This window comes from Microtus pennsylvanicus, chromosome 8, assembly GCF_037038515.1.
Source record: "Microtus pennsylvanicus isolate mMicPen1 chromosome 8, mMicPen1.hap1, whole genome shotgun sequence".
Classification (NCBI taxonomy): Eukaryota; Metazoa; Chordata; class Mammalia; order Rodentia; family Cricetidae; genus Microtus; species Microtus pennsylvanicus.
In genome coordinates this window covers 96,322,194-96,385,760 of record NC_134586.1, presented here as the reverse complement: position 1 = coordinate 96,385,760, position 63,567 = coordinate 96,322,194, and the positions used below count along the sequence as shown (strand labels likewise).

Sequence of the window (63,567 nt, the reverse complement as noted above, 5' to 3'; positions counted from 1 at the left end):
AAAGAAAAGAAAAGAGGGAGAGAGAGAGTAAAAGGCTGGGAGTTCAGATTTTGAGTAGAAATATGTTGAAGAAACACAGAACTCAACAGTTCTTCACTGTTTTCTCCATCAGTGTTCCCAGTTATTTGACTTTAAATCGTATTTATACATGTATGCATAGATGTGTATCTAAGGTAGGGCCTCACTGTGAAGTCTAGGATGACCTAGATCTCAAAGCACCCTTGTCTCAGCTTCCTGAGCACTAGGGTCACAGGCGTGTACTACCACTGCCAGTTTGAATGACTTACTGATTTATTTATTTTGGAGTGCTGGGAATTAAAACCAGGGCCTCAGACATACCATGAAAATGTTCTGCCACTCGGTAACATCCCAGTCATGTCTTGACTCTTAAATAACAACACAAACTTGAAGAAATGAGATTTATAGGAAGAATGATGTCATAAGCAAAGTCAAAGACACTTCTAAACATAGTCTTGGGAAAGCCAACACTGGAAGGGACGGCATGGGTTCAAGTGATGCCACAGTCCTGTGTGCTGGCAGGCAAGTGAGGCTACACTCCAGATCTGCAGCCGGAGTTCCGTTTGCAGCTCTCCCTTTAATGGAGCCATTCATCGAACTCCTTTGACTGTCTCCCTTCCCTTGACTTTCAGTGTGATCTGGCCCTGGGTCTATCATATTGGTTTCTCTGGGAAACTAAATGGATGATTCAAAGTCCAAGACTGAGACCACCAGTGTTCGAGCAGGCTGCTCCTTTCCTGGTCTAGGCCCTCAGCCTCCATGCGCACACAGCGTTTCCTCATCCCTCGGTTTCAGGTGTCCTCCCTCGGGACATGTTGCAAGGACTGACTAATGCCCAGCAGTGTCTCAACACAGTGATGTGCACTGCAGGTGCTGGGAGCTCCAGGGCCACAATGCATCCCAGTGAGATCAGTCACCTTGACCTTAAACCACACGTGTGCCACCTGGACTTCCCACCGCCACACGTCACAGCAAGTCTCAGACCACATCAAGTTCTCTCCCCAAGGATGGGAAAACATTCGCGTGAGTGGATTAATACGGCTGCTCTGATATAGTAGAGAGACAGCCCTTTCTTAAGGCAGCAGCAAACATCTTCAACAACCCTCTTAGCATCATCTCTCCCAGAAACCCCTGAAATCATTGCCTGAAGGAAAGGACTGCTCAGCTCTCTCTTTTTGGCCCTAGAAATAAATTATTAGGGGTGTGTGAGTATATTTGTCTTGTTTTATTTTATTTATTTATTTATTTATTTTGATTTTTGAGACAGGGTTTCTCCGTAGCTTTTTGGTTCCTGTCCTGGAACTAGCTCTTGTAGACCAGGCTGGCCTCGAACTCACAGACATCCGCCTGCCTCTGCCTCCCGAGTGCTGGGATTAAAGGCATGCGCCACCACCGCCCGGCTTGTTTTTATTTTTTAAAGATTTATTTATTTATTATGCATACAGACCAGAAGAGGGCATCAGATCTCATTACAGATGGTTGCAAGCCACCATGTGGTTGCTGGGAATTGAACTCAGGACCTCTGGAAGAGCAGCCAATCTCTTAACATCTGAGCTATCTCTCTAGCCCCCTGTTTTTATTTTTTTGAGACAGGGCTTTACTATATATCCCTGACTGGTCTGGAACTCACTATGTAGGTCAACCTAGCCTCAAACTCACAGAGGTTTGCTTGCGTCTTCCTCCCCAGTGCTGGGATTAAAGGTGTGTGCCACTATGTCTGACTCCTGCTTTTACATTCATGGGTTAATTCTTGGGGTTTCCCTTTCTAGTTTCAAATATTTTTGTTGATTTATTTATTCATTCATATTCTCTCTCTCTCTCTCTCTCTCTCTGTGTGTGTGTGTGTGTGTGTGTGTGTATGTGGTGTGTACTCTCCCAAGGTATTTCTGTAGAGGTCAAAGGACAACTTTTGGGAGTCAATTCTCTCCTTCTACTACGTGGATTCTGGTATCAAACTCAGGTCATCAGGTTTGGTGGCAAGCATTTCCATCTCATGACTCCACTTTCTGATTTCAGAGAGAATATATACTTAAGCCTTGTAGACCCCACCACCTACCTATCTACCTACCTACCTACCTACCTACCTACCTACCTATCTAATTTCGCTGGGAACTAAAATGAACTTTGGGCTGGGCTAGTAAGAGCTCATTAGTCTCACTAAAATCCTATGCAACTTTTCCTCCATATTTTTTTTCCTGTCCTAAGAATGGAACCCAGGGCCTTGCACCTGCTAAGCAAGCAGTCCACTTGAGTTCGATCCCTCAGCACAACTCCAACAGCGTTAGATCCCCCTCTGTGTGGGTGATATGAGATGGGTGTTGCCTGGGCAACTTGGAGCAGGCAGGCGCCCACGCTGACCGTAGAGGAGCCACTCCTCCCTGCAGGTGTGTGCATTTGTGTGTTGAAAAACGTCTGTGAACCTGTTGCGCTGCTTTCCGTGGGTTAGCCTGGACTCTCGTGCATAGACCTTGGAAACACCCTGGAGTAGGTGATTTCCCTGGATACCTAGCCAGGCTGCGGTGGGTTGGGAGTAGGAGGTGGAGTCTGCAGCCCAGAGGACCCTCTGGGAATCCCTTCCTGTTGCTGCGTGGCTAAGGTGTCGCTTTTAGCGCCATCAGGTAAGGCTCTCAGCTACCCCACAACTCCGTAACTCCGAACTGAGCCCTCGAGCGGAAGAGACGTTGGACACCTCCCCCTCCCCACCCCCCTCTACCCCCTGGTCAACTAGTGCTCTTCTGTACCCTGTCTGTATATATATTCTGCCCCGGAGCTTGCTCTGCGAGTCGCGGGTCCCCAGCAGCGCCACAACAACAGGGACACCAAGGGAGGCGGGCAGCCCGTATGCAAATGTCCGAGGGGCCTAGGATTGCCCCTCCCGCAGGGATAAAAAGCGGGGCGGGGCGCGCACCGGACTATTGAAGCCGCTGCCTCCCGGGAGCCGGCCTGCGCTCCGGCCGTGCCTCCCGCCCCGCGTCCCTGCGTGTCGTCTACAGCCCAGACAATCTCCCGCTGCTCCTGGTAAGGACGCGTGGTCGAGTAGCACCAAGAGTCAGGGGTGGGGAGTGAACTGCTGAGACAGCCAGGGGCGACACGACCTACCACCCTCATGGGGTCTGCACCTCCTTGCGACCTCGCGGCCCGGGGTGTGCACCTTCTCTGTGGGAACGTGGGAAGCCGGCGCCCACGCCGCACTCTCCCCGGCTTAGCAGGTGGCATCTCCCCAGGAGCTGCTTACTAGCCAGTTTGTCCTCAGGCGAAATACGGTCAGGTCAGAAAGAACAGCATTTGGTTTGTGCAAGGTTAACAGGGACGCGCAGGGTCTCAGGTTGGTGTGAGGTGGAGGTAGAGAGAAAAGGGCTCCGCGGGGGCTCATGCTATCCAGTGGTGATTCTCCAGTTTTCTGTAGACGTCCCAGGACGGGATGCACCAGGGAGGTGACAGGAGAGGAGAACTCGCCAAGGGGGAAGGTGTGGATGTACACACGTTTGAATGAGCAGAACAAATCGAGGCCCCTGCACCCCTATGCAACGTTGAAACTGCTGGTTGTGCCGGCCCAGCAAGCTATCTGGCCTCACAGAGAGCCTTCTTTCTCAGCAGAAAAAAAGACTAGTAACTCTTTGAAAAGCTCTCTTGAAGTTTGTTTCTACAGCTAATTCCATTCTAAACCAGTTGAGATCTGTGGATTCACCTGATGTTATACGGTGAAAAATCCCTTGTCTCCCATTTCTAGCCACCCTTTCTGGATTCCATAAAAAACAGTATGTAAAGATGGAAAGTGTCTTCCCAGAAGACTCCACGCGCCCGAGCCCGGGGATTGTAAGCAGACAGTCGGATCAATCAGAGCACCTATGGTGGGTGGGCCATGAGGCTTCCCTGTGGGGTGCAGACAGAATGCTTAGGGGGCAGATAGGTGTCCTTAAAGCTGCTGAAAATGCAGAAGAAGGAAAGCCCAGGCATGACAAACAGAAAGGTGGCAGGGCCCAGAGAGGATTAATCTGAGGTAAGGAAGGGTGAAGTAGACATCTGACACATCTCCGCTCCTGTTTCTGTTTGTGTGCATTTGTCTTGGTGCCCGCTGGTAACCGGATAACCGGAAGACTTAGAAACATGTCCGAGTTTTGGCTTATTTCGGCTCCTGGTGATAAGGAAAACTTACAAGCTCTGGAGAGGATGAACCATGTAACCTCAAAGTCCAACCTGTCCCGCAACACCAAGTTTGCCATCCCCGACTTCAAGGTAAGAGCCCCAGAGGAGGGAGAGGGTTATGGATTGGAGGAGGGCAGGGATTTCTGAGCAAGAAGGCGAATTCCTCGGAAACCAAGGAGAGCAGGAGTTAAGTAAGGCACATGTAGGAATGGTAAAGATAAATAAAGATAAACCTGAGCTAGAGGATGAACAGAGGTAGAGGGACAGGGTGTCAATGGGACTTTCTGCCATAGCCCCAGATTAATTGTGGCCTCTTGGGACTTGAAGCCACAGGTAAGCATGAATAGGGCAGGCCACAGCGGATAGAGTGTGGATGGGAAGTGGAAGGGATCCTTGGCAGTGTCTCCTGGAGTGTTCCTGTGTTGTCTGCAGTATCTAAACAGACCTGCGGCACATCTAAAGGTGTAGTTTGGAAGCCCTTCAGCTCTGATGTTTTTCTTGACTAGAGGGAGTCCAGGAAGCCCAGGACTTCTGATTCTGCTGGAGGGGAGAAAGAGGATGCTGTGAGGGTTCAAATGGGGGATTCTGAGAGGGCTCTTGCGGTGGATGGGGAGGTTAGGATGAAACAAACGTTAAAAGACGAGCAAAACGGGAACAATCTTTTTAAAAAAATATTTAGTTTATATGAGTGTTTTTGTTTGGATATATGTTTGTTCACCATGTATGTGCCTGGGGCCTATGAAAGACAGAAGAGGCCATTAGAGACCTTGTAACTTAAGCCATGTGGGTGCTGGGAATGAAACCTGGGTCCTCAGAAGAGCAGCCAGGGCTCTCAACTACTGAGTCATCTCTCCAGCCTCCAGGAATGATCGTTTTCAAAAAGATTAGTCAGGCCAGGCATGGTGGCTCACATCCATAATCCCTGTACTCTGGAGGCAAACTAGAGGCCTACTATAAATTCTAGAACAGCCTGCTCTACAAATGAAGTTGTCAGACCCTTTCTCAGAGAGACAGGGCTGGGAGGAAAGGGAGGGAGGAGGCTTGGGCTATAGTCTGTAGAGTACCTAAGTTCAGGTCCCAACAGCCATGTAAAAAGCTGGGTGTGCCCACCTGTCATCCTGTACTGAGGAGCACACCCTTCCTTCCCATGTCTCTGGAAAGACACCACATTCATTGCTTTACTAAGAAACAGACCCTGAGTCTGAAAAGGCCTGCTACAAACTGAGCTGAGGTCAGGTCATCAATAGCCCTTCCTGGGAGAGAGATGATTTCAGCTCATTCTGTTGTCATCCTGCCCCAGAAAATGCAATTTTAAAAAATAAGGAAGCAAGTTTGGTTCCCTAGCATCTATAACAGGTTTCACTGCCGTGCACCTGTCATCCAGAACTGAGCAAGCAGAGACAGGGTCCCTGTAATCTTAGCCCCAGACAAGCAGAGATGGGGGCACCTGTAATCCCAGCACTGGGCAAGCAGCGACAGGGTCCCTGTAATCTCAGCCCCAGACAAGCCGAGATGAGGTCCCTGGTCACCCAGTCTAGCTGAACTGGTGAGCTCCATTTTTCAGTGACTCTTTCTCAAATAACAAGAGAGAAGGAAATTGAAGAAGACACCCTATGTTGACCTCTGACCTCTACATGTATAAGTATCTGCACAATGAGTATACATAGGACATACACACTGACATGTACATACCACACAGATAATAATAAAGTTAAAAAGAGGTTTTTGTTGTTTTTTGAGACAGGGTTTCTCCGTGTAACAGCTTTGGCTTTCCTGGATCTCACTCTGTAGATCAGGGTGGCCTCAAACTCATAGAGATCCACCTGCTCTTCCTCCCGTGTGCTGGGATTAAAGGTGTGCACCACCACTGCCCAGCTAAAGGGATAGTTCTTAATATAGGTGTTTTCCCATAGTTTAGTCTGGATGTTGGCTAAAGACATCCAACTCAAAGGGAAGTGAGTCCCTATGTGACTGTTGAAAGGGACACCTTACACTCCTGGCCAGAAAGAACATGAACTTTAATTCCTTTATGGTTTTTTCTAGGTGGGGACCTTGGATTCCCTTGTTGGCCTCTCTGATGAGTTGGGGAAACTTGATACCTTTGCTGAAAGGTAAAACATTTCTTATTTACTATATACAAGTAAGAATTTGACATTGTTGTCAGTGCACACAGTGCTCTTGCTTTGGCCAAACCAAAGTATGGCCTGTCTAAATCTGGTCTCAGAAGCCAGAGGAAAAAACCAGAGGGTTCACCTGGGGATGTTGTGTCAACAGTGCTGGGTCCTTTGGGTCCCTCTTTAGTGGGTTTGGTTTTTTTTGAAACAGCTCCTCCTTTCCTTCCTCCCTTCTTCCTTTCCTTTCTTCCTTCCCCCCTCTCCTCTCCTCTCCTCTCCTCTCCTCTCCTCTCCTCTCCTCTCCTCTCCTCTCCTCTCCTCTCCTCTCCTCTCCTCTCCTCTCCTCTCCTCTCCTCTCCTCTCCTCTCCTCTCCTTTTGTTCTGAGTCTCAGTAAGTTGCCTAGGTTGACTTTGAACTGTGTAGCAGCCCTGGCTGTCTTTAAACTTCTTCAGCATGCTACGTGCTAGCCAAGGCACCATGTTTGCCTTCAGTTTGTTTTTTAGTGATGTATATACATAAGAAAAAATTCAAAACAAAAACAAGGCCACAGAATGAAAATTAGATTTTCTTTGGATCTGTTTGCCTCCTCCCTGTTCCCTCATCACCTCATTTCCTCTCTCTTGAAGCTTTGTCATCATAACTTTAGCAGGTGAAGCTTCCAGAGGTAACCGGTGAAAGTACAAGTCAATATGTGTATAGCCTTGTTAGATGCAGGGACTTGTGCCTGTTGCTTGAGTCCACGAGATCAAAACCAGCCTACTCAACATAGCAATATCTTTTCTTGTTGGTTTTTGGTTTTGTTTTTCTAAGACAGGCTTTCTCTATAATATCCCTAGCTGCCTGGAAATCCCTTTGCAGACCAGGCTGGCCTTCAACTCACATGGACTTGCCTGCCTCTGCCTCCCTAGTGTTGGGATTAAAGACATGGGCCACTATGCCCTACTCAACACAGTAAGATTTCTTGCCTATTATCTCAGCCCTTGGGAGGCAGGAACAAAAGGATCCAGAACTCAGGGTCACCTTCTGCATAGCAAGTTTGAGGTCACCTGGGCTACTTGAGGCTGTCTCACGAATAAAACCGTATAGGCTTAGAATAATTCTAGGTAAATAAAATATATTATATATGTATGATAACATACATAGTATATCCTGCTTTTTTCCACTTTGCTTATTAGTATACCTCAGCAAAAGTTTCATGTTAGCTCACAACTGCCTGTTTGTTTGGTTTTTCTCTGGGTGTGTTACCTTGAGCATATTTGCTTGTCTCTTTGTTGTTGGATGCTTATGCTTCCAAGTCTTTAGCTTTTGCCAACAGTGCACTGGTAACTGTTTTTGGTATACACGTAGAAGTAATGAAAGTGGAGATACAGACTCAGAGAGTCTACGCACAGGCCCCGATTGCCCCTAGCAGAATTGCTGATCCCATCCATACTCTCACCAAAACGGCCTCAGAACTGCATTTTCGGAATTTTCTTCTATCTGTCTTTTGCTCTATGATGGAGCAATATAGCTATAGCTGGAGGCAATCCTTGTCACTGTAGTTTGCAAAGCTATGACAAGAAATTAGCCATGAAGAGAACCACGAGGTAACAGTGGCTACTGCTCTGCTCTCACGAATGAGTGAAGGGGAGAGACGTCATGCCAGTCTTGAACCTGTGAAAGAAAAGGAGCTGAGTCCCCTGTGTCCACTTCCTTTCGAGGTTGTGCTTTGTGATCCAGAGGCCTGGCCTGCCTTCGATAACTCATCCAGCAGATGATCTATGCAGAAGCAGAGACCCTGAGCGCAGCCCCCTGCCCAAGACTGCCTCAGGCTTTCAGTTTTCCCTCTCCAGGCAGGCTGCAGGGTGAGGTTGTGCAGCCCTGTACAGTGGGCTTGGGAAGCATGGGCTGTTTCCCACCTGGCTGCAGAAACGGCAGCTCTTCAGCCGTTCCTTTTTCTAGACCTCAGCACCATTAACTACCCGTGTGCACACGCCTTAGCTCCTTCCTCCCTCACTGAATCCCAGACAGCACTGAGAACTCTGATGCGGGATGCTTCTGGCTTTGGGGTTATTATTGTTTGTTTGTTTTTTGCATGCTATTTCCTCCTGATAGGAATTCATATTCTGCCCTATACATTTTGATTGCTTGCGTCTCCCCTGGTGGTAATGCAGCACGTGCTTAAGGAACATACAAATGTACATGTGCACATATGCTAGCAGGATGAGGGTCGTCCTTGCAAAACACAGAGGCCGCAAAACCATTTTTAAAAGCACAGACTAGGTGTGGTAAGGGATGAAAGTTTACTGTCTCCGGTTTCCTGGTTGGCATGCATCCCCAGGTATGTTCCTACTGGAGACTAACGACAGTTGTGTGCTGTGAGCGCCCTCGAATACAGCCTCATTCAAGGCAGGTGTCTCGCCTTAGGAATCTTTCTGTACTAGAGCTTCAGATAAAAGGAAAGGACTCTAGTTATAAATCCTCCGGTCACCCCCAATTCTTTGAATAGTACTCAAGTGTTACTAGATAAATACATGCTAGCTGGGCCTGTAAGCCATGCAGCGGGAACCTGTCAGCACTGCCTCTGGCCAGGGGAACAGAGAAGGGACAGTTTTCAAGGTGTATCGTTTCCATATCCTTTTATTATTTATTTACCTGGGCACAAGAGTGTTTTTCCATGCAGCTGCAAGGCTTCTGCTTATGGGAGCTCTGTTTTTAGAAAAGTATTCCTTCGCACTACCTGTGTTGATTTACTCTGTAAATCATTTTTAAAAATTTAAGAAACCTATTTATTTTTCCATTAAAAGCCCCCTTCTGAATAGTCAAGTCCTTCACAGATCCTCAGCCTGGTCTGTAGTGCCAGTCGGTATATTGTATTTCAAAGGCACGTGGTTCCACACGTCCACTCAGTGTGCCCCTGGGTTCCTCCGGTACCTTGTTGACTGCCACTTGCCCTTGGGTGGCTTTGCCTTTCCCTTGTGGTCCCATGAAGTTGTCTAGGAGGTGACTGATCAGAGATTACATCCATGAGGGTGGCTGTCTGCACAGCAATGCCAGACAGTTCTTATCAGGACACCGTGAATGGATGAGGGCTGGAGTCCTAAAGAGGTCTCCAGGCTTCCCATCTCCCATTGCGTGACCTATAACTTTTAAAGTTTACTTTTACATATAACCTTGTTTCCTTCTTGCTTTGTCTGGGTGCTTTTCTTTTTCCAAAAAAGCATATTTAATTGCTTGCTTAGTTTAAAATTTTTATTTATTTATTATTTATTTTTTGTGCATGCACACATAGGTCAAAGGACAACTGTGGGAACTAATTTTTTTCTTTCTACCATGTGAGCCCCAGGGATAAAATTAGTTTGTCTGATTTAACCACCAGCCTCTGCTAATATTCTTATTTGAAATGCCAAAAGCAATGAATTTTTTCTCTGTATGTTTATGCTTTCATAATTTAATGTGTGTTGTTTTATGTAATTTAGGTATTCTGCAATTTTTAATCTTTATATGTTTGAAAAGTTAATCTTTAAAAAATGTTATTTCTGCTTTTTTCATTTTTAATTCTTTTGCTGTATTATCAAAGAATGAATCAGGAGCTAGTTCTACCTTTGAGAATTTGAAATTTTCCTTGTGATCTGACCTACTCTTGGTTATTTTTAAAAGATTTGTTTTATTATTAATTTGTGTGTGTGTGTATGTGTGTGTGTGTGCAATGCTTACGAAAGCCAGAAGAGAGTATCATATTCTCAGGAGCTGGATTTATAGGCAGTTGTGAGGACTTATAGGCAGGGTTGCTAGGAAACAAGCTTGAGTCTTCTGTGAGAACAGTAAGCACCCTTCATTGCTGAGCCATCTCTCCCACCCAACTCTTGTTTATAAGACAGCCTCCATACGTAGCTCAGGCTAGCCTTGAGTTCCCCTAGCCTTACTGATTCAGCCCTCCTGAGTGCTAGGATTGTATAGGTTTGCACCATTGTTTCTTTCTTATGGTGCTAGAATATACATTTCATTCTATTATACTTAACACACTGAATAAGTGGTTGTTTTTGTTCTTTTACATATTGCTTTTGTCATTAATGTAACTCTGTGTTTTTGATTATCCTAATACCCCCAGATGGCAATTATTAGTTCTCCTTGGGTTTGATTCTCAGTAACATGCATGCACGCACGCACGCACTCACGCACTTACATGGTCAAATGCCATGGCATATTTAAGCTGTTGGTACACATTGCCAAACTGTCCCTGTGGGGTAGCCAGAGGCCCTTTCTTCATCCCCATCAGAGAGAATGCCCACTTACCAGGCAGAAGGAGGAGGCCGTGTGCTTGTTTTCATGAGTGTTTCTCGGACTCACCGCCAAACTAAACATTTTCAAGTGCCTATTAACCACCTCTAGTTCCGTTTTCATGCTTCACCTTTCCCCGCATTTGGTCATGCAGTCCCTGGACACCTCGCCAGGGTGCTCTCCCCTAGTGTGTCCTGGAGCCTCATTCTGGGGGGACAGGAGCCTGTATCAGGGCACAGTGACTTGGTGGAAAAGTGTCCAAATGCAAATGCCTGTTTACTGAACCACTGCTCTCCGGATACTTGGGGGTGCTGAACTCTTGTATGTCTTCAGGGCAATTCATGACAGTCCTCTGGGACTGTGTTTGGATCTAGCACTCTGCCTTACCCATGTCTCTTCTGGGGGAAAACCATGGCTAGAGGTGCTTTGGTTTTCTGTTGTGTTTATGTTTTGAGATAAGGTTTCAGGTAGCACAGGTAGGCATCAAATTTGTTAGATAGAGAAGGATGACCTCAAATGCCCAATCTTCCTGTGTCCACCTCCTGAGAGGTTGCTCTGCTGGGCCACAGTGTGGGCTCAAGTTATAGAATGCCAACTTGCCAGAGAGAATTCTGTTGTGCTTGGCAAAGGTAATTTTGTTGAGTGGCTCTACACTCTACAGGAGGATTTCTGTAAAGACTTATTCATTCATTCATTCATTCATTCATTTTTGTGCACCTGAATTGAACTTACAGCTTTATGCTTGCTTACTAGACAAATACTGAGTTCTGTCCCCAGATTTTTTAAATTTCTTTTGTTTGTTTGTTTGGTTGGTTTTTTGAGACAGCGTTTCTCTGTAGCTATGGAGCCAGTCCTGGAACTTGCTCTGTAGACCAGGCTGGCTTCGAGCTCACACAGATCCACCTGTCTCTGCCTCCCGAGTGCTGGGATTAAAGACATGCGCCACCACCGCCTGACTTTTTTTTCAAGACAGGATTTCTCTGTAATAACTCTGGCTGTCCTGGAATTTGTTTCATAGACCAGGCTGGCTCAAACTCACGGAGATCCACCTGCCTCTGCTTCCCGAGTGCTGGGATTAAGGGTGTGCACCACCAGCACCCGGCACATTTTTTTTTTTAAAAAAAAAAAAACAAGATCTCAAAAAGTTGTCCAGGTTGCCCTTCAACTCACTTCACCATCTAGGCAGGCCTTGAATTTTCCACCATTTTTCCTGAGCCTCTTGAGTGGCCTGGATTACAGGTACGTCCCTCCAGATTTATCGTCTTTAAACTTCAGTGTCTTCAAAGCTTCCAGTGTGGAAGTTAAAGCAAGGTATATCTGGGCCCAGAGCTCCCTGGAGCAGAGAACCTCTAGAAACCTCTAGAAGCCTCATTCAATCTTTGCTTTTAAAAAAAATTATTTATTTATTATAAATATAGTGTTCTGTCTGCATGTTTGCCTGCAGGCCTGAAGAGGGCATCAGATCTCATTATAGATGGTTGTAAGCCGCCATGTGGTTGCAAGGGATTGAACTCAGGACCTCTGGAAGAACAGTCAATGTTCTTAATTTCTGAGCCATCTCTCCAGCCCCAATCTTTGTTTTTATATAAAGAAAGTTACTACGGATCTCTGCTTACCTCTTCCTGGTGACTTTGCTTTAGAGTGTATGTTATTGTCCTTTGGCAGAGCCAGGAATAAAGACTGGAGTAAATCACACATCCCACCCTGTGTGAAGCTTCTAGGCTCACTTCTTGGGCTAGGCACTCCCCTGTGTGGTATTTCCCATCTGGGCACATTGGGGGCAGGGGGACACAGGGCAAGTTTGGGCCTTCTGGTTGTCCTCTAGCAGATGGAGACCTGCGTCTGTGATGGAGACACGCAGGCTCAGATGAGCTGTGTGGCTCCGGGTAGTCTTCCTCGCTCTGTCGGCCTCAGCACTCAGGCTTTGTCTTGTTTGGTGAGGAGTCAGTCAATACTCAACAGAGTCCCTTTGGAGGACCAAGGAAGGCTTCCGAGGCAGAACTCGTTTCTTCAGTCCTGGAGACGTTCCCTGGGCCCAACCTTGTAACCTGTTTTCTCTCCTCCAGGCATACAGGCAATGTCAGACCAACTCTATTCTGGTTTGCTAAAATTTTCCAATGAGTCAGGAAAGAGGGGGAAGCCTGGCTGTGTGTGTGTGTGTGTGTGTGTGTGTGTGTGTGTGTGTGTGTGTGTGAAGGCCAAAGCACAACATCAGTCATTGTTCCCCAGGAGCTAGCCACATTTTTTCTTTTGGGACAGGGTCTCTCACCGGGATCCACGGGATCCACGTCTTATAAAGCAGCTTGGCTAGCCAGGAAGTCTCAGAGACCTGCCTGTGCCTCCCCAGCACTGATTACAGACATGCACCACCACACTGGTCTATTTTATTTTTAGCATGAGTCTGGGTATCATGCTTAGGCCTTTGGGTTCTTAAGACAAACACTTGACCAACTGAGTCATGGCCCTAGCTCCAAAGCCTGACTTTTGCAGTGCCGATTTGCCCTGGAGGAGCTTGGAACCTTGCACCTGCCATCCTGAGAGAAGGAGCAGACAAACACTTCCTTCCAGAAGGCTGGAGGACTGGGCTGCAGCTCCTGGGGCAGGCGGGGCCCCAGATGACGACTTGTCTGGCCGGGCTGGTCAGACACCTGGACTCTGTCGTACAATAGCAGGGCGAAATCCCTTGGAGCCACTATGTCTTAAGGCCACTTAGGAAGAATCTGCTCTTTGCTTGGGCCCTGGGAACTGTGACTCAGGTGACTGAGGAATGAACCTTCCCTTCCAGAGTCATCCAGTAGCTGCAGCCTCTGCCCTCCTACCTAGAGACCAGGCCTTCCAGGGCCTCAGGCCCTGCAAGGCAGCCACTTCCTGGCTTGTGGTTACTGAAGCTGGGGATCTGAGGTCTCTCCCACCTGGTGTTCATCTGTACCCCTAGGGCAAGGGTGCCGCAGTTCTATGCTTGGACCCTGCGGGAGCTACTTTTGGGGCCAAGATCTACTTTTTGCATTTTCTTTCTTTCTTTCTTTCTTTCTTTCTTTCTTTCTTTCTTTCTTTCTTTCTTTCTTTCTTCTTTCTGTCTTTTCTTTTTTCTTTTTTTGGGGGGGGGTTTCTAACTTATTAGTAGAATTATCATTCAACAATTAAAATAGACAAATGTCCTGCTACAAATCAGTGGATGTGAAAGATAAAGCGCAAATGAGACTATTTAAAATAAACCAGGGTCTGAGGTGGTGACAGGTACCTTTAATCCCAGGATTTTGGGGGCAGAAGCAGACAGATCTGTGTTCAAGGCCAGCCTGGTCTACAGAGTGAGTTCTAGTGCAGCCAGGGCTATGCAGAGAAACCCTGTCTGGAAAAACAAAATAAATAAAATAAACTAGGGTCTGGAGAGATGGCTCAGTGGTTAAGAGCACTTGCCGCTCCTCCAGAGGACCCGATTTCAGTTTCACAACCCCAACTGCCTGTATTTCACCTTCAGAGCATCCGACCCCCTGTTCTAGATTCTGTGGGCACCCATACTCTCAGGCACATACACTCACACAGACACAGACACTCAAAAGATAAAATAAATATCAAAAATAAAATTATAGAAATTACAATTACATGGTTATTTTATGTTTTAAAAACAAAACTAACTTTTCCTTTTTCTTTTCAATTTATTCGTATCTTTTTTAAAAAAGCTTTGCAGTTTTGTGTGTTTGTGCATGTGGAGGCTACCGGTCCACCTTCCTCCAGGGCTGTTCATTATTTTGGATTTGATTTTGTTTACACAGGCTGGACAAGGTTGTTCAAGCTTGCAATCACACTTCCAGGGGTGGACCAAAGACTGAAGGACCCTGGCCTTCCTGGCCCAGCAGGCTTGCTGAGTATTTGAGCTGCAGGTTCAATGAGAAGCACTGTCTTAAAAGACAAGGTGTGGAGTGATTGAGGAAGATACCCAAGGCTGAGCTCTGGGTTTCACACATATGCCCAGATGCTCATGTGGACCTACTCACATTTGTACATGCAAACAAAGACACACACACACACCAAGACACAGGTTATAGACAGTGAAATGTGTACATTTGCAGTAATCAAATTGGTAAGTTTTGATGAATATGTGACCAAGTAAGATTATTACACATTTATTAGTATGATCTGTACATTTTCCCAGGCGGACTAATACACATTACATTTTAAGAAAATTAATTTTGTGTGTGTGTGTGTGTGTGTGTGTGTGTGTGTGTACATGAGTGGGTGCCATAGTTCATGTGTGGAGGTTAGAGAACACCTTGAGGGAATTGTTTCTCTCTGGAGCGCTACCATGTGGGTCTCACAGGGATTGAACTCAATCTTTTGGTGGCAGGTGACTTTGGCCACTGAGTCATGCTCCATCCCATTTTTTTGTTTGTTTGTTTGTTTTTCAACACAGGGTTTCTCTGTAGCTTTGGAGCCTGTCCTGGAACTTGTTCTTGTAGATCAGGCTGGCCTTGAACTCACAGAGATCCACCTGCCTCTGCCTCCCATCCTTGCTATTCATTTTGGTCAAATATTTTAGAGAAAGCTGCCGGAATTTTCTTTGTTGAATCTTAGAGACCTGGCAGTTTCCCATCAGTTCTTCCTGTGCCGCTTGTTCACAAAGCCATTGTTAAGATGGTGTCTGCTAGCTGGAAACCCTACCACCAGAACCGGGTCTCCCAACATGGAAACTCATACAAATCAATGAAGGAAGCAACAGAAGAAAACAAAACAGAAGAGGGGATGGTCTTGAACTTGCGATTCATAGAAGAAAGCGGCCTTCGTAGTCAGCAGACCTGAGGAGGGATGCGCAGCCTTCCTGGAGATCACACATATGCTAGTTGGGATGACAGTGACGTGTAGGTTTCCAGCTGTCAGACTGGCAGAGACTGAAAGGACTCCTTAAGACCAGTGTTGGCCAGGGTCTAGAGAAACAAGCAGGCTTCTGCATTCTGGGGACCGTGGACATTTGCTTCTTGTAATTATAGGGGCCTTGCCTGCCGTTACAAATGACCACCCCTTTTCTTTCAGTAGCTTCTCTATACTACCCGTACAAGAGGTCAAAATGTGTGGATCGCTGCAACATCAATTCAAATGGGAAGCACCTAGCGGGATGGGGTGCCTTGTGGCAGGGTGACTTGTTGGGCTGCTGCGCTGTAGATTAAAGGGAAGAGGAAGCCTCTCACTTCTGACAATAAAGAGACCACGCGATGTAAAGGGAGAAAGGGAAATTTAAAAATGGCGTGAGACCCTTCAGTTCCCTTTGGCGAGAAAAAATGTTCTGGATCAGTGACATGGTAATTCTCTGGTGACCACAGCCGCTGATCACAACAGGTTGCTTTGGTTCTGTGGAACAGGCGATCTTTCTAGCCGTTGAGCTTCACCGGAGCATGCCATTCTGAGATGTCCCGGAAGCCATGTGCGTGCTGGGGGACCACATTTGCTGTGGTGAGACACTCTGAAGGGGCTCAGATGGGGAGGAGTAGAACCCCGCAGAAGGATGAGGTGCGGTGAGGCTTTGTTTAGGCAGTCGGCAGACATTGCTGAGCCAGGTGATGTGGTAGCATCTGGGGTCTCACCACCTTCATGTAAATAGGTAGTTATGAATGGGTTACGGTGGCCACAGAAATAGGTCCGACCTGCTTGTGTTACTATGGTGATCTGAATAAAGACAAGGAGCTTTCAACAGCACTGAACCTGCAGTTCTACACCAGCAGGGACTTGGCTTAGGCTACAGCACTTATTAATGCTTGGGGCACAGTAGTTGCTTAGTTAGTGTATAAAATTTCCTAACCGAGTCAGTGTCCCAGCAGACGACAGGAGGCACACTCATTTTCGGGTAACTGGAAGAGGTCTTGTGACGAAGAAGCCGGAGTTGTGTGGGAATGTAGCAGAGTTTAAGGGACAATGATGGGTCCTGGGCTGAAACACAAGCCTGAGGCTACAGGAGCTTAGATGTCTGCCTGAGGGAACCAGACTGGACATTTCGTCTCCCTTTGATCTGCTGAGCTCACCTGGGAGCCAGAGAGTAGAGAGCCCAGAGCAATCAGCCAGAGGCCTGAGCACTTTTCTCTCATGGCAAACGCCTGGAAATACTCCTTGACTCCATAAAGAAGCCTGGGAAACTGTCAGTACCACCCCAGGCTAGTGCACTGCTAATCAAAGAGATGCAGGCACACCACACTGGTCGGCTTTTAAACACAAGGCAGGTCACTGTCGGTCCAGAACGCAACATGACCCAGTGGCCAAGAGCCTTGTCTTTGAAACCCACTTAAAGACACTTGATAGGGAGCCAATTGTTTAAGTTTCCTCATCTAATAGGTGGGATAATACTCAACTTCCCAGAATCCTTGTGAGGCTAAAACAAGATTTCAGAGAAACTGACACTTATACACTCCTACAGATGAGAGTCGGTTATCAAAGGAGCCCTAAGCACACTTGACCCAAGCGGGAGGTAGACTCTGGAAGAACGCCTCACTGATGTGTTTCCTGTACCTGGATGACAATAGTTGTTCTTTTAAAAATTTTTATTTACATATTTTTTAAAACTTTTTTTAATGATTTATTTTTTATTTTATGTGCATTGGTGTTTTGTGTATGTATATCTGTGTGAAGGTGTTGAATTCCCTGGAGGTGAAAGTACAGACAGTTGTGAGTTGCCATGTGGATGCTAGGAACTGAACTCCAGGAGTCTGGAAGAACAGCCAGTGCTCTTAGCCACTGGCAGACATGGAACTTGCTGTGTAGATTAGACCGGCCTCGAACTGAAGATTCACTTGCTTCTGCCTCCCGGATGCTGGGAGTAAAGGCATGTGCCACTATGCCTAGCCTTACTTAGTTTTGGAACAGGGTTTTGCGTATCTCAGGCTGGCCTCGAACTTACTAAGTAGGCAGAGATGACTTTGAACTTCTGATCCTCCTGCTTCCACTGCTGGCATTGCATATTCTTTATGGCACTGCAGATTGAACCAGAGCTTTACCTGCTAGACAAGCCAGATAAGTATTGAGCTGTATCGCTAGCCTGGCTCCTTTCTCTCTCTCTCTCTCTCTCTCTCTCTCTCTCTCTCTCTCTCTCTCTCTCTCTCTCATCTATCTATCTGTCTATCATCTCTCTATCTGTCTATCTATCATCTATATCTATATCTTTTAAACTCTGCTAGGGATCAAAACCATTGCCTCACATGTTAGGCAAGTGCGGTGGTTGTTCATCTTAAACTATTTCACACTTAGGTCTTTAGTTTCTAGCTGTCAGCCCTGATTACTTTGGCCAAGAAAACATGACTACCTCTTTCCCTTTCTTGCTTTCAAGAAACAACAGGGTCTTTCAAGGTGTCCATCTGCCTCAGTTTCTACGGCAGGCCCAAGGTACCATACTGTGCTTGGTTAGTGGGACTGTGCCTGCAGTAATGGAGGAACTTGGAGCTAGGGACATAACTCAGTTGGTAGAATGTTTGTCTAGCATATACAAGGCCCTGGGTTCTATCCCCATCACCACAAACTTGGGCATAGGGGTACATGGCTGCATTCCCAGCACTGGAGAGGCAAAAACAAGAGGATCAGAAGTTTAAGGTCATCATTAGGTATGCAGTGAGTTTGGGGACGTCCTGGAGTACAGGAGGCTTGTATCAGTTGGATGGCGAGAGGGAGAGGGAAGGAGGGAGGGAGGGAGGGAGGAAGGGAGGGAGGGAGGGAGGGAGGGAGAGAGGGAGGGAGGGAGGGAGGGAGAGAGAGAGAGAGAGAGAGAAAGGGGGGAGAGAGAAAGGGGGGAGAGAGAGAATGAAAATGAAAGGGAACATATTCCAACCTCCATCTGTAATCTGGTATATGGCTTGAGTTCTTTTAGTGTGTTCACTGGAAGCCCAAGGTTTGGCTTTTCTATAAAATCAGTACCAGATTATACTAGAAAGATATCAAGTAGAAATATTTACCCATAGCACAGCCAGCGATCATCTTACTGTCTAAGTTTCTGTCTTGTTTTTTTCCATCTAACATTATAAAGCGTGCCTTGTTCCACGGTATTTGGAATTCTTTGTAAACCTTATTTTCAATGGTGGCTAATAATCCTCTGGTGAATCGACCATCTTCAAACAATTCTCTATTGTTGAGCCTGCGGGTTGCTTCCAATTTCTTATTGTCAGCCGCTCTGCTGCAAAGAACATCTTTTTATTCAGAAGGCTTTTCTGGTTTTTTTTTTCCTGTTTCCTCAAGATGGTTTCCCAGAAGTGGAATGACTGGTTCAAAGGTTCTTAATGTCTTAAGTCTCTCCTTAGATTGCCAAATTGCTGCCCCCAGTGGCTTCAAGGGCTCCTTTCTCTGCCGGGAGGATACGTGGGGTGGTCCTGCAGGCAGCTTCTTACTCTCACTGGCTCTCTCTTCTCTACCCAAAGCCTCATAAAGAGAATGGCGCAGAGCGCGGTGGAGGTCATGGAAGACTCCAAGGGCAAAGTCCACGAGAACCTCCTGGCTAACGGAGGTAGGTCCACAGAGGTTTCTTCTCAGGAGCCATTTCCCTCACGATGGCCACAACGGGAGCTCTGAATATCCAGTTCTGTTAAGGCTTACTGTCCCATTTCTGGAAAATCTCACACATCTCCACCCACTTATCACTTTTTTAAAACCAAACAAGGCGTGAGAAGTGGCTGTATGTAGCGAGAAATGCCTCCAACCGGAGACAGCAGGGCCGCATCAGACACTTCACGCGGAATGTCCCCATTTCAGAGTTTTGGCTTCCCATGCTGATGGACACATATCCAGGCACCCCAGTGCTGCTTGGCTGTTAAATGTGCAGATGCCATTTGGGCTGTATTTCTAAATGTGTAGCAAAAACATAGAGACTTTGAAACCCAGGTATGGTGGCACACATCTGTAATCCTACACTAGGGAAGTGGAGGCAGGAAGGACATCCTGAGATACTAAGTTCAGGGCCAGCCTGGGCTATCTAAGACTGTCTCAATATATATATAAAAGCAAAACACGGACATGGAACAACACTTGGATATTTTGAAAACTCTAGAATTAAACATTGACATATCTGTAGAGAGAATTAACCTTGAGTCTCTACATGTCTATTGAAAACGAGAGCATACACATTTACACTTAGATCATTTGAGATAAGCAGCACATATATGAACACACACATGCTACCTGGAAATGTTAAAAGTCTTCTACTGGTTTAAATTGGCAAATGGGAATATCCACTCTCCCCATTCTGAACCGGATCCGCATGTCTTTGTGGTTTAATAACCCTGTCTTATATTATGTTTCAGGTCTGAAGGAAAAGATGAAGTGTTTAAAGAGTAGGTTGTGTCTTGTTTGCCGTGCACATGCTCAGTGTGCTGCTGCATGTCCCTGGGAGGGCGGGGCCTCGGGCTGGTCATAGGGTACAGTGCTCAGGCCTTAACAGTTTCTCAAGCAACCTACCTTAGAGCTTGGTCACCGTACCCAGATGATGCAGTTCACAGTTATTTCATTCCTGTCTCCCTCCTGTCCTCTCTGCTTATTACCTGGAAACAGGACTGCATCAACTCTGGGGGCTTGGGGTGAACTTCAGCATCTTTTTGCTTGCTATCTGCATGATCTTGAAGCCTGTCTGCTGTCCCACCTGCTCTGTAAGGATGTCTGCTCAGTCAGACCTTGTTTCTTGTGGTTCATGGGGATCATGGGTCTTCTAGAACAGGCCACTCCCGGAGTGGGTGTTAGAACCGCTGGCTTGGCATTTTCTCTCATCTTCTGTAGCAGGCAGAATCCAAAACAAGTAATATTATTTAATTTTATTTTTTGAGATGATGTCATGTGGTCAAGGATCACTGTGTATCTCAAGGTGACTTTGAACTTCTGACTGCAATCTTGCTTTCAGTTCCCAAGTGCTGGGATGACAGATGTGTATTACCACACCTGGTTTATGGTTTATTTAAGCATACACTAAAATTCTGATTAAAATGCTCACTGTGTTCCAGGACTGGGGATACGGCTCATTGGCAGTGTTTGCCCAGCAAAGTGCTGGACCATGGATTCAGCCCTAACACCGCACCAAACCAAACAAACCACGATAAGCAAACAAATCTGTCCACTTAGCTTTCAACTCAAAGTTGATGCCACTTAAATGTATGTGTCGTTCGCTGTGGGATCCACCCCTGCCGGGTGCACCGTCTCTAGGAGAGAGCACACTAAGGGACGAGGAAACTTGGTCTTTGTTGCTTGTTTAGCATGTGTCATCATCTCCTGGCTTCCTGCAAGGCCTCTGCAGGTTCGTCCCAGTTACTTCCAAGGTCATTTCTGAGCATGCTCTGTGAACCAACCCTTCCAAAGGCCTGACAGCATGGTGAGGCAGTGCCTACAGTAGCAGCCCAACCTTAAGTCCACACCTTTGCATTGAGACCTCCCAGAAAGCCCAGTGACTTTAACTCACTTTCCCAGAAGACTTTCTTCTGCAGGATACTCTCAGACTAGGGATAGATTTTCCTAAAGCTCTTTTGTTCTGTGAATGGGATTTTAATCCCGTCTCCTTCAAGAGAATTTAGGGCATTGGCATCATGAAGTCTTGAAGGGGTTGTACCTGGCCATGCCATGCACGTCCATCTTGACCTTGCTTTTCTCACTTGCAAATAGACTTAGTAACAGTCTCAGTCTAGGTTCTTAGCTTTGCTGGGTGCCTTTTGCTTCTGTTTGTCTTTGCCACCAGCTGTGATGGAGCATGCTAAGACCCATGTGAGTCCAGCAGAAGCAGAGCAGACACACACGTGTCTGGCTCAGGCTGTGGAAGACCTGTCTGGCTAGCCAGGCATTGGGCTGCCTGCCTGTGCAGTTATAATCTTGTATGCTGGCAAGGCCTTGGCTTGGTTTTTCAGATGATGTCATTGTTGCTCAAGAGACAGCCGCCTGTGGGGAGTGTGTTTGGAGAGAGCAGGAAGGCTGGGGTGGCGGAGGCCACTCTGGAGTAATATTCCTGCCTACGGTATAGACAGGAAGGACTTTCAGGTTGTGATCTGGAGCAAAGGTTAGTGTCCAGAACTAGCACTGAAGTGGGAGACAGGAGAGAGGAACAAGGGGGAAGAGGGCATAGCTACCAACCCAGAGGCCCACTGAGCTCCTGCGGGAGACCATTGTCAGCCTCCTGGTGCCTCTGGGAGCTCAGGGCTGGTGGGAGAGAGACCCACAGTGCCCTGCACCCTGCAGCAGAACCTTCCCTCCTAATAGAGAAATCCATGGGGGCTTTGGGTTTGGTGGCAAGGCATGAAGAGCAGAGCTTTCTCTGAAGTGTGTCTCTGCTGTATGTACATTGCCCTGGCTGCATTCGCTGTGCTGAGTGTGGCTGTCAGTGTCTTGAGCCTCCTGTGGAATGCTTGGTTCTATCAGGTCCTGTGGTGGGCTCTGGAGACAAGGGCGTTGCGGGAGGTCAGCTAGAGCAGCCTCAACTGATCAGAGAGGCTGGGAGAGCAGTTGAGCACTCCATGGGCTGGGTGGGAGGACTCCAGGATGCTGCAGGTAATGCGGAGGGTGGAGAGGGAGTGCCCCTGACAACACATCACCCTGACATCTGTCCTGGTGGGCGGCTAGTTCCTCACCTTCAGGAAAGACTTGAGGTCATCAGTGGGCGTTCTTTCTCTTGCCAGTGCTCTCCCAACAGTTAGCATTGCTATCTCTTGAAAGGCCTCATGTGACCTTTGTTTAGCTTTTGGGTCATGGGAATGACAAAGCTTTTCCTAATGCCAAAACCTATGCTAATATCTGTCAGTCTGATTGGACAAGGAGGCTTCCACAACACTCTCTGTATGGCCCAGGCTGGCCTAGAACCCACTATGTAGTTCATGCTAGGGTCAAATTCAAGGCGAGCTTCCTGCTTTGACCCCCCGAGTGTTGAGATTATGGTTGTGCACCACCACACCTGACCAGGTGTTTCAGGTTGTAATGAGGACTCTGCCCGGTTATGGGCAGCCATAGTTTGTGTCATCAGATAGTCTTTCCTTGGCAGTTTATGGGGTGGCAGTGAGCATGGGCAGAGTGATCTGATGTCCCATTTTCTTATTTAATTATTTATTTATTTATTTATTATGTATACAATATTCTGTCTGTGTATATGCCTGCAAGCCAGAAGAGGCACCAGACCTCATTACAGATGGTTGTGAGCCACCATGTGGTTGCTGGGAATTGAACTCAGGACCTTTGGAAGAGCAGGCAATGCTCTTAACCTCTGAGCCATCTCTCCAGCCCCTGATGTCCCATTTTCAAGAGCCCAGATCTCACCAGGTGTCCTACCCCCAGCATTTTAGAGATTCTCTTGTCACAGGCTGAAGTGCTGTGGCCAATGTTCAACAGAGGTTTTTTTTTTTTTTTCAAGTCTCTGCCAAGTCTATCCACTCTGGAATAAAATCAAGAGGGTAAATTTTATAAAGGGGCTGGTGAAGGGGCAAGCCTCCTTTCTCCTACAACATAGTTAGATCCTGATAGCTGGGCACAATGGGGACAGGGACCAAGGACCTTCCTTTGTGATGGGCAGGGTGTTGGGTGCTCTGTGTCATTTCTTCCTGCCATGATGGAGCTTACATAACTTACTCTGTGATGGGGCTTCCTCCTGGAGATATTGACATCCCTTAATAGGGCTGAAGAGTAAATCAGATGGGATGACTCACATCTCCCAGCCCAAGGTAAGCCGAGAGCGAGTCCACATCACCACTGTTGTTTTAAGGCATTCCTGCCTGCTAAGTAGTAGGGCCACTTCCCTCTTGAATCCCCTTTGGTTTCCATCTTTTTCTTGGGGATTAGTGCATCTACCCATCAAAGTTGCTCTTGCCTCATCCTGAGTTCATCCTCTCTGCCCTGTCCCTTCCTCTGCTCCCTGGCCCCCAGGTTAATGGCTGTCCTTCCCTCCACTTTGCTACCCAGCCTAGGAATCTGGGTGTCACTTTACTTCATGCCTTGTGTGTCACTGTCCCTGCATCCTGCTGAGTGGGTCCCCTCCTTTTTGCTCCCAGAGCTTCTTGTCTTTCCCCTCTCCCTTATCCTCATTGACTTCTGTCCACTCCCAACATGGACTCCTGCACTGTTTCTCCATGACCAGTTCCAAGCACGGAGGTACAGATGTGACCTCACCTAGTCTCCTAGTTCCTGGACTGCCTAGCTCCTGCCCACCTCCTTGCTCCATCAGCTTCATCTAGATGCCTAACATCCTCCCCCAATGTAGCCACCAGTCCTTCTGACACTCGACACAGGGAAGATGGCTTGACTTTAGGAGTTCAAGGCCAGCCTGGGCCACACAAAGAGATCCCCATCTTAAAAGGAATGAAAGCTGGGCAGTGGTGACCCACTCTTTAATCCCAGCACTCGGGAGACAGAGGTCTACAAAGTGAGTTCCAGGACAGCTAGGGCTGTTACACAGAGAAACCCTGTCTTGAGAAAAAAAAAGTGGGATGAATGAAGGAGAAATAACACGCTCCTATGGTGCTCTCTGGAAATGTAGGGCATAAATGTAATTAGGCCTTTAATCTCACCATTTGAGAGGCAGAGGCAGATGGATCTCTGTGAGCTTGAATACAGCCTGGTCTACATAGTGAATCCCAGCCTAACTAACACTGTCTCAAAACAAAACAAGCAAGCCCTCAAGAGGTGAGAGGCCTGACCACTCTCAGGTAGGAACGCAGACTCAGTTCCTCTCTTGTGTGGGACCCAGGACTTAAGCCAGTGTCCTGGTTTCTTTTGAGATAATTTAAAAAATGATAAAAGCACCTTTAAGAGAGAAAGGGTTTGTTTTGCTGACAATTAAAGGTCACAGTGCATCCCTGAAGGAAAGTCAAGGCTGGCACTTGGAGCGACTCGGCATATCCACAGTCAAGAGTAGGGAGAAAGCAATGCATGTATGCTTCTTATGCTCAATTCCCTCTCCACACCTACCCTGTCTGAGACCCCGGCTGAGGGAATGGTGCCACCCAGAGTAGGCTGGGTCTTCCCACATCAACTGCTTAACCAAGGTGATCTAGAGACACACCCACAGTCCATCCCTGAGTCTCTTCCCAGGTGACTCCAGATCGTGTTAAAAATTAAAACTAAGTATCACAGCTGAGCATGGTGGCGCACACCTTTAATCCTACCACTGGAAAGCAGAGATAGGCAGATCTCTGAGACCAGCCTGGTTTACATAGTGAGTTCCTGGACAGCCAGAGACACACAGTGAGACCCTGTCTCAAACAACAGCCATACAAAAACAAAACTAAACAAACAAGCAAAAAAACACCCTAAATGTCCCAATCAGCAAGGCTCTTTGGACTAAAATGTGTCAGTGCAATTGAACCACCTTCAGTTCCTCCCACTCTTCTGCTGCACATCTGGCTAGGCTAGGCAGGAACACCCTTCTTTGCTGTGGAATTTGTTTGGTTTTGATGAAAACACGGGTGTATTCTGCTCACTCTAGACTTCAATGGGCACACACCGAATGATGCCCATGGCTCCAGGTGGGAAAGCCAGTGACAAGCAGGTTCCATGGTGTAGCTGAGCTGTGCCATGTCCTCCCTAAAGTGGACGATGTGGGTTAACATCACCTGGCTCTTGTTGGGGGCTCAAGAAGCAGGTGGAACCTGTGAAAGGTCATGGCTCAGTGGTTGGGAGCCTGGTTTGATGCGTTCTGCTGGGCCTTCTGGATGTCTTGAAACAGATTGGTGAACTAGCTGGGGAGGATAGGCCAAGCAACCACTGAAGGTGACGAAGTCACCAATGGCCACAGAATGTCACCTTCTTGGTTTCAACCTCCAGGAAGGGCAGGTTTCGTAGTAAACTCTAGGTGGAAGCTGCCGAAGGAGAGCTTGGTGCTCGGCTTTGAAGTGTACAATGGCAGGTGTACAGTGAGGCCTCCTGCTGGCTCTGAACTGCTCCCGCATGGAGCATATACACTCGGGAGCCCATGCCTATTCTTCAACTGTTGCCTGACTGCGTCTTTGGTGTGAGCACCAAGCTCAGTTTGTCTCCCTTGGCTTGGTTCTGGATTCAAGCTAGCCTTTGCTCTTCCAGTTGACTTGACATCCTTTGTGACGCACTTCGAGTGGGACATGGCCAAATACCCTGCCAAGCAGCCACTGATGAACGTGGTGGACACACTGGCCAAGGTGAGGAGAGTCTGCTTGGAAACCTCTGACCGTCTGAGAGGACATACATGGGGCTGGGATGCCGACAAGGTAGAAGGCCACAGGCTGGGATGTTAGCTCTGTGAGTGACCCAGGGAAGGTTCCTCTTACCATGCCCTGGGTAAGGTTAGAACTCGGAGAGACGTGTGTGCACTTGTCTCCTGTCTCTGCCACCCAGAGGACTGCCTGTAATCTCACAGGAGAGTCCCCTGAATGGGCCTGAGGCACCTGTGTTCTGACCCCAGGCCCCAATTCATTTCACTCCCCTACTGTGACTCAAAACCTGTGATGCAATGTCTTAGTCTTGCCCTCCCTTACCATGCACTTGAGGACCCAGTGCCCTTTGGATGATTGATTGACTTTGTGGTATACTAAGTATTCTACCACAGCGCTCTTTTAATTTTTATTTTGAGGTAGAGTCTCACTAAGTTGCCCAGACTGGCCTTGAGCCAATTCTGTAACTCAAGCTGGACTTAAACTTTTCATCCTTCTGCCTCAGCCTCCTTAGTAGCTGAAATTACAGGGCTCGGGCACCAGGCCCAGCTCTCTTGGTAAATGGTTTGCAAAACATCATTGTTTAGGAGACAGTGTGGCATAGAAGCTCCACCCCTTGGTCATATTGTGCCAGCTCATCCCCTAAGTGTCTTGTGATAACAAATCAGTACCATGACAGGGTGCCATCTACTAAGCCATGTTCTTCAGCTCACACTGGGTACACGCCCCATAGCACAGGGATCTGCAGGGACAATGTGGGCATCTCATAGCCAAGGTGACTTCTATGTGCCTTCACCATGGGTGAGATTTGACTGTCCTGCCCTATTGCTGGTGCATACAGAACCCTTTATATGTCATGTCTGGTCCAATGACTGGGGAGATCCCAGCCGTATGCTCAACAAAGCTGCCCTGTTCTCTTAAGTGGCTGAGCTTCCCTGAGGGCGGTAGGCAGGTCAGGACAGGAAGGGTGGCTTTGAGACCTTTTCTCCTTCAGGTTTCTTGGGAATCTGGGTGTGGCTCCTTGGGCTTACATCCCCTCCCAAGAGGTTCTCAGAGGTGCTTCTAGCGGGGGGCGGGGGGGGGGAGGCAGCCCAGGGTATTGTGCCAGGTATGACTTTCTGGAGAGCATCACCACATCCACCACTGAGCCAGAGAACACAGACTTTTGTGGGGTTGGGCATGCCACCTCAGGATTCTGAGTCCCAGGGACACTGGACTTGTCCTGGGGGAGTCGGAGAGCAGTAGAGTCAGAACTGGCTCCCCGCTAGTCCAGGATACCAAAATGTACAGCTATTAAAGCAACACACTGAGGGGAGGTGGGTCAGATCGAATCCCACAAGGTGTGCAGTGTTCAGGCTCCATGCTCTATCACAGGGCTGTAGGCTAGTGGGACAGGGGTGGGGGAGACTGGATCTTCAGTCTGTGCTGCTCCAGGAACTTGTGTATGAGCCCCAGCCTCGCCTTGTTCTTCTGAGGTGGCTTAGGGCTTTGTACAGTTTGTGTAGCACATTGTCCTATGGTCACATGATGTAGCTGCACCCTGACTGGTGTGTGCAGTGTGGTCCATGTGCACAGCATAGCTGTGCAGCCTAGTTATGCGGTAGGATGTCATCAAGGCACATGGATCTCTGTGGAGCCTTTTTGTAACGTCCTGGGAGTGTGCTCCTCTTTGGATGTCTATTCTGAGTATTTAAACTCAGAACTTCCACAGTACACCAGGTTTCAGCTCATGATTCTCAACAGCTCCCCACCAGAAGTGTGCATGGCCCTACAGCATGGACACACATTGTGGGGCATACACACACTTCATATCCCACTGCCAAACTGGAGGCAAAGGGGTGGCCAGATGGCTTGTGTTTTGGGGTACCCGCCACTGCTGACAAGTGTCCAAGCATGCTCAAATACACAGCCACCTGTTTGTCATTATGGCTGCAGGGCGCTGCTCACTGCCCTGCTGTGTCTTTGCACGGCCAGGCCTGCCGTGAGCCCTTGGGGACAGAACTGTCTTTAAATTACCACAGAGCTCAGCCCTTGGGAGGGACTCACTGTGCCTCTGAATCACTTGCCGCCTTCTGGCCTCAGAGAGCTTATTTATCATCATCCTCCTGAACTGTTCTTCACTGGGGTCAGCTGTCCTTGGGGCCTCTCTAAAGATGGCGTTCCTCCCATGTCGAGTAGATGGGGAGCCTGAGGCGGGGAGCAGAGGCGCTCAGTCACTGGGCACTGCAGGTTGGGAGGAGCTGCAGTCAAGTCTGGAGAGGTGGATGATTGGGAGGATGAGCAGGGAAGACAGGATAGGTACCTAGCAGAGGTACCCGCAGCTGGGAAGTTCAGCATCACTTGCTGGGAAGGAGCACAAGCTAGCGTGTGACACTGGGCAACCTGTGGCATCTCAGTCCCTGTAAAGTTGTCTTCACCCACTTCCCCATGTGGGGACTGACTGCGAGGGCCAGGTGCTGGGGGCTGGGAGAGTCAGGAGGGAGACTGACCACCCTGATGAATAGGCAGGTTCTGTTTTTCTTTTGTTTCCTTGTTTCTTTCTTTATCCCGAGACAGGGTTTCACTTAGGCTAAGCTGCAAACTGGCTGTGGAGCTGAGGATGATCTTGATCTGATCTTCCTGCCTCTGCCTCCCAAGTGCTGCAATTACAGAAGTGAGCCTCAGTGGCTGGCTTGGTCACTGTTGTTAAGTGTCCCATGGATGCTTGGCCAGATTTTGAAGAGTTTTACTAACTCCTCAAGGTCACCAGGAGCGTCTCTCCCCCCCTCCCTCCCAGCAACTGGCACAAATTGAGACAGACCTGAAGTCCCGCACAGCCGCGTACAGCGTTCTGAAGACCAACCTGGAGAACTTGGAGAAGAAATCCACGTGCGTACCACACCCATTGCATTCTCTGTGCATGCATCCGGTGGGGGGCGGGGATAGCCTTCACTCTTACCTTCCCCGTGGCTGTGGCCCTTGAACAGGTGCACAGTTGGAGCTGCGTGCTGGGAACCTGAGGCAGATTAAGAGGACAGAGCCAGGCAGGGTGGCCACTTCTGCCTGTGAACACAGAGGAACACGGTATTGCTTCCTGTCGTTCCTCCTTTCCCCCGTCCCCACTCCTTACCCAGTAGGAGGCTCTGGGGAGCCTGCTCAGGACTTTCGCTGCATCTCATCTTCAAGGAGGGCAGGCAGAATGGGATGTCAGAGCCCAGACCTCTTCAAGGGGCAGATAGGATCATGGGCAGCAGTCCAGGGCAGACCAGGATGGCTCACGGGCAGCAGTCTGGATTGACAGCTGCAGGGCTTTAGGTGCCCTGGCTGTTTGCTGGAGAATGGGTTGTTCAGGCCCCTGACAGACCAGGCTCCATGGTGGTGGAATCAATAGAAGAGCAAGCTCGGGACCTTCATGGCAGGGACTATTTGGGGATGGCAGGGGGCACCCTGGGAGGAACAGGCAATAAGGAGCCAGGCAAGCTCCCAAGTGAGAGGGGAGGGTGGGCAGGGCCCGAGCAAGCATGAAGTAGTCCCCAGCACTCACCTCTACACCCTGAGTCTGAGTCTAGAAAAGCAGAGTGGTCCAGGAGCTCAGAGCCAGCTGCCCTCCCTCTGTTTGGTGTCTCTTATTTAAGCTTCCCTCTTAAACCTTTCCTAGGCTAGCTTTTCCAGTCATAAAAGAGGACAGAGATTGATCATTCCTAATCTGAAAACCCAAAATGAAAAAATGCTCCAAAACCAGAAAAGTTTTAAGCATCAACAATGATTCCTTAAATGGAAAGTTCTGTACCTGACCTTTTCGTGACTCTGGCCACGATACAAACACTAAAATTGCCATGTAAGCTTCTCTGCCAGCTATTGTATGAGTCTTGTATGAAGCCGATGGGTTTCTGCTTTGACTTGTGTCCTACCTCCAAGAAAGCTCAGTATTCCAATAAAACATTCAAATGAACAAAACCACCCGAAATCCAAACAGAGAAGGAATGCAGAAGCTGCCATCCATTAAGTGGGGGTGGAGACCACAGATGCACTGAGCTTAGAAAGCCAGTTCCAGTTGTCTGATTCCATCTCTGGGTACCTGAACCTGAGCGGTGGTGGATGCCAGTCAGGCGGGCACTGTTTTACCTTGAGTTCAGGGTAGCTTAGTCTCTTTTGAGCTTGGGGTCCAGACCATGGCAGGCCACCCACTCACTTCACTACCAAGTCATAGACAGTTTGATGGCTGGCATCTTGGATCCGTGGGCTGGATCCGTGGGCAATCTGAGTTCAGTCCCTGGGTCTCGCCTGGCAGAAGGAGAGAACTAACTTCTGCAAGTTGTTTGCTGACCTCCACCAATGTGCCATAGCACATGGATTCCTGCACACACACACACACACACACACACACACACACACACACACACTCACACACTCACACAACAAAGTAAATAAATAAAAAGTGCAGTTAGAGAATTGGAACTTTAGCAGGGGACTGGTCCAACCGCTTCTCCCCTACGGTCCCTGATTCCTCCTCCTTCACCAGTCAGATGCTGACTCTGCCTTCCATTTGTTCTCTCGATGCACATGTCCTCGTCACAGCCACTCACTCAGCAAACCTGTGGGTTTGCTATGTATGTGGGTTACCTATGTCTCCTAGCAGGGTACCATGCTGGCAGTGGTGACAGGATGGCCGGGAGGGGACCCACCAGCTTTGTCTGCACACATAGTTGTGTGTGGGATCAGACACCCTTGGAAGCTAGGGTTTCTCTCTTGCCTTTGAGGCTTTGCCCTCGGCTCTGTGCTTGGGAGGTTGGAAGCCTTGGGCTCACATTGCAGCCTCCATGCTCTGGGGGCTGTCTGGTTAGGACTCTGCAGTGCGGGGAACTACCATGTCTTGGTAGCTACCTCTGTCCATGCAACAGCTTGGTAATAATACCACGCTCCTCATCTGAGCCAGGGCTGGTGGTGTAGACAAAGCTGATATTTCAGGTGAGTGTCCCCAGCTGCTGGACCGAATAGCCTGTAAAGTGACACAGAGCTATCTCTATCGGGGCCTATCTGTCCCATGCAACTTGGAGACCTTGCTGTTTTGATACTTGAATAACTTTAGCAGCCTGCCACCCGAGGTCCCCTCCCAGCGCCTGGGTTGGCTTTTGAGGGCAGTGCAGGTCACTGAGGTGTTAGATTCAGCAGCCCCTTGAGTGGCAGGTGATAGCTGCAGAAGCTCTGCCAGTTTCCCTGCCCCCAGAGGGAAGAGAAGGTAGCTCACTTACCATTTGGCTGTACCTGGCCCTGGCAGACAGCTCAGAGACTCTCCTGGGCCTGCTCTATTTCCTGTTGTTTGTCTGGACTCTTGAGGCATGTGGGGTCAGTGAGCCTCTCTCTACTGGACTTACCTGTTGTCCCTCTGCCCTCCAGGGGAAACCTCTTCACCCGGACATTGAGCGACATTGTCAGCAAAGAAGACTTCGTACTTGATTCGGAATATCTCACAACCCTTCTGGTCATCGTTCCCAAGTATGTGGGCAGGAAGATAGTGGGTGTGTGCTGCTCAGGGGAAAATGAGGTGGGCCCCTTGTGCCCTGCTGGGTCAGGTCAGCAGAAATTGTTGCTCGGGGCTCATGGGGTGGGTCACTATCTCCACAGGCACAGAGCCAGGTGGATGGTAGCAATGGCAGAGCCTTAACTGAGGATCTGTGCTGTGCCCACAAGGAGCCTGAGAGCTCTACTCTTCCCTTTGTCCTGGCGCTAGAAAGACCATTCTGCTGGCCCCGGGTCACCTGGGCCAGGATCAGATCATTATTAGTAAGCTTCAAATATACCAACACCCAAGCTCTCTCTTAGGGGAACTTCTGGGAAGACCTGGAGCCCTTGCAATCAGACTGGGCTCAGCGCAGCCCTGGGCAATAGCAGGAACTTTGGGGATGTTAAGAGCACTCCCTGGTTATACCTCTCGACTTTCCACCTTCAGAAGAAGGTGAAAATAGTTTCCTGAGACAAGAGAAGCCCTTCCTTCCCAAAGTACTCAACAGGTCTGTGTCCTCACAGGTCAAGCTATGCACAGTGGCAGAAGACGTATGAGTCCCTGTCAGACATGGTGGTCCCTCGGTCAACCAAGTAAGTGAGACCTCAGCTTAGTCTACATCCCCAGAGGGGAAATGTATGGATGTTCTTGGAGCACCAGACATGTGCCAAGGGTGGGGCACCTCACAGCACCATGCCTGCGCAGTAAGTCCCTGTGGCCTGGAATTCCTGCTTGCCATTGTCCTTCAAAGCTCCAGTTGCCTGTCCCTCCTCTGGGAAGGCTGTTCTGGCTGCTTCCAGAAGAGTTTCTGGGTTCTCTGCCTGCCTGCTCTGTATTCTCTGCAAATGCCTGAACAGAGTGACAGCATAGGGCTGGCTGGCCTCAGAGTCTGGGCAGGGAGGCCATTCTCACTGTGTGGCCAGTTGGGGTCAGAACGGGAACAAGTGAGCACTGCAAAAATGATGGGTAGGCCCGGGTTGACTCTATGTCTACTGTGGAAAATCAGCCATGAACTACACACATTAGAGCTCCCTCGGAGAATGAGCAGACACTAGCTGTTGGCGGGTGTCTTAGTCACACTTCCATTGCTGTGAGGAGACACCATGACCAAGGCAACTCTTAGAAAAGAAAGCATTTAATTAAGGGCTTGCTCGCTGTTTCACGGGCTTAGTCCATTTTCATCATGGCAGGGATCGTGCTGGCACACACGATGCTGGAGCTGGAGCTCAGAGCTGTATCCTCAGAGACAGAGAGACAAAGAGATAAACAGAGAGAGAGAGAGAGAGAGTACACCTAGGCCTGATGTGAGCTTTTGAAACCTCAAAACCCACTCCCAGAGACACACTTCCTTCAACAAGGCCACCCCTCCTAATTCTTCTCAAATAGTGCCACTTCCTGGTGACTGAGCATTCAGAAAATATGAGCCTATGGTAGCCATTCTTATTACCACAGCAGGTATACAGAGGACCATGCCATTTATCTTGAATTAAAAAAAAAAAAAAGAAAACCGGGCTGGAGAGATGGCTCGGGCTGGAGAGATGGCTCAAAGGTTAAGAGCACTGGCTGCTCTTCCAGAGGTCATGAGTTCAATTCCCAGCAACCACATGGTGGCTCACAACCATCTGTACTGAGATCTGGCGTCCTCCTCTGGCGTGCGGGCATACATCAAGGCAGAATGTTGTATACATAATAAATAAATAAATCTTTAAAAAAAAAAGAAAACCAAAAAACAAAACAACAAAAAACATGTGACAGGAAGGTATTGGTGCCTGGGCCATAATACAGTTCACAACAGAGTCATAGGGGCCATGGAAATGAGGAAAACCACCCGCAGGGTCAGAGTTACGTGCGTAGTTCAGTGAGGCAGGGCCTAAGGAACTCTTAACTACGTGGGACCTGTTTGTGATCCTAAGTTATACATCTTATATATGCCATAAAGGAAACTTCAGAATGAGCCGCAAGTAACGTGAGCTCAATTATCTGCTCTACCACACCGCCCCAGAGCTGCCCACCTCACTCCAGCCCACCCAACCTCATCCCACCTACCCTATCCCATTTCATACAAGCCCACTCCACTCCATCCAATCTTACCCTACCTACTCCACCTGCCTCCTTCCGTCCCATCCCACCTCCCTCACCCCTACCCATCCATCCTGTTCTACTCCCACTCCACCCCATCCAGTCTCACTTTCATCCCAGCCCTTCGCACCCCATCCCATTATACCCACTGTCCCATCACACCCTACCCATCCTACCCTGTCCCACCCCATCCTCATAGGCCTCATTCTATCATTCTAGCCCCCTTCCTATCTTGACCTATTCATTCTTGAGGTCTTGGCACTGAGGAACATACCACCAGCTCCAAGGAGACAGCCACGGGGAGCTAAAATGAGGAATAGGTTAGTCACAGTCTAAGGACTAAGGAGGAGCTTGAAGAGGAGGTCCCTCTTACAGGTAGCACCAGACAGGAGCTGCCTGGAAGGCAAGCTTCTTTTGTTCTTAAAGATTGCCTCTGGGGTCTTTTTAGGAGGGCCAGTGTCTTAGTTAGGGTTCTATTGCTGTGAAGAGACTCCATGATCACTCAACTCTGATAAAGGACAGAATTTAAATGGGGCTGGATTATAGTTCAGAGGTGTAGTCCATTGTCGCCATGGCAGGCAAACATGGTGGCATGGAGGCAGACATGGTGCTGGAGACATAGTGAGACTTCTACATCCTGATCCACAGGCAGCAGGAGACCGCCACACTAGGTCTAGCATATGAGACCTCAAAGCCCGCCTCCACAGCGACACACTTCCTCCAACAAGGCCACACCTCCTAATAGTGCCACTCTCTATGGACCAAGCATTCAAACACATGAGTCTGTGGGGCCCATTCCTTTTCAAACCACTGCATTCAGTTTGGCAGGATGTTGGGCACCAGAGCAGAGACCTCAGGCCCCCATGATTCAGAGAGCTTGAGAGCCTGCACCAACAATCCTGGAAAGGTTTTGGGGCTTAGGGGCAGTTCCTGTGGGTGTGGGCTCTGAGACACTGGAGAGGTTATCTTCCAACCAGGCATGCCTAGAGCCCCAAGACTTCTTACTTAGACCGCTGTCTCCATGTTGCTGGGGACAGTGACTGCAGCAGCCTGTGCTACATGCTGGCAATGACATGCCCAGTTAGGGCTTCATGTTACTGAAAATGAAGTGGCCCTTGTGGAGTGGCTTCTGCACTGACCTCATTGGAACCTGCATAGCCAGCAGCAGTGTTGGGCCGGCCCCGTGGGGGACTGGATCACTCAGCCATTTGAGGAGCATAAGGCAAAGCAGACACCACACTCCCTGTCATTCCCAACAAGAGGCTCTGCTGAGCTCCCAAGGCTGAGTCTGGAGGAGTGGGTTGTGGGGGCGAACCTAGGAAGCTGTCAGACTCAGGCCACCTTTGGTTCCCAGCCCCTGGTGACTGCCAACAACACAAGCATAGGCCACCAGGCTCAGGACACCTGACTCTGTAAGTGGTGATGACCTCCTGAGCTGGAAGAAGAATTTCTCCTAACTTAGCTTCAGCTCAGAGCCTGGAGTGGAGTAGCCCTAGGTTATCCAGCCAACAAATGCTTCTCCCTTTAGACTGATCGTCGAGGACAATGAGGCTGGCCTCTTCACAGTGACTCTCTTCCGCAAAGTGACTGAAGACTTCAAAGTTAAAGCCAAAGAAAACAAGTAAGGATGCGGGCCACCGGCTGCTCGGGTTTGGTGTGAGTCCCTGGGGAGACCCTGCCTTGACCATGTTCTCAGTGACAGCTATAGCTGCTTTTTTGAAGGTTCATTGTCCGGGAATTTTACTATGATGAAAAAGAAATTAAAAGAGAAAGGGAAGAGATGACCAGGTTGCTGTCTGATAAGAAACAACAGTATGTGAGTACCAGGGTGTGGGAGGGGCTTTCTAGACATTCCGGAGGGAGGCAGAGTCCACTCCCCAGTCTCGCTGTCCCCATCTCCTGGGCTCGTGCTGTCGAGACACATGTGAGTTCAGATGTCATATGTACTGAGTTCCACCCCCTGACGCAGCTCGCAGCCACCCGGATCACTGCCCTCTGGCAGGGCTTGTCTGCTGCACACAAGTTGAGATGCTGAAGTGAGCCATGGCCAGGGGGATCAGCCTGGGCTTTGCAACAGGTCAGCCAGAGCAGGGGCACCAGGATGAAGCATCTGTGCCCAGAGTGGATAGTGTCACCACCTCACAGACGGTTTCCTATCGTCTGTGACTGTAGATTTCAGGGCGTCACCAGCACCTGTGTTTACTTCTCCAGTGCTCTTAGCAGAATGGGTGCTTCTCTGAGATTCTGGCCACAGACACTTAGGAGCTTTGTGGAGAGGTCAGCCTCCATCCCTCGAGCAAAGCTGAGAGCACAGTGTTGAACGGGGAACATCACCTCTGGGCTCTGCCATGTGTTCCAGACTCTGGAGGTCTGGAACAGTGGCCCCGGCTCTGCCCTGCTTCCTCGAGGCACTGGCCCCTTCTCCCCCAGCTGCAGAGCACCTTCTAGTGTCACTTCAGTGACAGGTGGGACCCATAGAGTGTCATTGAGTCCTCAAGGGGAAGCCTGTGTACTCAGAGCTGTAAGTGTGTGCCTGGGAGAACAGGGCCTCTGGCCTGGTACAGCGCTCCACACGTGCTCCGGCGTCTGCACCAGGCCTCCTCCCACACTAGGCAGAGCCTGCGTATACCCAATCTTGCTGAGTGAGTGGTTCTTCTCACCCACACTTTTAGGAGTAAGCACAAGCCACCAAGATCCCCAAAGTAGTTCTTGGAGCCTCACCTGCCTGCTGTTTTCTTTTCAGAAGGGAAGCCCGACTGGTGATGGTTCATGGCGTTGGATTTTCTGTGTTGTTTTTGAGAGAGGGTCTCATGTATCCCAGGCTGGCCTCTAATTTGATATGTAATTGAGGCTGGCACCTACAGAGTGCTGAGATTATAGGTGCATGGTCCAACAGCCCCATGGTGGAGAGGTGTGGGGTTTTGTTTTGTTTTTTGTTTTTTAAGACAGGGTTTCTCTGACACTAGTTCTATAGACCAGGCTGGTCTTGAACTCACAAAGATCTGCCTGCCTCAGCCTCCCAAGTGCTGGGATTAAAAGTGTGCACCACCACCGCCCAGCCCATGTTGAAGAGTTTTAACCCTATTTCCTTGAGCCTAGACACATGAACACACACACACTTGCATACACATACACACACTTGCACACACACACATGCCATGTGTATGCACTGAGCCAGTACCCACACTGCCCAGAACCAAAATCAATTGGATTCTAGCCAGGGCTCCTGAAGATGAAAGGCCTGGCTAGAGGCCTGGGCCCTGAGTTCCTGAAGGTGCTCTAAGCTCCTTAGAGCAACGGCATAGACATGGCACATTCTGGCAGGAGTGGCTGTCACTAACAAGATCAGATGCCCAGCTCACTGCCTGACCTTGGCTTTGGGGCCCTGTCCATCACAATGCCTAGCCTTCCATTAGGTGGGGCTTTTCCTCCCCTACTACTCCCTGCAGTACTCCTGATGGAGCCAGATTGTGAGGGCCCTGCCTATAGGTGAAGTAGGACATTTGGCATCCATCCTGTGTATCAGGGTGACACAAGTAAGCTGCCGCCTTCTCCCTGGGGCTCAGATTCCCAGCGGTGGTGTCTTTACATGGCATAGACTTCTGCAGCCCCACGTGCCCCAGACAACCTGCTAGAGTCTCCTTGTGTGTGGGAAACAGAGCTCCCGGGAGACACTCAGAACCCATGCTCGTGAATGGAGCCTCAGAGGGGCTCAGTGAAGACCCCCTCCACCCCAGGACCCTAGAATCTTTCATTTGGTATGGTTGGGAGCGGATACAGCCAAGCATCCCATATCCTTTATTTACCGAGTCACTGGAACCGAGGAACTGGGTTGTTCTGGGGACACACAGTTGAGTTACCCTGTGTTTTCCACCCACTTACAGACAGGGTGATAAAGGGTGAAACAGCCTGGCTGTATGCCTGACTAATGTCCTGTATGTGACATGCTGAAGTGTCCCATGAACACCACGGAGGACGCTGTTCCTGAGACTCAGGGCCCCGACTGATGAGCTCCCTAGGTCAGGATAGTTCAGTAATACTTCTGGGAGCAGTTTTTGTCTGCTGCTGCTGGGGTCCTGACCCAAGCAGGCACATAGGTTCGGCTCTGTTTCTAGTGTCTGAAATCACAGGCCTTGGACCTCTGCCACACCATTCTCTCAGCCCGGACTCCAGAGCTTGCTTGCACAGGCTCTCCAGGCCATGATAATTATTTGTGTTCACGATGCATGCTTGCTGAAAGATTAATAAATAATTTCTGTACCTTTAGCAAACTTCCTGTGTTGCTCTTAAAAAGGGATCAGCCACCTACCGGGACCACAAGGTTAAGGTAACCCCGCTAGGGAACCCCGCTAGGCCCGCTGCGGGGCAGACCGACAGAGACAGAGAGAGTGAGGGCGAGGGCGAGGTAAGCACCCCCTGGGAACCCTGGGGGTCCCTGACTCAACTCTTTCCCCAGCTGAGGAAGAAATCTTTGCATTTTCTCTCGTTTCTATGGCTTGTGAGGTCTGAAGTTGGAGGAGCCCAGAACCCTGCTGTCCTAGCCTTCATGGTCTTCCTGGAGCTGCCTCTCTAGGCAGGGAATGGCGCTTGTCGGCTGGCTGGGATGTCTTTGCTCTGGCTGATGGTGGCTGGAGCTGGTGTCTGGTGATGGGCAGGGCTCTGACTGGAGGGAGGGCGGTTCGGTTGCTCGGCATTCCTCCCTGACTGCCCTGGCTGGACACCTCTGGCCTTGTTGAGCAGTTAGAAGTGTCCGAGGGGGACCGACACTAAGGAACAACCACGTCAGGCTCGGCAGCAGTAGCTATGGCCTAGATGAGGCTTGAAGAGCCCCTGGCAGGTGCAGCTGGTAGATGGGTGGGCTGGACCCTGAGGGTAGTGCCTTCCAGTGAGGTGGGCTTCTTGGCTGTGCAGTGCCAGACGAGAACCTATTAGCTCATGTGTCAGTCTTGAGGTCAAAAGCTGCCTAGCTTCCCACCCCTGGTCCGAGGTGGCCTCTCACATGTGCCGGTGGCTGCCCCAGAGCTTCCCTAGTGCCAGGCACCTGCATGCTGTGGTCCCGAGCCTCCCCAGGCTCTTCTCTGCTTCTGCTGGCTCCTGGCCCTTTCCTCTGGTTGCAGGGCATGCTCTGTATACTGCGAGCCTTTTCTTGGCCGTTATCAGTAGAGTGTCTGGAAGCTCACGCCGTTCTCCCGTCTCTGCAGGGACCTCTGTTGCGCTGGCTCAAGGTGAACTTCAGCGAGGCCTTTATTGCCTGGATCCACATAAAGGCCCTGAGAGTGTTTGTGGAGTCTGTGCTCAGGTGTGTGGTGGGGATCCTGGGCTGGAGAGGTGAGCAGTAGGGCCTGGAGGGGAAGCTTGGAAACTCCACTCCCTGCTGTCTTCCAGCCCTTCTGCCTTTTGCTTTCTGTGACCATGTCTTGGCAGTCTTCTCCAATCTGCCAGAGGAATCCCCATTGGCCATGTGTGCCCCGTTCTCCAGAGCTCGCTCTTTTCTGCCAGACTTGTTTGTGTGGTCCCTGCCCCAACTCTGTACCCTAGACAGGGCCCCAGTGGCTCCTGGAAGACGTCCCCAGACTGTCTTATTTCTTCACCCTCTAAGGGAAGATCTCCAGGTAGCTCCCCCACTAAAATAGGAAAGCTACACATGCAAACATTATTTTGTCTTATTTTCTATCATTTTAAAATTAATAGAGCCACTGTGGAAAATTTGGAATCCATACAGGCAAGCACAGGTGTGAGTCCAAATCACTTGTTGGGGATGGGGTGGAGCTCAGTGAGAAAGCATCTCCCTGGCACCCCTAAAGCCCCCAGTTCAGTCCTGAGCATCACAGAATAAACCACAAGCAAACACATCCCGGTGTGTGCTCATTTAGGTTTTTATGGTTGAGTTTTGCCCCCCAGCCCAAGTATTTAATGTTCAGATAACCTATCATTCTCAGTGTATTCATGGAAAAGGAATCAAACAGCAGATGCTTTCCAAAGGGAGGCAGTGGTCAAAGAATAAATGACACAGGACACGGGGTGTGCAGATTTGGCTCTCAGGGGACAGTGATTGAGCTTGTTCATGTTAAATTGCAGGCAGCCTCTCCTGAGAAGTCTAGGTGGGCGGACATCCTGGATGTCACCCTGAGGATGGGCAGTTGAACTCACGTCCTGGCAGAATGTTTCTCTGAACTGTCCAGGAGGCTTAGCAGGATTGGTGTCCCTGGCAGAAAAGCTAAAAGATCAGTAGGACCTAGGATGAGATGGCCCTGAGGTGTGGGGGTTCAAGCCTATGATCCTTGCACTTGGTGCGGGGAGGGGGGTGCTGAGTGAGGTACTTAGTCTCTGGTCAGTGTGGGATAGAAGAGCAAACACTATCTCTGACAATCAACTGGGCTGTCGCTCACCAGGGGCTTGCCTGCATGTTATGAGCACCTCACTGGCCAGTATGGCACTTGTCTTGTGGGAGAGCAGGCAGCACAGGGGCCTTTCTGGCCAACAAAAACAGAGCTACCAGAGGCCTCTGCAGACAGACTGGGAAGGGCAGTGCCACATTCCAGGGCTGCTTTGCCCACAGTGAGTGAGGACTGGGAAGGTTCGGGAGTCATTCCTGACATGATGGTGGTAGTCACAGGTCCCAGCTGACTCATTTCCAGAGCAGACTCTAGGTAGGTGATCCTGTTGCTAGATATCCGAGGACACTCGCCTGGGGCACAGTTTGGATGCACTGGCTGGGCATGGCTCAGTGATACACCTCAACAGTGTTCTGGAGTAATGGACATCCCAGGCAGTGACTCTGGAGGAAATGTTTGGGCAGATTTAGTATCTTTTCCATGCACCCAAAAACTGAACAAGAGGCATGACTGACTATACCTTGACATGGCTAATGTTCTCCTTTAGTGAGCACATAACAGTTGGCACATATAACATTTACGACCTGCAAAGTTCAGATCCACTGCTTGTACAACTAAGTATGCAAGGTAGCCAGGCAGGGTCATGAGCTCTGACCTTCAGAGATGGCTGGCACTGTACTGAGACTTAGTATCTTACTCCTAGTCCATTTTCTAGTTCTTCTTTCCTCCGTTGTCAGTGAGCCATTCGTTCACTTTTTAATCCCACGTGTGCAACACATGTACAAAGGTGTCCAGAGGCCAGAGGCTGTGGGATCCTCTGGAGCTGGAGTTATAGGCAGTTGGGAGCCCCCTGACATGGGCACTGGGCCTTTGACTGTCTTGGCTGGCCTTTACACTAAACACCCACACGGTCGTCTTGTTGGAGCAGGTACGGACTCCCAGTGAACTTCCAGGCTGTGCTCCTGCAGCCCCAGAAAAAGTCAGCCACCAAGCGCCTGAGAGAGGTGCTCAATTCTGTCTTCCGGCATCTAGATGAGGTTGCTGCAGCAAGCTTACTGGATGTAGGTATCATGGGGACTCGAGGGCCCTGCCACCATAGGGATGTATGATATCACATACTTTTAAGCAAGGGGGTGGGGGATGGTGGTGGGGCAACTGCACAGGATAGGGCGTGAGGCCAGAACCCAAGGAGCTCCCTCCTTAAAAACAAGAATCATCTTTGCCCTTGCTCCCTTCATAGGCCTCTGTGGAAATCCCTGGACTGCAGCTCAGCAACCAGGACTATTTCCCCTACGTGTACTTCCACATTGACCTCAGCCTTCTGGACTAGGTGGCCAGCCTGAAACATTGCAGCCTCAGACCTTGCTCTAAGCCAGATAACCAAGTCCTGCAGGATCCTGACCCACGAGATACTCACAGACATTAGTTAGAGTGTATTTATTTTTTTAAGTTACAATAAAATGCTCAGTTCTGAGTCTCTTCTTGTGTTCTAACGTAACTCTAAACTTTCTCCTAAGCACTTCACATAGAACGAAAAGCCTGTAGGTCTTCGTGGGACTTTTAATGGGAAATTAGTGAGAATGTTGACAACCTGAGCCTAATTGTCACCGGTGAAGCACCAAGACAAGACTTTGGGGCAGGAAATGCAATTCTCACTTGGTACCAAGTTTTCCAAAAGGTCTTGTCTTCATTTAAAAAACACTGTTTCAGGGAAGTGGTGGTGTTTTCAGGCTAAACATCAGACTCCAATTGTATGATGTGCCACTAATTTCATACATTATCAGCATTGTCCAAAATATCACTTTATTCTTTAATGGAAAAAGCCATTAATATTCAAACAAAGGAATCACATTTAAAAACCCTATACATAAGAAACAGCCTCCAAGAACAGTCAAGCAGTAGTCAGGAGGAGGGGAAAATGTTTTAACAGCCCAGTTTTCTTCAAAATATGCCAAAGAATACAATCCAATTCACGGCTACAATTCATAGAATTCTTCAGTGTTTTCTTGAGACGCTGAGGTTCACTGTTGCAGTGTTTCCAGGGCTGGCAAGTGCTGCTCGGAACGGTCAACAGCAGACACTGACCAGAACCTTCTCTGCTGGAAAACTGCCTGCTCCCAAGAAAGGAAGTCTGAAGGCTGCTGTGGCCCTCACAACTCATCCTTCTCCAGGTCATCGAGCTCCACGTCGCTCAGGTCAATGTCATCCTCCACAGGAAGCTGGGATATAAAGGGATGTTAGAGCCTCAAATGACCAATGGTTTCAACAGAAAAGCAAATTCCAGGATTCCAGATTCCAGCCTGGCTTTTGCACCAACTATAACATGGATGAGAAACCAGAGAACCTGGACAAGGCGGTGGGGGTGGGGCCGGTGCAGGGGCAAAGTCTGACAAATGTAGCCTAGGCTGGCTTTGAGATCCTCCCCCCTCAGGGTCCCACAGCTGATTCTACACATGCGCCTCACCCGAGCTTTCTGTCTGAGTGTTTGAAACAGGGCTCCATTCTTTAGCTCAAGTCTGACCTCATTCATGGCAATCCTCCTGCCACAGCCTTTCAAGTGTTGTAGTGTGGAAATTACAGGCATGAAACCAAGTTCCCCTGACCTTTAAATTGTGATTTCCTAAACTCCTAAACATGTTATGTAGGTGTATGAGTATTTGCCTGCATGTATGTCTATGCACCATGTGCACAAAATGCCCAGGGAATCCAGAAGAGGCCACTGGATCTCACAGGTCTGAAGTTGCACATGGCTGTAGGCCATCGTGTGGGTGCTGGAAATTGAACTTGGGTCCTCGGGAAGAGCAGCCAGTCCTCTTAACTGCTGAGCCACCTCTCCAGCCCCAATCATGATTTTAGTACAACTGTCTTTCTCTAAAACCGAAGCCAGCCAGGCGTGGTGCATGCTGGTTATGGTGGATGCGGTTTCTAGACACAGAGACACAAGCTGGGAGAAGAGCCCCTCAATGCCACTTACCTCACCATCTTTCCCATCCCAGGGCTCTCTGGCAGTGATGGTAGGAAAGGAACCACCTCCCACGGGTGCTGTGGAGCCACGCCCGAAAGACAGTTCCCTTGGAAAAAAAATACCCAATGTATTTAGATGTACTTCCAATGAGTAAACTGTCGAAATGCAATGTGTCGTGCACCCATGAAGTCAAGCACAAGAAAAAGGTTTTCTTTTTCTTTTTTTAAAAATAAATAAAACATGAGAGGGTGTTTTTAAAATAAGTTCACTCAGCAAAAGCTGCCCATGACCCTTTGCCTGCTAAGCCTATGAGTTGAAAAGCTCATTACTAGTGAGGTGATGCTTTCAGCTAGCCAGCTGGGTGCTGGAGAGGGCAGACACACCAAGTGTTTGCCAGTAAGGCGTGAACATCTACACTGAAAAATACTACCAGAGAGAATCCTTGATCCTTTGGCCTCTACCAGCTGCTGGATACAGGCATCCACATATCCAGCTCTAACTGGACTTTTGAATGCTGTCTTGTGGAGTGTTTCTGTTGGTGACATTTTGAGACTACTGTAGCCCAAGCTGGTCTTGCACTTCTGGTCCTACTGAGTGTACAGCATGCACCACCGTGTCAGGCTAAAACCTGTCTTTTACATTGGGTTCTTTAGTTTTATGCTATTTATTTTTTGTAGAATACTTTTAACTAAGCCAGGCACTGGTGGTGCACACCTTTAATCTCAGCACTTGGGAGACTGAGGCAGGTGGATCTCTGTGAGTTTGAGACCAGCCTGGTCTACAAAGTGAGTTCAGGACAGCTAGGGATACAAAACAATTCATTACTCTGGTTCTACTTATTCCCGCTTGAGGAACTGTGTAGTTTCTCTTCATGTCTTACTGACATTACAGGACTTACAGGAAGGTTTTCAATGCAACATTCCTCACTGTGATTAAGCACAGCACAACTTGTAGTCTACATGGGTTAAGAACAACAGCCTGAGTGTGGCCCCTGGCCCAGGCACACTTACAGGGCAGTCTCAGCAGAGTGCCAGCCACCAACTTTTGTTATCAAGCAGAAAGTTAAAAACCCTCACTTCACATGGAAGTTGAGAAATTAACAAGAAAGAAAGCAGGAAGAGGAAACACAATTGACCTCTCTAGGTCAATGCTTGTATTTGCCCAAGAACTGATGGAATGAGTTTTAGGAAGAGGTGAATAGCAGGGCAGGATGGAGAGCTCTGCAAACTGGCTTAGGAATTAAGAGCCCATCATGTTTGCCTACAGCAGGAGGATCCTCATTTTCACATACATTCCAAAGCCAAGGGTTCTGACCTGAGGTCAGCAATACCAAGTACAACTAAGGGTGGGAACGGTGAGACGCGCACAAGACCTTGGAAGACCTTGTAGTTAGAGTGAGGCCTGAACACCCGTGCAACAGGACAAGCATGGCAGGGAGAGTGGGACGCCTGCCCCAGGAAAGAGGAATGATTTAAAAGTTCAAATTTACAAACATCCAATTACTGTTATGCTGTTTGTTTGAGACAGGGTTTCCTGTAGCTTTGGAGCCTGTCCTGGAACAAGCTGCTGTAGACCAGACTGGCCTCGAACTCACAGAGATCCGCCTGTCTCTTGCCCCCCAAGTGCTGGGATTAAAGACATGTGCCACTGCCACCCAGCCAATTACTCTTATGTTTTAAATGCAAACTAGTTCTGCTACTGCCTGGTTGACACATAACAATATAAATCAACAAAACCCAACAAATGAGAAAATAAACAACTAAGAAAATATTACCTGAGAAATTCATTTATGCCTTGTTCACTGAAAGACCCTTTGAGAAGAGCAAACTTCATTTTGCGTGCGTTGATGGCTGCCATAGCAGGGTACCCAAAGCCTCCGATCCCCAGTGCGTTCTCCAGTTCATACTGAGCTCCAGCTTCTGTCCACAGCCACCTGGGAAAGCAGACTGGCTTTAGGGTAAGGATGCTTTTTGGATTAGGATCTAAGTTACATCCAAATCTTAGAAAGGAGCGTGGGATAGGCACGTGCTCAGAACCCTACAAGGCTGTTGTCCACTGAGCCACAGATTTCCTGTGCTACCTAAACTTAGGTTATCACGCATATCTCAGGACTGGTAAGTAACAAGCAGACAAACAGGCACACACTGCAAAGAACATTTGAGGCAAAAGGCAGGAAGGTCTGTACCCCGTTCACAGAGGTCAGACTTTGAGCTTCAGAACTCACCCCCACATTTTCTTCTTGTATTTGTCAGCCAGTTTCAGGAGAACTTCCAAGTAAGAGTTTCTGCCTGCGGCCCCTGATTTACAGACAAGAACACGGAGGGTGAAATAAAATCAGTTTAGTCAGGAAGTACTCTGAGCAGCGGCAGCAATGAGACCCAGCCTGTGCTCACCTGTGTCCAGGATGTGGGGCAGCACGGCCACGACACACAGCTGATGCTCCTCACATGTCTTCTTGGCAACGTCCTCATTGATTATCTGCACCAAGACAGGGCAGTTGTGCAACGCAACACCAGAGATCCCTACATGTCTCCTCACACAGACATGCCATCTAGAATCCTCTAGAAATGCATGCCATCATTCATTCCTAGGCCACCTAAGCGTCTTCAAAACTGCAATGCCCTGCTACAGCCCGGCCTGCCACAGCTGAATAAATAGGTCACATGTCTGTGCACAAGGCATCCACACAGTGCGAGGCTCTTGTCTGTTTTCTCAAAAGCGCATGAAAGCGGGAGTGATCTCCCCTCTTGGTGCTGCTGTGAGAACTGGAGGCGCCTGCACTGCAGGCCAGAGCCGGGCAAAGCCGGGCAGGGCTCCAACAGCCCAGGTGACGGGATCCACTCTGGTGAGGTTTTGTACAGTATTTTAATCCCCAAAAGTAGTAAATTAAAGAAAGGGAGTAAATCACTGGGGCACATGCCTATAATCTCAGTATTTGTGGGGCAGAAACAGGAAGACTACTGTGAATTCAAGGCTAGTTTGGGCTACACGGTCAAAAGCAAAGAGCTCACCCAGATAAAGGGTTCACAGCAGACAGGAGCTTCCTCACCACCAGGGGGAGCACTTTACCTCGAGCAGCTCTGGAGGCGGGGCATTATCCGAGAACAAATCGAGGGCCCTTGACACTATGTCTGATCTTGTCCGACCACCATCATAGTCTGCAGGAGACTCGCCTTTCTGAAATATCTTGATTGTAGGGAATCCTCTAATCTGTTAAAGTACAGTAACAACCACAATATTTTAAAATGGAAAATTGAATAATAAGAATAAACCCACAATCTTTATGGTTTCTAAAACCACTTCACAGACACTTCACTATGCTCCAGTCACGCATGGGCACATACCTGTAATTCAAGTTATTCTGGGAGGCTGAAGCAAAGATCACAAGTTGGAGCCACTCTGGGCCACTTAATAAGACACCGCCTCAAAAATAAATACGTAAGTGCTGGGAACTTAGCACCGTGGTGGAGCACTTGCCTAGCATACACCATGGCTTAAATCATCAAAACGGGGGTAGGGGGAGTTCCCAGCTGGAAACCGGTCAGAGTTTCATTTTGAGGAGTTCAAACCCTGCCCAAGCTCTGGGTATTTAATACAATCCGTATACTCCAGAACAAGAAGATCAATTTTCAAAAGTCAAATGAGAACACCTGTAAAACCTAGGGCAAGCAGAGGCCAAGTGGAATGATGTGCACTAACCCACCAGTCCCGAGTTCCAACTTGACAGCTAGGGACACCATCTCTTCATCTACAAGTGCTTAAATACTTCACTTCCCTGCCTACTTCGAAGGGAGGCCAGGGGTCAAACACTGTTGAAAATCTTGAGTATTTCTCCAAGTAAATGAGTCGTAAACACACTCACCCCATATCGGCTGGCTAGAACCTGATTCACGGTGGCATCCACAGCTGCCAGCTTCACCTTCCCCTTCGTTTGCTCCTTCACTTCTGTGGCTGCAGCTGCCCACTCTGGCTCCAGGCTACAGAAACCCATTTGAGAAGCACAGTGAGCCCGCAGCACAGGTCCTCACACTGACTGAACTCTACATTCTGGCCTTCACACTTCAAACACATCTTGGTGGCTTCACCAAAGGGATGATGCACCTGTCCCCCAATCTGGACACTAGCCAGGCCCTGGCTGAATCTGGGAATAGCACAGCTTGGAGCCGGATAACTATTACTGGAAGCACCATGACTGAATACACTTATTTGGTCAAAGGCACTTACTTTTTGCAATGTCCACACCATGGAGCATAAAACTCAACCATCCAAACATCTTCGCTGTCAAGGACATTCTTATCAAAGGTGTCATCCGTCAGCTCTATCACGTCCTTTTTACTTGAACTGTCACCTCTGCCCTGTCACAGCAACAGGAAATGTTAAACGACTGCCCGGTCAAAAACGAACACCACTACAGAAGTAATCATCTTACAAGGTCATCAAGGTTTCGATTTGCTCATTAGCAAATAAATGAAAACACTAATGACGGAATGGGAAGCATTCCTTACTATGATTTTTGCTTGGTAGCAGTAACACTTCTTGCTACATTCAGAACAACGTATGATCTGCCTTGAATTCTTCCACTTGCTGTGTTTATGAAGAGCTCAATGCAGGCTCCAGCAGAGTGCTTTGTGCAGACACAACTGTTTCTATGTTCACATTCGCAGTCCAGATCCTTCAAACAGCTGACACCATTGCTTCGTCTTCCCAGGACTTGACGACAGGCAAGGACTAGGCCACGAGTCTACACCCTTAGACCTGAATTTTCTTCAGGCAGACCTATGGTGCTGATCACTCTGCTATGCCTTTCGTCAGGTTAATGGCCATGGCAGAGGCAAGGCAATGATGTCACCTATGAGTAGGGCTAAGACTGTCTAAGTTGGTCTGGCCCTTAGGGCAGAGAGCCGTTTTAAAAACAGCTTCACTTCCAAGGGCGAATCACAGTCAAGCTTTGGAGCACAAATCCTAGAACAGGAACTTGTTTTTCTTCCTCTTCCTATTTACCCTGCAGAACTCCCCACCTACTCCAGACTCTCACAAAAAGAGTCTGGAAAGTGAGTCCAGGACTCTATTCTCCTCTTGGAACTGGGAAGGTCATGAGATCCCAGAGCCTTCTGCCCCCAGCATGGAGCTTCTTCACTGTGTAGTTCCAACTCCCCATTCCAGGCTAGGGTCATTCTCAGACTGTGACTAAGTGGGTCTTGCCATGTAACTCTAAGGATGGCAAGAACAGCTGAGTAGAGTGTACACTCCTGTAATCCCAGAACTCGGGAGATAGAAATAGAAGAATTTGAGGTCATCCTTGGCCACAAAGAGAATCCAAGTCTAGCCTAGGCTACATGGCACCCTTTGTAAGGAACACACACATTCAGGCAGAAAACCAAGACACACTAAGTCAGTACCACACAGCCTTACCTGTTTTCCAGAACTGTACCCACCGCTCCGCCCACCAAGGCGATCCTTCACAAGCTGGCGCAAAGCACTGAGGGCAGCGTCTACGATGGCTTCCCCAGTTCTGCCACCTGTGGGACAGCAAGGGACAGGAAGTCTCAGGATGGCCTTCTGCACAAGGGCCGCATAACTCCACATCTGTCAGCAACTGATGGTGATCAGGTCTCACGCACTCACTGTGGCACTCTCCCAGAATGCACTCTGCCCTAGACTCCCCACTCGAAATGCCAGTTTCTTCAGTTCCCTGTCCACTGTCTGTAAAAATCACATCTTCTAATGAGAATCTCATGTTACTGAATGGACAATATGAACATGGACGACACGCTTACAGCTAGCTGGTCAGGAAGACGGGAAAACTTCCCAAATACCGGGGAGAAAGTCAACACACCTTTTCTACGACACAGAGAATAGACAGGAGAGTATGGGAAGAGAGGAACACGGGACATGGAGAGTAGACAGAGTGTGTGGGAAGAGAGGACACAGGACATGGAATACATGCCTTGAAGCCACCCTCAAAAGTTGAAAGGCCAAGTTCTAATAGAGCTCCAACATCACATTAGAAGGGAGACACTAGAGGAACCACCTGACCTGTGGCTCCTATCTTCTATGGTCCACTCAGCCACAGTCCAAGAATATGGTTTGTCTTAGCTCTCTGAAGCGAGACCGCAGTCACTAACTTCCATAGTTCTAGTCTACTGTTAGTTACTGTTGGCCTCCGACTGCCTAGCTTATAAAGGACACATGGATAGGGAAAGAAAGCTGCTTTATGGTCATGCACCTACCAAACTGTATGAAGAGAACACTTAGGAAGCGCTCAGTTAACCGAAGGGCCAGACTCAACATGAGAGCAGCCCTCCATCCCTGCCACAGATAGCGCAATATCCCAGCCAGTGTCCTTGTCCCACCCTATGGAACAGAATGTACCCAAGGAGAACCCCTCTAGGGAAAGAGGGTTGACCCACTCTTCCCACAGCAGGCCATACGCATACAAGCACTATCTTATCTCCGGGGTCAATCTGCCTCTTGTAACCACTCGATTCTGCGGTTGTGGTGCAAAAGCATGAAGTCCCAGGTGGGGCTATGCCCCAAACACCTTATTTAGGGCAGGTGAGATGGCTCAGTAGGTAAAAGTGCTTGGCACCAAGCCGGGCAACCTGAATTCAGTTTCTGAGATCCACGTGGTAGAAGGTGAGAGAACTCCTGAAAATGGTTCTATGACTTCATATGAGCACTGAAGTCCATTCATGCCACCAATAAGTAAGTATAATAACAGCCTTATTTACAAATAACCACGGCCACAGCAGAATGCTCTAAGTATTCTGTTTTCGTCAAGCAGTGAAACTATAACCAATTACCATTTTGAAGCAAAGACAGACACGCTTACTCTGGAAAACAAAACTCATCACCAAGAAGAAACCAAGCATCCAAGGATTTGTCTCCAAGGATTCTGACTCCCAAGTCTAGAGATTTACCAAGCAGACTATTACCAAGTACGTGTCCCCTACCCTTGGCATGTACTATTTCAATTACATTTTGGTAGCCTGGGCAGACTTCCTGCCCCTTTACAGAAAAGCAGCAAGGCCAGAGCAGTTAAGTGCTGTGTGGACCAGAGGCCCAAGCATGGAGAGGCGGGGCAGTTATAGCAGGCTGTGCCTTGAGTTTACTCTTTAGATTCCACTGCCCTGGGACTTCCCCAGGCCGAGTCTGACTGGGATTCAGCCCACAGGCACTTCTGTTCACATACGCAATTATCAGTTACTTTATGTCATATTTAGCAAATCTTTAACCTTGAATGTACAAACACAGCTCACCAACAGACATGCCAGTCCTATCCCCAGTGGTGCTCTAAAAGCAGTGTGACTAAGATAATATTTAATCCTGGGAATTCAGGGCCGGAATTCTCTAGCTGCCTCCTAATAGACACATACAATTCTCTTATCTCTAGAACTGGGAGAATGCGGAGTACCTATTATCAATAGTTTATGACACTAATAATAGTTTCCCAGTCAATGGCGCGTGCGTTAAGGCATAAAGACTATAGGCAAATACTATGTATGTTTTGCCAGTCTCTAGTCTTACAGTGAAGGGAGGAAAACAGATCTTCATCAAATATGAAACAGCTGTAATAGGAAAGGCATGGAGCTAAGTGGGCCCTAAAACCACCCTAAAGAACTGACATTCACGCACACATGTGCCTGGACACACCCCCTTACCTACAAGCTAATACTCAAAACCTGGAGGAGGTACTAAGCGCTGTCTGTCAGCACAGATAGCAAGGTCTAGTCCCTGCGGGAGCCAGGCTAACTGGTAACAGACAGAGTCGCCTACAGGGGAATGGAGTAGAGTCCTTACCCTGATAATCTTCTGGTTTGTTTTTGTTCGCTCCAAATATCTTGATGGTAGGAAATCCCTGGACACCATACTGACCGCCCAGGGACTGATGCTTATCTGCGTCCACTGCACCAACTTTGACAACATCCTGAGGAAATACAGACAGGTTACCTCCTTTCCATACCCTACAGCCCTGTCAGCCTCAAGTACACAAGGTAAAAAGAGCTCAGTGAAGTTATAAGGACCACTGAGGAGGTTAGCCTTGAAAGAAGAGCATTTAAGTCGCACAATGGGTGCAAGTCCAGCCAACGCAGAGTATCTCTGGGGGACAACTAGACACCAAAGACTTCAGAACCAGCATGGCTAAGATAATTACATAATTTAGCTTGGAATCAGATGGAATAAAACCAGATGACATGAGAATAGTATCTGTCCCACACCCTTCCCCCACATGGTATTTGGCATCACTCAGGACTTCACCATGCAAATTATCTTCCCAGCATACACTAACCCATCTTCAAATTTAAACACACAGCGAATGGACCGCCTCAGACACTCACTTTCAACGCAGTGGCTGCTTTTTTCCACTCTGGTGTTAACCTCTGGCAATGACCACACCTGCGAGAGGCAAAACACAAATAAGGTTGAGAGTTAAATCCTTTTCATAAAGCAGCCACCAGTGGGGGACCCCACAGGGCCGGGAGCTTGTAAGGTAGACAAGGACCAAGAGGCCCAGTGACTGTACTTAGGGTACTCAGCGTCTCATAAATCTAACAACTCCAGCAAACCATAACCGCTCAACAAACAATCACACAGGCAAACCTTTTGCAGGCACTAATTCCGTAAAACCAACCAAAACCTTCTGTAATTCAGGCAGGACAGGACAAACCTGTCAGGACAGTACCTGGGTGGCAGAGGCAGGACCACAAGTTCAAGGCTAGCCTGGTCTACACGGTAAGTTTCAGCACAGCTAAGACAAGCACAGCGAGATCCTCTCTCAAAGGCCAAACAAACACAATGTGCTGTGAACTATAAAACAGCATACTGTGTGACAGAAATCAACTTCTACCATCCAGCAAGGTCATGGTAACCGCACCACTCAATCTCACGGCCGTGCAATGCCCACTGTGTGCAGACAGTATAGTTTACTACCAGGCAGTATGGTAAATATTTTAACAAGGTTTTCCTTGTCTCTTCTACCTGGGGCTCTAAGGACATCACTGGATCTGTGTAAAGCCGAGGACAGAACTTCACTACTCTCTTCACTCTAGAAACAGAGGCAGGCAAATGACGACTCCAGAGCTAGTCTGCCCGCCCCACCATGCTCCCATGAAGACACCACGTAATTAATACTCTAGAGGGACCCGAACTCAGTCCCAACATTTTAAGCAAGGTTATTCTGCAGTAGTGCCTTGAATCGGAGCTTTAACATATTAATACACGCATTTATGTATGCTTCGCTGCTTAGGTGAGACACTTAAAATCCGGAAGTCAAATACTCACAAGGCTTAGGTTTCGGTTTCTCTAAGACAGAAGGATTCAAATTAAATGGTTAGAGCACACACTGCTTCAATCTGATGTTAGGCCCTATGCACAGACCAAAGTACCACATAAAAATTAATCCATTTTTGCTAGCCTATAATAGAAACTTAGAAGTTCTTTCTATTATAAATGTAAACATCTAGAGTTATAGTGATATTTCACTTATATTTTAATAAATAAATCTTGACTGAAGTTCAGAGAGTAAAACTGCCCCACTGGTCATCCTTAGATGAGGCAGTGGTGACAAACACCTTTAATCCTAGTAGTCACGTCAGTTTGCCATAGAAACTGGGCAGTGCACACCTTTAATCCCAGCCCTAGAGAGGAATATAAGACGGGAGGAGACAGCTGTCATACACAGTCTCATGAGATTCCAGGAGACAGATTCGCCATTTTAGAGTGAGGTAGGGGTAAGAGCCAGTGGCTGGCTGTTTTGTTTTTCTGACCTTCAGGCTGAACCCCAATTTCTGTCTCTGGGTTTTTATTCATGGTGTTACACAAAATTGGTGAGATTACTACTACTTAATGGCTGCCATAAATAAAAACCACAGCTATTTTCTTATTATTACAATTGCTGAAGACACTGTAACATCATTTATGTGTACAACATCTTTAGAATTACACAGCTGTTAGACTTGCTGATGCTTCTTGGTATTTACAGTTTAGAAAAAAAATGCAAGATAAGTATCCATAATCCTGAAATTTTAAATCCAGAGGTGGGGATGCAGCTCAGAGCCCAGTGTGAGCATAGTCCTGGTTCAACTCCTAGCACTGCAAAAAGTAAAAAACAAGCAAAACCATCCAGACAGGAAACCTCTGGAGCACTACATGACACCCAGTTCTGCGTTTTTGAGTTTTAGAGATGTTCAGTGGGTAAAATCTGTGTAAATACTTCAAAATCTGAAAAACTCCAAATACCTCTGGCCCCAAGCATTGTAGACAGATCCTCAATTTGTACTCTGTCCCTTCATCTCTTTTTGAGTCTCATGTAGTCCAAAGGTTGACGCTGAACTTAAGATTCTCCCAAGTGAGCCGGGGCGGTGGTGGCACATGCCTTTAATCCCAGCACTCGGGAGGCAGAGGCAGGCAGATCTCTGTGAGTTAGAGGCCAGCCTGGTCTACGAGAGCTAGTTCCAGGACAGGAACCAAAAGCTACGGAGAAACCCTGTCTCGGAAAAAAAAAAAAAAGATTCTCCCAAGTGTTTTAAAGAAGTTTTTGCTATGTAGCCTCAGAACTCCTCACATCTCCTGCCTCAGGTTCTGGAGCGCTAAAGCTATCGGCATGTGCCATTATGCCCTACATCTAAAGCCTTTCCTTTGTGAGGGAACCCATGGTTGTCTCTGGGATGTTAGAAACCAAGCAGAAAAAGGCCGAAAGCGATTGTTCTAATTAGACATTTTCTCAGAACACTACACATAAAACTGCCAGCATAGTCGTTGCCTACCACATCCAGAACCTGCCTTCGAGATCACACCATCTGCTAGGTTTCCTGGGGATGTTTTCTTGTGCTGCAGCTCTCAAAAACAAATGAACTACCCATGACATAAGAAGCTGAGTGTGCAAAATCGCCTCCCAGAGCCATTTGATAACTTAGCAGCCTGTACGAGTACTATTTGCCAGGCAAATTCGGATGGGCTAACGATGGAAACCAGCAATTAAATTTTAAAATCTTTAGAAGATAGTCAAAGCATTGTGCTGGCATGAACGTTAGGACTGACCCTTAGGTAATTTCCCAAGAAGCAGTGCTAAGTTTCGAGAACAGTCTCAGCATCCACAACAGAACTTTCAGCGGGCACACCCTAAAATACACCCACTCAGGACTTCGGGATCCGATGGTAAGAATGCCATGAGCCCAGATCTGTGATCCCGGCTATTTGGGAAGACTAAGGCAAAGGAACAAGTTCAAGGCCAGCCTGGGCAACTTGATAAGAGCCTTGTGTCATATCCTGTGATGCTCTCGTAGTCCTGGTTACTGTGCTACTCCGTGCCCGGTTGGTGGTGCTGTGCGGGCAGGCTAGAAGGTGCAGCCTTGCTTGAGGACGTGTATCACCGTGGTGGGCCTTGAGTGTTTCAACTCATGCCACCTCTAGTCAGCTGTCTCTGTCGCTCCAGCACCATGCCTTTGGTCGGCCACTTTGGCTCCACCACTACGGACTCTCCTTTTTGAACCATAAGCCCAAATAAGCTCTTCTGAAAGTTGCCTTGGTTGTGGTGTTTTACCACAGCACTAGAAAAGTGACTAAGAATACCCCTTCCGAAGCTGACAAGATGCTGCTCACTTCTGAGCTTGGCTCATCTTCAGCTGCTCACAGAGGTCTGATGTTGTGCCACTTTACGGCCACCACAGCCCTGCACACTTCCCACTGCTGCGCCTTTGCTTTCCTTTCCAGCACAGGCTTTACCCAGCGCGCAGTGCAGCACTGCATTCTGTGCACGTACGGAAGCCCCGGCCTCGCTCCACCGTGGGTCCCGAGGCTGAACTCGGGTCATCATGCTTGGCTGTAAGAACCTTTTCTCCACAACTGACTCAATCTCTGAGGCTTTCAAGAGACTGACATGCGCAGTCTAGTCTCCTCATCTACAACTATTTGGACATGGTGGCATAGATCCATAATCTCAGTTCGCAGGATGCTGAGGCAAGAACATATACGTTCAAGGTCAGCCTGGGCTACACAACTCCAGGGTTCCAGACCAACCTAGACCACACAGGACACCTGTACTATGTGCATATAAACACAATTAAAAATAGCTGGGCATGATGGTATAACAACTTTAATCCTGGCACTGGGGAGGCAGAGGCAGGTGGATCTCAGCAAGTTCAAGGCCAGCCTGGTCTATATAATTACAGGTCAGTTGGAGCAAGTGACGCTACGGCAAAATAAAAGCAAAATCAACGGGTCCATCTTTAAAAGGCGTAACTATTTTATAATACGTACCATGGAGCATAAAACTCTACAAGCCACAGGCTATTGCTCTGAATAACTTCTCTGTTGAAATTTGATGGTGTTAACTCGATGACGTCATCACTAGAGGAATACAGACCACTGACTGCCAGAAAGAAGGCACAGCTCACCAGACCTGGACAAACGACAAAACACAGCAGTGACAGCACGGCCCACAGTACAGGATCCTCTCCAACCCAAGGACCCTGCTGAGGAGGACAGCCTGGGCCTGCCTCTGCCCTTGGGTCCTTCCTGTTGCAGGGCTGGGCATGAAGGGCATGGATCACTCAAAATCATGCCAGTTGCTGCTTCCAATGTCAAATGAAGCGCCTGATTCTTCACAGCTAGAATCTAGGAATCATCCTCATTTTGTAATAAGCAAACACAGGAAGAAAAGACCCACGTATGGTCAATGCAAACACGCCAAGTGGCAGAGTGGCTCTCTAACTCCTGCATCCAAGCCGTTGGTTATGTATGCCTTGGCACGAATACACAGATACATTATTCAAGAACGCTGCATCTGATGGAATCCAATTTGTTTTTTAAAGATGCGAAAGCAGGGGAGATGGCTCAGTGGATTAAGAGCACTTGCTATGCAAACATGACGATCCAAGTTTGCACCCTTACTGTTCACATTAAGGGGTGAGCACGGCTTTACATGCCTGTAACACCACCATGGGGGGACAGGCGGGGAGCGGCAGAAGGATCCTGGAAGCTTGCCGGCCAGCCTAGCTGAAAGGTGAGCCTCTGACTTAGTGACCCTCTCTCACAGGAATGAGGTAGAGTGATAGAGGAAGACACTCAACATGCCCTTTTGGCCTCTGCGTATGCAAGCACAGGCGTATACATCTCAACATGCAAGAGAATGTATCACACACTCCCACGTCACAAACACACAACAGAAGGGAACTATAGAGAAAGGAATGGGACCAGAGGGACAGGAAATAGGAAAGGGTAATGGTGTGTGTGTGTGTGCATATGTGTATGTGTGAATATGACCAAAGTACATTATGTACATGCATGAAATGTCACAAGGAAACCCACTATTCTATACAGCTAATATATCCAAATATAAATGTCTAAGAAATATATTGCATTTGAATTATAGATGGGGTCAATATTGTAGAAACTTATGAAATAAAAGTGGCCTTTACTAAGAGTGATGTCACACAAACCAAGAAGTATGGACTGAGAGACAATCAACACACTACCAGGGGACAGATAGGTTGAAGCTCGCTACTGCATTTAATGACAAAGTTGTCTGTGAGCACCTGGGCAACTGTACAGTAAAAATAACCAGCAGCTAGTGGGCAGCGGATTGGAGAGAGGAGGCAGTAAGTCCAGACAGCTCTTTCAGTGAGTTTCGTTAGGAGGAACTGGGGTGAGCAAGCCCGTGTAGAATAGAGGGGAGCTTGGGTGTGGACATGGGACCGATCTGTGTGGTGTGGAGATGGGACCAATCTGTGCGGACCTATGTGCACAGCGGGAGAGGCGAAGGACAATGAAGATCTCAACAAAATGCCCCAAGTCAGGATGGAAATCCAGAGTTGGTGGGGGTGGGGGCGGGGCTCTCTGGAAGGCCTCCATCTAATTCAGAGTGGGACAGGATGAGTACAATTCTAAATGCCGGCTCAGTTAGTGGGGCTGGTCCCTCAAGCTACTATCCACTATGGAAGCCTTCAGTCACATCAGCCACATGTCATTACCCCAAACTGAAAGGTTCTCCAAGGGTAAAACAAAACAAAACCCAAACATACTGGATTCCAAAGAGTTGGAGAGAAAATAGAAACAAATTTTATTAATATTTTCATACTGAGCATGTGCTGAAATCATGATGGGTTAAGTACAGATGAGCGGGGCTTAGTGACAGGATGCGTCCTGTGAAGTACGCATGCAGCCGATCTCATCACTGCGACAAAGCCACAAATAGGGACATCTAGGACATCATTAGGGCGTACAATCCAATGGAGTTGCCACCATAAATGAGGTCATTACGTAAAATTAACTCAAAGTGCCCTCACCTCTTCCGCTTTAGTGTGGCACCTAGGAAATTTAGGATTACATTACATAGAGCATTCGCATCATTGTGTTTCTATTGGATGGTGCTGTTCAGCCAAGGGACTCGTAGAGCTTGTCGCAAGAGTGCTGGGATTAAAGCCGTGTCCAGTGAGTTCTACTCCTTTATAAGAAGTTTATCTTGTTTATGAAACTGTTATGAATTCATACTTGCTTGATACACTAATGTCTTACGAAAATTTCAGAGATGGAGAAAAAAAATCAGAAGTTATGGAAACTCTGTACACAAAGTCATATGGACAATGACCTCCAACACACTAGAACCTTGCTGCAATCTACTTCTGACTGGTGGTCACTCTAAGTTTTTTAAGGTGTTTAGGTCTTAGATCTTTGTTTCAATTGGCTAGCCATCTGTTAAGGAAAGCTCTTTAGAGAACTAGGCAAAAGTGTACAGACAAAAGACTGAACCACAAATTGCCCTGCAAAAGAAATGCCTCCCTCCCTGAGGCATGGAGTCACTACCCATCCCTGTGGATGCCTGCCCAAATGGCCAAGAGAAGCAGAACCTTCCAATTCTTCCTCAGTCTACCCAACTGATGGCTCCAAGATCTACCAGGTCAGGATCAAACACACTGTCCCCTCATATCTGCTCTCCCAGCATCACCCCCCTCCTCGGGTGGGGCGAGTAGGTCAATGCTGACCCATCAAGTTGCGCTGGGCCACTCTACAGTGACTATGAGCACCACCGGGAAACAGAACTCCCGGGGTCCACACTCCATGCGTGCAGATGGTTTGGCCATCTGTGGCTTCTCATTCAATCTCCGCAGCCGTTAAGGGTGTTAGAAATTCACGCCTGTAATATTTCTGCCTGGCACCGCCTGCAGCAGGGTGTCCAAAAGAGGGCTGACTACCTGATTAAAATAATGAGCTAATTGATAGGCTCACTTTCCCAGCCACTCACGGGGAAAGCTAGAGATTAAATCTTTTCCCTCTCATCTGCTCTCTACGGTAACCCAGCAAGTACTTCTTAAACATGTACTACCGCTCATAGGGTGAGGACAGTTGAAAGAAGAAAAAAATAAAAAGAACACTGGCAGAGAGGTGAGAAAACACGCTGCCGGTCACAGACAGTAAATGAAAGAGGAGGGAGTGCAGGGACCTGTCTTACTTTCTTTCCAGTCATGATCTAGGCTGCGTTAAGTACTGTCTAAAGACTCTAGGGCCGTGAACAAAGCCAGCCGAGGAAGGAGGGGACTCCAAAATTCACCCACTGGGTGGCTAACCATCACTCCGGGGCACCTAGGCGGTCGTTCAAAGGCATGCGGTGAGGCCTCCCTTGGAAAGCACTGCCCACCTTCAGTCCGCATCTCAGGTCAGACCTCTACGACACGCGCCCAAAAGTGAAGGCTGAGCTGGACCGGTGGTGGCCGGCGCTCGAGGTGAGCAGAAGCAGTGAGTCCCCGACTCCCCGGGGCCTCCTGCAGAGGGCCCGGCTGGGCCTCCCCCTCCCCGCCGGCCAAGAAGTCCCCAAGCCGGGCGGGCACCCCGTTCCCTCCACTCGGGCCTGCTCCGCGGCCCCGGACTCTCCGGCCAACCCCAGCCCGGCTTCCGCTCGCAGGGCCGCGCTTACCGAGCTCCAGGCGAGCCATGCCGAGAAGCCGCATTCTGTCCGCGCCGCCGCCGCTTCGGCTCTGCCGCGCCCACGTCCCGCCCTCGGCTTCTAGCGGGCGGTGCGCCGGCGCGCGGGGGCGGGCCGGAAGGGCTCGCCGCGCCGTGGCCGCCGCTCATTGGCCTCTGTGGACTTCGCTCGCATGCATGGCCAATGGGAAGCGGCCGGGTAGAGGTTACCGGTTTGGGTCCCCACCCCCACCCCCCGTGGGGCGAGGGACCAGCCGAGGAGCGGAGCGGGATGGGGCGGGGTCAGGATGGGCGGGGGATGAAGGGGCGGACCCAGTGGACGTCGGGCTACGTCCTTGCGAGTCCCCCTTGTCTCCATAAGTTTTCCTGGGTTAACTGAAGACTCCAAGGCTGAGGTCTTCATTTCTCCCAGTCCCTCATTCTCTTTCCTCTTTGCCTCCCTCGTGGCCCCTTCCAGTTCTCACTCTTTGACCTGTCTCTTTCTTTTGGGACAATAGCCGCGGGTCTTCAAGTGTGTTTACGACCTTATTAAATGTCATATTTATTCCTTTGTATGCGGACTGAGTATCCAGTGAAACCCATTTGCCGAGCTTACTCGGTATATAGCATCATTCCACACTTCTTTATTTTGTTAAAGTGACTTCAAAGCCTTGTTCACTCACGTGACCCCCGTGACCCTCATAGCTTAAAGAGCAGGGTTCTTCAGTCTTGGCGTGGGGGATGGGAACTAAACTGTATCACCTGGCCGAGAGAGCGCTCAACAATATTTACAAAGGTGTTTTAAGGCTAACAGAGTAAGACACAATTAAAAATAATGACTGGGGACGCCGCTCTGTTGGTAGAGCTCTTGCCTAGTATGCACGAAGCCTGGGGTGGACCTGGGCCGCCACAGAAACATTGTGACTGTGCTTGGCTAGTTTTATAGCAATTTGACTCAAGCTAGAATTATCTGAAAGGAGGGAGTCTCAGTTGAGGAAATGCTTCCCTAAGATCCATCTGTAGGGCGATTTTTTCATTAGTGATTGAGGAGGTTCATCCCTGGGCTGGTGATCCTGAGTTCTATAAGAGAGTAAGCTAGCCAAGCCATGAGGAAAAAGCCACTAAGCAGTACCCCTCTGTGGCCTCTGTCAACTAGACGCGAACAAGAGGAAGGGGGGACATCCAGGAATTGCGGATGTCAATGTGGCCCAATGGGTATGTCTGTGTGGGTGTTTGTTTGTTTGTTTGTTTTTGGGTTGGTTGGTTGATAATCCATGATGGAGGACCCAGCCCACCACTGGACAGGAGGTCCTAGTCTGTTTAAGAAAGGTAACTGAACATGAGCTAGGAGGCAAGCCAGGAGGCAGGGTTCCCTTGGGGTCTCTGCTTCAGTTTCAGCTTTCAGGTTCCTGCCCTTGTCTTTTGATGATGGACTCCAATCCAAGTTAACTCTTTCCATTCCACACTGCCTTTGGTCAGTGTTTTTATCACAATAGAAAACAAACTAAGACGACCGGACTGTGCTAGGTACTGCTGGCGGCACAGCCAGCCACCGGCCTGGGAGCACTCAGCCGACAGAGGTCAGGGAGACAAAGGCACAGTGTGCTGCTGTGTTCTTGGGTTCCGCTTCAATGAAGACCCTGGTACCGTGGAACCCAGCATTAATCTTTCTGTTTGCTTGTTTTTGCTTCTTCATTGTGGTAAAATGTACACACGATTTGCTGCTTTGTAGTGAAATTTCATTTGTATTTTAATAAATAAAGCTCGCCTGAAGATCAGAGAGTAAGACAGCCCCACTGGTCAGCCTAACAGACCAGGCAGTGGTAACACACACCTTTAATCCCAGTAGCTACACTAGTTGCCATAGAAACTGGGCGGTGCATGCTTTTAATCCCAGCCCTAGAGAGGATTATAAAATGGGAGGAGACAACTCTCAGGCTCCGTCTTATTCTGAGATTCCTGGAAGCAGGATCACCATTTTCGGAGTGAGGTCGAGGTAAGAGCCAGTGGCTGGCTGTTTGGTTCTTCTGATCTTCAGGCTGAACCCCAGTTTCTCTCTCTGAGTTCTTTATTAATCGTGCTTCGCTGCTTTGCATTTTCTCACAGGGCTGAGTATCAGACCCAAGGCCTCACGTGTGCGAGAACACTCCGCCGCTGAGCTACGCCCCTAGCTCCTCACTTACAGCGGTCTGTGGCCATCACCAGTATCCACACCCAGATCTCTCGTCGTTCTAAACCGAAATTCTGCCTCTAAGAACTTAACATTCCTCCCTCTCCCGCGTCCCTGGTCAGCATACTTTCCAGCTTCTAAAACGTAAGTGCTTTGTCATTTCTATCCTTTATCGTCTATCTACCACATACAGCATGGTGTATGTATGCCGCCGTACGCGCTTTCAAAGTCCCTCCATGTTGTAGTGTGTGTTAGATTTTCTTTTCTCCTTAAGGCTGAATGATTTCCCATTGCAGGAATGGATGTTTTCTTTACCCATTCCTCTGTTGACAGTTATCTCTTTGTTTTTTCTTTCCTTTCTTGTTAATACTGTAAGAAACATTGATAGTATCTTCAGTTCTTAGGGACTATAGCTAGGAGGGCAATTGCAGGTACCTGTGTAATTGTGGTAATTTGGTGATTTACCTGAGGGGAATTGTTACAATGTGTTTCACAGGAGCCCCCCACCTGATGCTCCTGCTCCTGATGGGTAATTTGCATCCTGCTCTGCTCTAGTTCTATTAATGTGAGCCCAAGTCAGGTGTGAGGCCTCCAAGCCCAATCAGAAGCAGTACATGGCTGGGCTGTGGGTGCCCTTCCCCACGGCGTGAGATCACTGAGAGGGGCTCCTTTGTCCTGAGGCCTGTGGTGTCCTGTGGAGCAGGGTGGAAGCTTGGCTATAAGAGACACAGGGCATGGGAGAGCAACAGCTTGCCATTGGAGTAATCCCTAAAGTTCATCTCCTTACTTACTGCGGCAAACCCCAGCCCATCCTGACTAGTGTTACATCTGAGCGCCGTGGCCCTGGGATACTGGATGCATTTTTTTTCCTATTCTTGTTTTCTTAAGTATAACAGAGACATGATGATCCCTTCCCAGTAGAGTTGGTTCTTTCACTCAGCGCAGACGTTCTGATGTACAACTGTGCCCAGCACCGTGTGCTTGGCCCCATGAACCTCACAAATAGGACCCATGGAGCTGTAGCTCAGCTGGTGGAGCGCTTTGCCTCACGTGCAAGGAGGTCCTGGGTTTGATTTCCAGTACCACGTAAACAGGCATGAAACATATTGAAAGCCATTTTCTAAAATGAATATTCATTTATGGATATTGGTTGATAAACAATGGTGTTTATAGCACTGTTTGTTGTCTGGGTCAATTGGAGTCAGTGATTTAATCCCTCATAACATTGTTAAAGATTTCTGTGAGGATTTTGTTCCTTCGTGTGATGCTTTCTGTGCTGTTTAATATAGACACAGAGTGAATGCATTTCATGCATGAATTCAACTTCCTTTCTCTACTTATATACAGAATTTATATTTATATATTTATATACAGGATTTCCTGCATAGGGAATGGTGCCACCCACAGTGGGCATGTCTTCCTACATCAGAGAACAGAGTGAAGATAACCTCCTAGATAGGTCCGTAGACCGCCTTGATCCAGACAATACCTCACTGAGACTCCCTTCTCCCTTTAGATTGTGTCACTTTGATAATTTGCCCATCACAGAAGGAGATGAGAAGGAATTCATGGGTGAGGGTTTCTTTTGTATCTGTAGTCAAAGTCTCTTTTATACTTCAGCTTTTAGATTCAAAGACCTTGTTTAAGAAGAACCAGAGTAGAAACTTTTGATTTCTTTTGTGTTTCCAGTAGCATCTAGATCAGTGATTCTCAACCTTCCTCATGCTGTGACCCTTTAATACAGTTCCTCATGTTGTGGGGACCCCCAATCATAAAAGTATTTCCATCGCTACTTCTTAACTGTATTGCACTACTGTTATGCATCATAATGTAAATATCTGATATGCAGGATATCTGATATACTACCCCTGTGAAAGGGTTGGTCAACCCAGAAGGGGTCACGACCCACAGGTTGACAGTCATTGACTTGACCCACAGCTGGTACAGAACAGCCAATGTGTCCCATTCAGCCACTTCTGTCATAATTTAATGCGAGCCCTCTGCCTGGGTAGCCACTTGTCAGTGGCCCCAGGCTGGGGATTTGCATGTGTCTTCCTTCATTGCCTAGGGTTGTGAGGTGTTGCCAGCACTGGGTCTCTTAAGCTGAAGTGCAAACAGTCTGTCACACATGAGGCGTCTCCTTGCCAACGGCCTGTGGATGGGCAGGAAGATGAGACTGAGACCGTGTGGGCCTTTTGCCATTGTACTCCACCAGCCTGCTGATGGGCCAGGGAAGCCACCCAAGTGCCCGTCAACAGCGATCATAGAAAGTGTGAACCTTTGAGTCGCTGAGTTTGCTGACCAAGTTTGGTGGTTTGAATAAGAATGCCACCCCCATCCTATCTTTGACTGCTTGGCCACTAGGGAGTGGTACTCTTTGAAGAGGGCACCAGATCTCATTACAGACAGGTGTGAGCCACCATGTGGTAGCTAGGAGTTGAGCCCAGGTCCTTTGGAAGAGCAACCAGTATGCTTAACGGCTGAGCCATCTCTCCAGCTTGGCGCTATTTGAAAGTATTAGGAGGTGTGGCCTTGTTGGAGGAAGTATGTCACTAAGGATGGGCTTTGAGGTTTCAAAAAGCCCATTCCAAGCCCAGAGTCTCTCTCTTCCTGCTGCCTGAGGGTCCAGATGTAGAGCTCTTAGCTCCTTCTCCAGCACCTTGTCTGTGTGCTGCTGTATTACCCCCCCACCCCCATGATGGTAATGGGCTAAACCTCTGAGCTGTTAGCCAGCCCCGGTTAAATGCTTTGTTTCTTCAGAGTTGCTGAGGTCATGGTGTCTCTTCACAGCAATCAAACACTGACTAGGACACCAAGCTAAGGTCTTACACCATGGAGAGCCCTCGAGGGGACTGCAGGGTGGGACAGGCTACCACCTTAAGACTCTTTTCCTTTGTCCTGGGCCTCCATTCATTCCGGCCCCATAGAAAGCACAGGGTTTGTTGGCCCTGGACTTCTTGTTCTTACTGGGCCATGGACTCTGAGGCTGATGGACAAGA

The 63,567-nt window shown here is 48.6% G+C and overlaps 2 protein-coding genes across 3 annotated transcripts; one reads left to right on the top strand and one right to left on the bottom strand.

Moving 5' to 3' along the window:
• Positions 1 to 4,125: 4,125 nt before the first annotated feature.
• Positions 4,126 to 41,004, top strand: Atp6v1c2 (ATPase H+ transporting V1 subunit C2). Of its 2 annotated transcripts, XM_075984054.1 has the most exons (13): positions 4,126 to 4,254; positions 6,208 to 6,275; positions 18,924 to 19,009; positions 25,534 to 25,628; positions 28,417 to 28,508; positions 31,017 to 31,115; positions 31,647 to 31,715; positions 34,730 to 34,822; positions 34,924 to 35,017; positions 37,469 to 37,606; positions 38,403 to 38,500; positions 40,465 to 40,597; positions 40,777 to 41,004. In XM_075984054.1, exons 1-13 carry the CDS (start codon positions 4,126 to 4,128, stop codon positions 40,864 to 40,866), a joined length of 1,284 nt encoding a protein of 427 aa, XP_075840169.1. In that variant the 3' UTR covers positions 40,867 to 41,004. The 2 variants fall into 2 exon arrangements, with proteins under 2 accessions (XP_075840169.1, XP_075840170.1); XM_075984055.1 differs by lacking the exon at positions 37,469 to 37,606.
• Positions 41,005 to 41,313: 309 nt separating this feature from the next.
• Pdia6 (protein disulfide isomerase family A member 6) lies at positions 41,314 to 58,504 on the bottom strand. Its single transcript, XM_075984053.1, has 13 exons — positions 58,412 to 58,504; positions 54,760 to 54,901; positions 50,841 to 50,898; positions 50,302 to 50,428; positions 47,914 to 48,020; positions 46,726 to 46,856; positions 46,364 to 46,478; positions 45,571 to 45,711; positions 44,895 to 44,979; positions 44,726 to 44,798; positions 44,276 to 44,434; positions 42,511 to 42,607; positions 41,314 to 41,755 (listed from the first exon to the last, which is right to left on the bottom strand). Exons 1-13 carry the CDS (start codon positions 58,443 to 58,445, stop codon positions 41,687 to 41,689), a joined length of 1,338 nt encoding a protein of 445 aa, XP_075840168.1. The 5' UTR covers positions 58,446 to 58,504; the 3' UTR covers positions 41,314 to 41,686.
• Between the last annotated feature and the right edge of the window lie 5,063 nt (positions 58,505 to 63,567).

Bases quoted from the DNA above. Each gene is read 5' to 3' on its own strand.
- Atp6v1c2 (XM_075984054.1), top strand. From the start codon at position 4,126: ATGTCCGAGTTTTGGCTTATTTCGGCTCCTGGTGATAAGGAAAACTTA. The intron at 31,116-31,646 runs GTATGTGGGCAG...GTGTCCTCACAG, and splicing joins CTTCTGGTCATCGTTCCCAA to GTCAAGCTATGCACAGTGGC. The intron at 38,501-40,464 runs GTGTGTGGTGGG...TTGTTGGAGCAG, and splicing joins TTTGTGGAGTCTGTGCTCAG to GTACGGACTCCCAGTGAACT.
- Pdia6 (XM_075984053.1), bottom strand. From the start codon at position 58,445: ATGCGGCTTCTCGGCATGGCTCGCCTGGAGCTCG. The intron at 44,435-44,725 runs GTGAGTTCTGAA...CTGCTTTCCCAG, and splicing joins TACAAGAAGAAAATGTGGGG to GTGGCTGTGGACAGAAGCTG. The intron at 42,608-44,275 runs GTAATATTTTCT...TTTTTTTCCAAG, and splicing joins GGCATAAATGAATTTCTCAG to GGAACTGTCTTTCGGGCGTG.